The 72,089-nt window shown below is 36.5% G+C and overlaps 2 protein-coding genes across 2 annotated transcripts; both read left to right on the forward strand.

Annotated features, from left to right (window-relative positions):
• Positions 1-1,340: 1,340 nt before the first annotated feature.
• LOC145686549 (endocuticle structural glycoprotein SgAbd-8-like) lies at positions 1,341-36,493 on the forward strand. The gene is made up of 3 exons (XM_081759986.1): positions 1,341-1,498; positions 22,093-22,220; positions 36,111-36,493. Exons 1-3 carry the CDS (start codon positions 1,490-1,492, stop codon positions 36,373-36,375), a joined length of 402 nt encoding a protein of 133 aa, XP_081616112.1. The 5' UTR covers positions 1,341-1,489; the 3' UTR covers positions 36,376-36,493.
• Positions 36,494-47,203: 10,710 nt separating this feature from the next.
• On the forward strand, positions 47,204-49,788 carry LOC145685473 (zinc finger MYM-type protein 1-like). The gene is made up of 3 exons (XM_081757871.1): positions 47,204-47,410; positions 48,129-48,367; positions 48,705-49,788. The coding sequence occupies exons 1-3, from the start codon at positions 47,204-47,206 to the stop codon at positions 49,786-49,788; spliced, it is 1,530 nt and encodes a 509-aa protein (XP_081613997.1).
• Positions 49,789-72,089: the final 22,301 nt, after the last annotated feature.

Raw genomic sequence — 72,089 nt, forward strand, 5'->3', positions numbered from 1 at the left:
ATATATATATATATATATATATATATATATATATATCAGCAGAAACAAGCCTTGAGTCAAATTGAAGTTTGTGAGAAATTAGAACACCAAATTTGAGTACTAACTAGCAAATTTTGAGAATAAACTACCTCAGACTGAATTTTGCATACTATTATGAATATTATTATTTATGCCGTGTAAATTAGTTTGAATTCTGAGTGGTGTTAAAAATAAATTAGAATTTTGAAAAACTTGCAGTATGAATATTCATTGTGCATGTGTCCCGTTAAGCAGAGAATTTGGAATTGAATGGATTTAGAGTTTAACGTCCCTTTCAGCAGCGAGGCTATATGAGACATTACCGACTGATTAACGTGGAATCCGAACCACATGAGCTCCGACCGTGAATCGGACCCAGGTTTCCCACGCCAAAGGCGCGTACGCTAACCGCTTAGCCACGAAGGAGCTCAGTTGAGAATTTATCACTAGAATTTTTGATAAAATATTGACATTAACAATGTCCCGATTTGGAGCTACAGAAATCTGGCAAGTCTGATCCTACTAGAGTTTAGTATTGTTTTCCAATCCAGTAAATGCAAAATTGTATTGCAAAATCTTTCTTCGTTTTTCTTTTAAATTGAATGCTAAAACTCGCTATATTACGTTCACTGTTACTCTAATATACAAAGTAATTTCCAGTTCTTTGCGAGGAAAATAAAAGTAAATTGGATGACACTGAACAGAGAATAAATTGGCTATATATATATATATATATATATATATATATATATATATATATACACGAGCGCGTCTAATTTTGCGAATTTTTCAATACAAACAAAGCAGATAAAAACACGCCTTTGCATTGTTTTATGATAATAACAGGGAAGAAGAGTTTGAAAATAAACAAAAATACCACCAGAATATCTAAAAAGGGACTTTATAAGCACGATTTCACCTTTAACCTTTCACCTTGGAAAGTTCTCCATATATTTTGTTTTTCTTGCATTATTTATTTTTATTTTACTGCAGTGGTGGTGTGTTATTTCTATTGGTATTACGCAGGATATTACATTGTTACAAGTTTGACTCTCCCCTCCTGCCCCCGGGTCCTACTAAAACGTTCTCAAGTGTAAATTTCACAACATTACATATATATCATTGTGTATGATATTTATGTCATAGATGCTTCTTCTTCGTCTTCATCCTTTTTTGGATTGATTATTCCCATTCTTTCACTCTCTTCAATTCTTAAAGTTTAAAAGAAGAAGGTAAGAAAAGCAATCTTGAATAAATAACACATACATACACACACTGGTTTGAAGGTGTGGAAGGATGACCTTTCAGAAGTTTCCTTCTGCTAAAAGAGGACATCGTCACGTGTCTGTTGTTTGACGGCTAGAAAAGTTGATTTGTATATAAATATCCGCTGGACAATGAAAGTAATAGCCAATCTTCGACGAGCATAGATCCTGTTAAGTGCATTTTTCAGTGCATCATCTTCTCCAATATGAAATTGGTAAGTCTTGCCTTTTAACAGCAAGTATCGTTATGCTGTATAGTATTGCACAACAAGCATTTTGCACGTGTTATACCCGTATCCATGAGGATCGTTATACCTCTTTGTAATGTGTAAGAACGAAGTGGTACGTTTTGATGTTTTAATAAATGATGAGCCAATGACATGCAAATTTATCCTTAACAATTTATCAGTTTGATTGTTAATGCAATGTCATTAAATGTCGGGAAGGTCATTGATTACTCAATATTATGACGGTAATTTTCACTACAAGCAATTGTGATTCGAATTCTCCATTTTGCTTCAATTTTTCACAAGAGGCTTCCCCCTGGCTATATCATTGGCTAAAGCGCCCTCAGTGCAGTTGCTGACTACTAGCAAAGACATATTAAGTTTCAGCCCAGGTTTTGCAGAATAATTTCTCATTAGCATTCTTCCTGCTACTCAACACTAACTAGGTTCGAGGAACATTTGATTGAGACGTGTTCCGTCGGCTGAGATTCGACTCTAATATCATGACACAGATCCACACTCATAGTACGCTCATCTAATTACACGGTTTGTGAGTATAATAACAGAGAAGTTGGATACAAACTTGAAAAAACTATATATAATTTGGAAAAATTATGCAACGAAATCAAAATGTGTGAAGTAGGTCTATATTATGAATTTTTCAGAAGTTAAGAAAAAATACTTTTCATTGAAGGGTATCAAATTCAAATCACTGCCTTAAGCTGAGTTACTGGGGAATTATTTACAGACACTGTTTCATAAGCTTACAAAGCACGAAGTTAAGGGTCTTCAACCATGGCCACATTTTTCTTGATAAACGATTTTTGACATATTATTTTACAGAACGACATAACAAAAACACCACCAAAATCAGTAAAAATTGTACATTTGTGAAGATTTGTTACAGTTATGTGAAATGGGCTTAAACACAGACGTACGTTGCCCTATTCTCTTTCCATAACAATTTCTCAGGAAATCACGGAAATCATTCACTATCTTTTCCCTTGTAGAATGAATTTGACTTAATCTTGTATTAATGCAGCTTATTGTATTTGTACTTTTGTCTCAGGTGGCTAAGTACCAATGACCTTTTGAATGGACAGTTCGAATTACAAATACTCTCACCCCCATCATTTGACATGAAACTGGTCCACTTTCCGATACCTCGCATCTGGAGACGAAACCTCTGAAGTCACCAACAGTATTCTTGAATGTGTCGTAGAGTGTCTCCCGATATCTGAAGATTTTTGAGGATCTAACTAGGATCCTTTCGTAAAGGGACATATGTCGGAATAAGATGTTTTCAAGCCTTCGTTTGTAGCACTCGAGACAAAGGATGATATTGCGAGCTGCATTTCCTTGCCATTGTCAGCTCTAGGAGGGTGGAGTTAAAATGGTAAGGTAGTACCCTTAGTTGTTTCATGAATGATCGAGCGACATAGAGGCATAACGTAACCTGTTTCTATTATTTGTATTTTATTTTTCACTGTATTATCAATGATAGAGTACCAAGTAGCGTGCGCAAAGGGGATTTCGGGATTTTAAGCCCTCTCCTTGAACAACATATTATACAAAAATAAGCATTTAACATATTAAGATATATACATAACACATTGAATTGTATGATTTTGGGGGCTTGAACCGCACCCTTGACGAACTTCTGCGTACATTACTGCCAGGATCTTTGATAAATTGAGATCCGAACAACCAACAAGCATGTAATCTCAGATAATTGCTCCTTCAGAAATTGAATTCGGTACCACGCGCATAGATATTACTTGTTTTAGCCACTTGGCCACAAATTAACACTGGATAACTTAAAGAACTAATTCCTAACATACCTTTCTTTTGAGTCAGCAGTCTCTCGATTGGTTTCTCGCGTATTCTTCCTTATTCCGAGACATATTTTATTCCTATGTATCTATTCTTTCCTAAGTCTTACAGTATTGTTTGTATCCATCCCTTATTATTATTATTATTATTATTATTATTATTATTATTATTATTATTATTATTATTATTATTATTATTATTATTATTATTATTATTATTATTACTCGTTTCATAGACAATAGCGTGATTTCTTCATATCTCATAATGTTTTTCAATCATTTATCTTCTTTTTTCATAAGTCTTCAATATGCTATCTCTTGTTCCGAGGATTCACAACACTCTTTAATTCGATATCTTATCCACCCATCTAATTTCGAACACACATTTCAAAAGCTTTCATTCTGTTTCTTGAATTTTCCTCCTACAGCCCATTTCTCACATCCATACAACGCCACATACACAAAATACCCTTTGATCAGCTTTTAGTCTTATATAAATATTTTTGTCAGCAATTAATATTATCTAGCTTTAATATTATTCACCTGAGATGTATAGATGTCAAACATTTTACTATTCTACAATATTGTTGGAGTTTAACAAACAAACAAACCAATCCAGAGATGGAACACTGAGTAGAACAAAATGATCTGCTTCAGTCAGAGTTGCAAACCTCATAGAACAAAATTATCGATTTTCGTCTTTGAAATTATTGTATCTTACAAAACAATCGTATATTCGTTATGCACCTGATAATTGTAGAAACACGTATAATACTACTAATAATAGCAGTAATATGAAATAAACTTATATAATAGTCTTCAGCATCAAAATTGAAATCAGCGCCACTGTCCTCACCATTTGTATTTCCAACCCCTTGTAAATGTAACTAAATATAAAGAACTTATGCAGGGTTGCCATTTGACAATATTCGAATTGTTATTTATTTATTTTTAACAAGCAATACTATTAAAATCCTTGTTGTATGTGTGTTTTACTATTATTTGCACATTCAAAAAGCACAAAACAGTGTGTGTTCCAAAATTATCGTACATTCACACATTATCACAAAGGCATTCCCGTATATAGCATTAAAGCTTAAACTATTGTATATCACGAAAAAATATATGGTTGGCAAGCCTGGGATCAGTGTGAAAACTTATGTGCAGTTTCCGAAAATATCGTGAATTCTTTTGTAATTCTAAAATTGACGCTAAACGAGAACCGTGTTACCTATTCTTGAGACTTTTCAATTTCACATGAACTGGGTAACAGTGCTTACTATCATAGGGTTAATGAGATAAAGCCCTAAATTACAATTAACTCTTAAATTTTAACTTTTATTTAATTAGAATGTTCTCCAAATAAAAACACAACTCAGTCGATAGATTATATCAATCTTAATACAAACTCTGATGCGTAGTTTTTGAAACAGAATGCAAAGAACGAATTTTTATGCGGCGCTGCACAGTATGCCATTTGTTGCCAAAGTAGTTCAGCTGAAACAGAAGGTTTATATGTGTATGTAGTCTACATTTTAAATTGATTGCGCTATTAACTATCGGGTCATATCTTCTAACAGAATCACACACAAATACTCCAGCAGGCCTGCTCCTAATAGTTACCGGTACTCCTATTCTATTTGTGGTATTAGAACAATGGTTCTTAATCTTTTTTTTTTCTACTAAGACACACTTTACTGTACGTCTGCGACATCCCGACACACTTGTTTGATTTATTAAAATTATATAAATTTCATGTCAGTGGAATACGCAGAGTTTTCATCAAGTAGGTGTCAAGTATTCAAACTCATCACATGCATGTTTTATGTATGTAACTTAATACAATAAGTCTCAATACAGTTAATGTTTCTTTTCCCATAATATCTTGCCCAAGGGGGGATAAAATCCCGAAACTCTCCTTGTGGTGTACACCACTGATAATACAGTGAAACCTTTCAGTAACGGACATCAATGGGACATGAATTTTTGTCCGTTAATGAGAGGTGTCCGTTACAGGGAGGTTACAGAAACTTAATTTCTCATAACGGTAATTGTATGCAGTAATATATAGTAAATACATTATGTATGAGCGTAAATACGTAAAATTCAATATGAAAATACTCTATTTAATACATATTTGAATTACTGAAAGGGATGAAGGAGAAATTCATTTCTGTTAAGTAATATTATTGCTGGGGGACGGGTTAATATATTCGTATACTGCAAAAGATAATGCATGTATGGTAATTTTCTTAAGTACGTGTTATCACTCTAAAAATAATCCATTAATTCCCATACCTCCTATACTAAAAGCAAAAATAGCTTAATAAGAACATGCAATATTATTATTAAATACTGAAAATGTGGACAACAAACTCACCAAATATGATTTTCTCGGAAAAAAATCTATGAAATTGTCGAGAGAGATGCAAGGTCCAGAGGAAAAAGGACTAAATTTGTTAGGGAAAAGAAGATCTTTCGCGGAGAATTCTTGGCCATACGACTGACCCTGCATGAGTGTTTTTGTTTATTAAAGTTTTTTTTTTAGGATTTCCACCAGAAAGCAGTTTATTGCGTGCAGGGAAAAAATAATTTCGAGTTCAGCTTGAAGCTGTTCTGTTTAAGGTTCACCAGATCAAGACTCATGATAGATTCGCTTGTGAGGAATAATATATTGCAGAACCGAGAATAATTCCTGTCCGTTATGAAGAGGTTATGAAAACATATGGGGGGAAAAAGAACTGTCCGCGTCCGTATCTGAGAGTGACCGTAAAAGGGAGGGTTTTGTCCCATAAGGGAACATATATTTTTGCCGGGACAAAAAATCTGTCCGTATTATAGAGGTGTCCGTTATTGAGAGGTGTCCGTCAAGGGAGGTTTCACTGTACTATAAAACTTTTAAGTTTGTAGAAAGTAGTGGCTCTAGTTATTCCTGAGTATTGTTACTGCCGTTGGAGGCGCTGACTGTTATAGTTTGTTTCAAAATTGATTCTGAGTAATTGGCTTATAAATCCCAAAATTTCCCGTCAATACTTTATGAGACTGCGCGACATACCAGTATGTCGCAACACAACGGTTGACAACCACTGTATTAGAGTATAATGATTTTGAATAATGTCCAAAGATAAGACATTGATAAATTTCAAACAATAGATAGCACCGAGCTGATCAAAATTACGTGTCAACATGAATAATCTTCGAGAAAATTGTCAAGACGAATTTCAATGGCCACTTGTGACCAACAATAGCATGCCAGCTAAACTAACTAACTAACTCTATGGCCTATGGAACCCGAAGGTTCAGTGCCGCGTTCACAAAAGCTCTCCACTGACTTCTATCCTTAGTTAATTGCATCCAGTTTCTACTTTGTATTCCTATCTCTGCGAGATCCATCTTAATATTGTCCTCCCATCTGCGCCTAGGTCTTCCTAATGGTCGTTTTCCTATGGGTCTACCAGTCAAGACTTTGAAAGCGTTTCTACTTTCTTCCATTCTAGCTACATGACCTGCCCACCTAAGCCTCCTAGACTTGACGACCCTAACAATGTTGGGTAAACCGTATAAACTATGTAGTTCCTCGTTATGAAGTTTCCGCCATTCCCCATTCTCGTTCCTCTTGGGTCCGAATATTCTTCTCAGGATCCTGTTCTCAAATACTTTCAGTCTATGCCAGCTATTAAGGCAAAACTAATATTAATTCTTTTCAGATTTTTTAAAAGGAAAATGTTGACTTTCAGTTACGTATCTACAGCTTCAGTACTATTCATCTTAATATCATGTTCCATACGTTGTTCTCTTAAGAACGAAATAGGCTTTCAAGTGGTATCATGCACCTGTGTTCATAGCAGGTCCTCCTTGTCTATCTTTGCCTATTGTAATTTTTAGGAAGTGGTGGGACGCCATAGATATTTTTTGGAAGTGGGGTAACGACGTCTCCCTGCGTTGCCACTCATTTCTATTCCTGGTTCATAGTATACGAAAAAGAAAAAAAAGTGTATAAATAGGAATATAATACTCAAAAAAAAAAAAAATCGAAAATATGGTGGCGTCTGGAACTGCTCAGATTGCAGATACTTAACTATAATTTACCTTGAAAAGTACTATGGCATATGCGTAATGCGTGTGCCAACTGTGAACCTAAAGTAGCAATAAACAGTAATGATAAGTCTCCCCCCCCCCCTCACTGTTGCTAAATGAAGTAGGATTTTTTTTTCTCCAACAGTAAGTGTGGCATCGTTTCAAGATCAAACTTTAAATAACGCAACTACCTTATATCTTCAAACACAAAACACGGAAAATGCATTTTGTTAGAGCCTTGTACCTCCTAGACGTAAGACCAATTCAAAAATCACTTTGAAGCAAGCGTATAGTTTTCAGGGGATGATAGTTGATTATATGTTGTGCGTGGAGTAACATGTAATTCAAAGAATTGTTAAAAGATTAAACTATAGTCCAATCAACCGTTTGTGTTGATTGTGAGTTTAACGTCCCTTTCTGCAGCAAGGATATATGAGACGGGGCCTACTGATTAACGTGGAATCCGAACCACATGAGCTTCCGCCGGGAATCGAACTGGGTCTCCCACGCCAAAGACGCGTACGCTAACCGCTTAGCTACGAAGGAACTCCCATCAATCGTCTTATTGATACTACCAAGATCACAGTATAGATAAGGGATTCTACATACAATATTGATTTATTTTCCACTCTACTCGACTTTCTAATTATTTATTTAACATATCCTACAGGATGTAGCACGAACTGCGGAATGCTGTAGCAGGGGCGGATCCAGGGGGGAGCGATCGGGGCAATCGCCCCCAGAAGGGGAGACTTTCTTACTTTATATACTGTAGGCTATATAAATAAAATCCATCCCAGAGTTTGGAGCCCTTAAAAGTTGCATTATGACAACCCACCGCCCTCCCAGAAGTCGGTCCTGGATCCGCCCCTGTGCTGTAGTTAAATTCGAATCAATCACATTATTTCATACATGTCTCTATTGTCAACAGTTTTACAATAACCTAATGTTACAATTAATCATTGTAGTTTGCTGGATAAATACTAGATGTTAGAATTCGTAACGTTTTCAAAAATATACACGACTGATAAAATATTGCATTGTATAAAATTTTAGTAACAGAACTTTGTTCATATTTATACTGGAACACACAGAGGGAGCGAATGTAAAGCATTGTTCAGGTTTAGAGTTGAAAATTATTACACTTAGAAAAGATACGCAAGAAGTTCATATAACAGTATGTATAATAATCATCACTGCATTTGTATCTCGGTAATTGTTTGTTTGAACCAGCTTGTGCATAGTTTAATAATTTTATTATCCCTAATTTATTCAGCAGTTACCCAAAATGTGTCTACATCAGTGAAGCCATATCTAGCATCTTGGTACTAGATCTAGCATAATCTACAAGTATTTAGCATCTAGCATCTTGACTTTAGCATCCTGGCCAAATCTAGCATAATTTCATTTTACCCTTTGTTAAAAAGAAAAAGAACGAAAATTTAGATGGTTTAAAGACCGTCGGGAATTATTCTTTTTAGTTGAAGTGATGGTTGGAGCAATAAAACCAGTCAGTATTTCTGCGGTTGTAATTTTTGTTGAATTCAGAGCAAACGCAAATGTTCAAAAATAGCAAACGTGACTGCAAAACATATTTACTTACCCATAGTTTTATTACTGCCAACTGACACCTGAATGTGTGATTTTCTGGGATGTTTCTGTTCCTTTCAATTTACAACTTGAGAGGGGAGGGGGCAACTAGTAATACACTAAAAGAAATGCTTCAAAGCTGTGTCGGAAGTGGCATGTTGTATATATATTTCTTAAAATGTTATCCATTCATAAAATATAAATTCGACCATCCTCCCTTATAACGTGCCATTTATCATTATTCCTAACAGCGTCATATTAAATTTGTACATGAATACAGTTAATACGCTTCATTAAAATAGTGAAGATAAGTCTTTAAAATTAGTTAGGAAACATAATTTGGAAATCTGGCAAAATTTACAAAAATCTAGCATAATTCAGACCCGTGTTTGGCATCATCGCGAGTCTCGAGTGTGGCAACCCTGGTCTACATTTTAAGCAAGGAAATTCGCAACACATATTATTCTAACATGCTATAATGTTAGGTATGCGAGAAATAACATTCCAAAGCAGGCCCATATCCACGGGGGTTTGGCCCCCCTAAATTTTACCGGAACTCCTAAAATTTTCAAAATAGGTTTGAAAATGAACTATAATATGGTTGGATCGGCCCTCCCTAATTTCTACCGGGCCACCCTTACATTTTTGGGCTGGTTACCGGCCCATTCCAAAGCTGTGGGAGTGCATATATTTATTGAAGCGCTTGCATGTGTGTAAAAGGCAAATTGTATATTTGTTCTTCTGACGCCACTTCGTCGCTTTTGTCCATTACGTCTGCGGGTGGCACTTCTTTACTAAAATAATAATATAATAATAGTAAATCAATAAATAAATAAAATAACGGAGGGGGGGATATTTGAATCAATCGAATTTTGCCAGAAGCATTAGATTGAAATGTTGTGTCTAAACAAAGTTAACATGAGGTATGTGCAGAAGCTTTGGGAGAAAGCTGTTTGTAGCAAGTGCTTGTGAAGTGTATATATTTTAACAACTTTTATACTCTCATGGTTTTAAAATGAAAATGAAATGAAATCTTTGAGTTTTACGTCCCACGGTTATGCCGGTTAGGCTAAAGGAGACGGTGATAATGAGTAATGAATGAAATGGTGGAATGAAGAAAGTGGGAGGAAACGGGAGAACCCCGAGAAAACCCACGCACACGGTGTTTGTCCACCACAAAGTTCACTTGGCGGGGGCTGGGATCGAACCCGGGTCCCCAAGCACCAGAGGTGAACGCTCTACCACTGAGCCACCGCGGCCCCCTCTGATGGTTTTAATTGTCATAGTCATATTAATTTAATAGTGAATAAAAACTAATATATATAGAAGAGAAGTACAGTAGGGACTCTAATAACTGCTTCAAACCCCCAAATAGCTTCTTTTTTCTTTTTCTTTCTTTTTTTTTTGAAAATTCATTTTCTGTTATTTTCACTTTCATATATTTTTTCCTATCGGTTTATACTAGGACTTCAGTTCTTTGATATGTTGTAGTATTATACCTTGTTAATATTTGAACGTTATAAGTTATATCGTATATTTCGTTAGTTTTCACAAAGCATTAAAATACAGAAAGCAATATGAATTTCCCAGGGGCGGATCCAGGACGGATTTCTGGGGGGTAGGTGGGTTGTAATACTGCTGCTTAGAGCTACTTTTAAGAGCTCCAAATTCTGGGATGGGTTTTATTCACATATAAAATAAGAAAGTTTCCTCTTCTGGGGGAAGGGTAATCGCCCCAATGGCCCCTTCTGGATTCGCCCCTGGTTGAAATGCTGAACATATTTCATGAAAATCAGATACTTATTTACGGAAGTGTACATGAAATAGAGATGAATCTTTCATTGTTGAATGGTAAGTGTTCTCTCTTTCTAAAGAAACTGGAATTTTGTTTTGATTAAATCACAACTTGTTCTGGTTGACTGGTTCTTACGTTAATTAAACTCTATTGGCCTTATGCAGAGTCGTTTTGACGTATGATGACCGCCATATTGACTATTGCATGATATAATGGTTAGTCAAGTCGTTAGTATGACGCTAATCACGTGTACTAATGACTCTGAATAAGGCCCTATGTGTCACGTACATAGGTGGTGGAGATGATTGATTGTTTTGTGTTTGGCAGTAGTAAGGATATGTAGGATATATCCTACAGTTTTTAAGTTGGAATCTGAATCACTGTAATCTGTTTCATACTTTTTTAAACCCGGAATCTAATCTGGAACTTGTGCACCACCAAGGGCACGGAAACTAGCCGTCAGATCAGAGAAGAAGCTGATCGATGACACAAATTGTCCTTAAAATTCTAAATTTACAATATCTCGACAAAAGTTTCATTTCAGCGGCGTAAGACGGCATCTTTCGTGAAAATCTCTGAACCATTTCTTGAAACTGCTTAATATGGATCTATAAAATCTTCAATAACAACCATTTCCCCTGCAATGTTGGTACCATATATAACTTTTTAAAGTAATTTTGCAAATGCCTTGTAGCATAGAGTTAATGAGCGTCCCGGGTTCGATTCCCTGCGGTTACACTCGATAGAAAATATGTAACAGCTTTTTTTTTATGCCAGCCCTCCAGAGCGAGGTTATTAATGGATTTTTCCTCATAGTGGGAAAATGTTGGAATGGTACCTAACATACAGATTCCAGGTGACTTCATTCCTTCCTCTTTCCTTGGATAGTTTACTCATCGAGAAGCATCATTCCTCACACTGACGGGCTTAAGGCCAAAGAGGCCGATATTGCCCAGAAATGAGTAGAAATGAGGGTTAATATGCTTCACTAAAACACATTTCAATAATTACGATTTCAGTCGATTCGAGTCAACCAGTCTTTACATTCAACAAAACTAATACGGTCTACAGCAAACATGAAGAGGAAAATACAAACTTTATAGTGTGAATTAATTTGAATTGCTCATGAATGTATTTAGCACAAAAAGCAAATTAAGATTTGACATATTTGAATGCGTTGTGTAATATATTTTCTCATTACTGTGAAAATTTTCAGACATTTGACTGCGCCCCTGTAATCTTGCCTAGGCATACAAGACCAATTTGAACAGTTTGGAAAACAGATTATTAGATTCCTATGGCTTCGTTTGATTGTGACTATGTTCAATATACTTGTTTTCATTTTGTGTAATGATTTGTAGTAAAATTTCATTTTATTGTGATATTCTATCCATAAAAGACAAGTCCACTGCATATAAGGCTTTGAGTTATCTTGTACGATGATTAGTCAACACATAACTTTTAACATTTACGTAGGAATTCATTATAAACCAATTTTCAATTCAAATTCTGCACACAAAATGGGGGCCGTGGTGTCTCAGGGGTAGAGCATTCATCTCTGGTGCATGGGGTCATTGGTGCGATCTCAGCTCGCCCCATATGAGCTTTGTGGTGGACAAACAACGTGTGTGTGAGTTTTCTTGGAGTTCTCCCGTTTCCTCTAACTTTTTTCATTCCTTAGCATCACCGTCTCCTTTAGCCTAGCCGGCATAACTATGCGACGTAAAACTTCAAGATTTCATTTCTTTTTTCTGCACACACATTAATAATTGTAGACTTCTGCCTTACTGCTTCCATTGACGGTTACTCTATATTCTTCGTAGATCTTTTTCAAATTGTCAATTTTCCTATTTATTTTACGTGAGCTTTGAGATAAAGTCATCCCCGCCAAAGGTGCATACATTCATTAATCATTGCAGCTGGTTGAATTATTGTTTGAATGTAGTGTTATTTTATGCCTCCACTTTGCATATTATCTCAGTGGTGTCAATTTTCGCGCAAAATCAAAGACCTTAACTGGCCTAATCACTGCGAAATTAAAATACCGCTTATTTTACAGTAATTATGTAATATCTTCAAATAGACAAAAGAGAATCGAAATGTGGAACAAGAGTGTGCTAGACAATTTTGCATGAGGTGCTGTTATTATGAGTCGGCTAGTAGCTTTCCGTTTCCAGCCATTTAGAAAAGCGAAAATAAATGGGGATTTTCTAAATGGCTGGAAATCGAAAGCAGATAAGTGAGTCGTGATAACGGTATCTTATGTAAATTGTCCAGCGCGCTCCTGTTCCACATTTTATCTTTTATCAATTTGAAGGTATCATATAATTACTGTAAAATTAGCGGTATTTTAATTTCGCCTCTTAAAGAAATACATTACAAAATGGAACATAGTAAATGTTCTTGATAGGAACAAACACTTGTTCATACATACTATATATATTTTATGGAAATACTTGCTTTATTTCGAAATTTGGTTCATGTCTTGCACCCTAGAATTAAGAAATAATACCTAGTTTTTCTTCAATGACGATATGTTTGAATCCTGGTGGGAGCTCATGAAGTTTTAGTTTCTGTGTTAAGCAATAGACCCATGTCTTGTATAGCTATCCTTGCTTGCTGAATTGAACGTTGAACTCCAGTGCTGGGCCAATAATGAAAGTTTTTGATTTAGTCAGGAATCGAACTTGAACTGTATAAGAAACCACACGCATAATAAGCATGATGTGTCAATTTGGCTACGTTATTCAACAATTTTAATAGAAATAAATGTAATCTACGTTGTCTGTCAGTAGGTTAAAACTACATCGATACATTAGCACACACCACGAAATTTTACGTGAGCTCATTCGTGGCTAAGCGGTTCGCGTGCGCGCCTCTAGCGTGGAAGACCCGGGTTCGATTTCCGGCGGGAGCTCATGTGGTTCGGATTCCACGTTAATTAGTAGGTCCTGTCTCATAGAGCCTCGCTGCTGAAAGGGACGTTAAACTCAAAATCAACTCAACTCAACGAGGAGCTTCTCACCCAGGAGTGTCATTTCAGATCTTGCTGGGTAAAAGACAAAATTTTGTGTTCAGGGGAAGGCGGGATTTACATCCTACCCCACCAAAATAACACCGCTGGTGTTATCTGGCTAATCACTGTCCTTCACACTCTGTAGCGTGAATGAGTTTACTATCTATTTTAAGACCAGCAGATAGCAATCTTAGTAATCTTTATAAGAAAGAGAAAATAAAAAATAAAACATATAGCCAAGCTACGATTTGAATCTGTAAAGAAAGCATCGCAACATGTAAAGGTTACAGGGTCATACGATGTCAAATATAAACATTAAATATATTTTCTTGTCCGAACTCAGCTGGACAAATATGAAAGTGACCTTTTCCGATGACACCAATCCCAAATGACCTGATGCCATCTCTTTCTCTTGCTTACATTAGAATAAAGAATAAAAAGAATACGATGATGCAATGTCGGTTGTTTATTACCTTTCTTTCCTTTCGAAGAAATAAGAGACGTGTGCATTCCAAGAAAACCTTCACTCACTTATGGCATTTTCAATAAGCACCGTAAGATGTCATTTACGTGTATGTTTCCGTATTAAGTTCGATTTCAATTCTGTATTACGATTCTCTTAACGTTTAGTCACTTATCATTAAACATGGAGTCAAACTATTATACTCAAGTATCAGTAATTAGCTCCTTCGTGGCTAATCGGTTAGCGTACGTACCATTTGCGTGGGAGACCCGGGTTCGATTCCCGGTGGGAGCTGATGTGGTTCGGATTCCACCTTAATCAGTAGGTCCCGTCTCATATAGCCTCGCTGTTGAAAGGGACGTTAAACTCAAAATCAACTCAACTCAAGTGTCGGCATTGTAATTCATAGTAGCTGAAGCGTATGGTTTAGGGTTCGGTTCCTGTTGTTCTTGGAGTGTGGTCATTTAAATCATTTACCAACTATTAGTATAATAAATTTCCTTAGTATTAACTTTATTACTTTATGTATATAATAATATCTACAATGTGATTATTTATTCCAATGATAATACACTGTTAAAAATGGTTTCTTAAATTCGAGGAAAAAATCCTCGTATTTGAGAACATCCGTTTCTTATCTGTGCACCGAGTAATACATTCTTAAAAGTGAGATTTCGATTTTCTCAAATCATTTTGAGAAATAATGAGTAATGCGAGGAATTATGTCTCATTTCTGAGGGTGCAAATGCTTTCTCAAATTTGAGAAAAAATGTATTTTTTCTTAAAATTGAGAAAGTAACATTTGAGGAAATGAGACGTATAACCCCAATTTTGAGAAACACATTTCTCAAAGAATTTTGAGAAATGTGTTCCTCAAAAGGGATAAACGGTGCACAGAAACGGGATTCTCAAATACGAGAAGACAGAAAAAGATATAAACAAAATATAAACATGCAAAAAAATTCAAACTATTAGTAAACCCAGAATTTATATTAAATAAACACCTATAGTTATAGATATTGTTTAAAATATAACACATTTAAATCTTCATTTCAACTCAAGAAAATTCCACGAATACCACTATGACTTGTATTTTAGGTGCGTTACTTATTCCTACTGCATCAGATAGTTGAACATTTTCTTTTTTATCACTGTTCACTTTCTCAAGACTTTTCTTTTTCATCGACGTGGTTTACTCAAGATTCTCCCGTTTCCTCCAACATTATACCAACTTCTTGATAATTCAGATTCAAGAATTATCCGTCTACTTCAGAATAATGGCAACAATTTCTGCTGGAGTGTAACGTCCCACGCTTATGCTACGAAGTTCAGGGAGACGTTATGATGATAATGAGCGAGAATGCTGTAATGAAGTAAGTGAGGGAATCCCGAGAAAACACACATAAGATGTTTACTCATTCTGCCCACTTGACGGAGGTGTAATCAAACTAGAGACTCCATGCATCGGAGGTTAGTTCTACCACTGAGTCAGCGCAGTCCAATATGCCTACTTCTCTACCATAAAAAAGGTGCCTACATGAGAAAACACCATGTTTGTGCGCTTTTCCAGGATTCTCCAGTTTCCTCCTACAAAAAACGTACACAGGAATTTATTTCGGAGGGGCTCCAAGTTCCATACGAGGACAAATTGTATTAAAATATATAAAATTGCCCCTAACATTAAATAAAATTTACAAAAAAGTAGCACTTTTGGGGAAGATCCGGAGTTCCAGGACTCTTCCACCTTCTTCATTACGGTAGGGGCATGAAACAGTTTCTGCCCCCTCATAAATGTGCTGAAACTCCACTGCTAAGGATTCAATTCAGATTGGAAACAAGGTCACAAACCCATGCAAAAACTGCCAAGAAACGGAGTCCACATTTTCATTACACCATTATTATCCATCTCTATCACTGTCTCTCTTAGCCTTGGAGCACAATCGTGGGACGTTGGATTAAAAAAATAAATAAAATCTTTGAGTTTTACTTCCCACAGTTGTGTTGGGTAGGCTAAAGGAGACGATGATGAGAATGAAAAATATAGTGGAATGAAGAAAGTGGGAAGAAATGGAAGAACCCCGAGAAAACCCATGCACACTGTGTTTATCTACCAGAAAGCCCACTTGCCGCGAGCTGAGAATCCTGGGATCAAATCAAGGGCCTCATCGCACCAGAAGTAAACGCTCTACCACTGAGCTACCGCAGCCTCTATGTTAAATTAAGAGCAAATGCGTACAGTGCTATGCCACAAATAACCTGCAAACGTGTGTTATTAAAACGATTACTGGTGGGGAAAAAAAGGAGGCGTCAATCTATGCTCGGTGATCAGTACAAAGTTCCTTTGTATTACAATTCCATAATAATAAATCGCACGTTGTTTTGTAACGCTGTTTCTAACTAGACACAGATGACTTATGTATTCTTTGTTTCCGTACATAAGCTATTTTACACATTATAACGAATGGCGAAGGGTGTAAAACATTGACATGCCTCCCCGTTCTATTGTAATATAGAAAACAACGTGCCCTACGGGGCTTTAACCCGCCATCACTTGTTATTGCTGCAGTCGTTATTATGTGAATTGAGTACTCAGCTTTGATACATAAAGAAGCCAAGCCTATATAACCTGTATGAGAGGGGTCAGCGTTCTACACCCTAACGAATGTACTACAGTAACTTTTAGTCTATGGTAGTATGTTTACAATTCACCCAAACTTACGTTCGAATGTTGATATGTATGCTGCTCCTCGCCGCTATCACATGACATGTATCCATACGCCACCTCAGCTGCATCACCTACTCCGTACTCATATCCTTTCGCAGTCTGCTACAGCTTAAATCCTTTATGTCGTTTCCTGAATAGTAATTAAGCCCTAGCAATATTACTCCCTAGTAAAACATAGTAATATTATTTCGGTAAGATTGTTACCGTTATTTTTTAATCATCTGTGATATTGCAAATCACGCACTATTCCATTCTCATTTTTAAGAAATGAGAAGATCTCATAAATGGGAACCTAAAAATTTGCCTTGAGCTCACAAATGAGAACACATTTGGAAATAATGAGACATTTTTCCTCAAATATGAGTAAATATTACTTATTTTGTTCTGAACATGCAGTTTTCTCATTTCTGAGCAAGGAAATTTTTAAGAGTGTACTAACACTGAATAGAGTTGTTACATAGCATACTTATTTTGAAATAGGCAAAACTCACTAACCTAGTGTAGATATAGGTATAGAATTAAAGACTGATTGATGTTAAAAATATCCGGGAGTTGCTTTCATCTCAACGTGAATAGAAATTTATTCTGGCTATTGAAATATAACAGCGAGGCAAACTATACACTCACATACACAAAATTAGGACCCCCATTTTGTATCAATTTGAGAAAGTGCAGCGCAAACATTGCGTTTCTCACGAGAGGCTAAATACATGCTAAAGAAATGAATTGCATCTGTATATCAACGAATTAAGTTACTACTGAGGTGTAGAAAATTCAAGTGTTATATCACAACTGGTTTTCAGAAATCGATACTGGTTTCTGAAAACTTTTCAAAAAGTTTTTTTTTTTTAATACAACGGTTTGGTTTTCGATTAAAACCGATTTAAAGTTGATTCAGTTTCCTATCAAAAACTGGTTTCTTTATATAAAAAAAATAACCGAACAAGTTTTGGTGAAAACTGAAATGTCGATTTATCGGTTTTCTACAAACGGTTTCAGATTTTTATAAAAAACAAAGCACGGTTCTGAACATCCTTAGTCTAAACTAAACAGTCTCTTAATTGTCTTTTTTTTTTAAAAAAAAAGTTGGAATGAAAACAATGTGTACTTGATCTAAAAATAATACTTGAAAATTATTCTTTTTCTTTCTTTCCTTCTTTTCCTTTTCTTTTATTTTCCTCTTTTCCTTTTATTTTATTATTTGTGAGTAGATGTAGGTCTAGAGATGGAGAGACAATTTTAATAACCAGTACCATAAACCTGACAAATTTTAACAACGGATTCGTGAAAACCACCACTAAGTACTTGTCTCTGACACAAAGTTAAATGATGGCGTGGGAGACCTGGGTTCGATTCCCGGCAGGAGTTCATGTGGTTCAGATTCCACGTTAGTCAGTAGGTCCACGTCTGATATAGCCTCGCTGCTGAACGGGATGTTAAACTCAACTCAACAACAAGAAACTTGAATGAGAACTCTCTGGCCCGAATTCAATTCGCAGTGAGAGCTCACGCAGAATGAATTCCATGTTAAGTTGCTCTACACGTCCATGTCTCATACCGCCTTGGTGATTAGGAGGGAGTCAATCTACAATTAATCAACCAATTGAAGTGTCACTATTATACAGGGTGTATGGAAAATGACTTTACAAATTTGAAAACTCATTTTTTTTGTTTAATTTAGGTTTCGATGTCATTTTGTATCAAAAATACATCAAGTTTCTTATCTTATTCCTAAAGAAGTTCAATCTTGATTTTGTAGGACTGTTCACAAAGCAATGTTTCACTTGCACTACAACGTCTTCAGACGTAGGGGGACGGCCTGAAGATTTGTTGTGTCTTACCGAACATCCAGTTTCAATAAAACACTTATGCAACTGATGAATAGTGGGTCTACTGTGAGGGTCTTTACTATAATTGGTACAAAAATTACGTTGCACAGTTGTCGCAGACTTGAATTCTTCAAATCAAAACAAACAGCTGGCATGCTTGGGACTAAACGGCGTGACAAACATCCTGGCATTTGAAGGTGGCCCTCCAAGTTCCCTTTAAATGCTGCTAGCAAATGAGAGGTCAACGGTATTGCCACGTTTATTTTGTACACATCCACGTCTATCCCCTGTCACCTGATCACGCTGTAGTTTGTCTGCTTAGCCATAGCCACACTGATTACCAGCCATACTCCTTTACCACTTGGCAATGTCGCGCCAGAGCTTGCATTTTATTCGTTTAGCTGAAATGTCAATATGTTTGTCACAGGCTTTAGTAAAGGCAGCCATCTTTGCTGCAACAGCCGCTAGCACTTGCGGTGGCTTCTTCCTGAATTAGTGTATTATGTAAGTCAACACTTGATATATTTTGCTACAAAATGACACCAAAACCATGTCTGTAAAATAAGTGAATAAATCAATATGAGTTTTCGAAGTTGTAAATTCCTTTTTGAAATACCCTGTATATGTTAAATCAACTATCATCGCTGCGCCACGAAGAACCGCTACGTGTTAAAACCACAACTTTTCAGGAGAAGCATAAAACATTCCAAACTCTTTTAAGATTTTGCCAAATACACGGAAACATTTGAAAAATATAATAAAGTTGGTTCTGCATATATTATGAACTGGAAATTGTTGTAGCTTGCTTCAACAATATTATATTACTATTTTAGTGTTTACGTAGCACATTTCGGTTTATCTTTTGCGCCTTTATAAGCACATAGAGGATCAATACGTACGTAATGAAAACTTGAAGTCTTTAATTTCAATCTATTACTTTTTTCGTACTTGTGGCGAAATAATTAAATATTCACTTATCACATTATAAGGGGCGTTGCCTTACGGCATAACTCATTTTCGACAAAAATGTCACATAGCAGTTCTTCGAGGCGCCGCGACGATATAACATTGTAATGAATTTTATTGACAAGCTCTACTTAAATTAACTGTAAGTAGACTGCTGTGTCCGAACTAATATCTAGACTTTTCTTCATTATGAGCTGTGAAATTTTCCCAACTATACTCTAAAAGCATACAAAAAGTCTGTATTATCTCTATCATTTGAGCTCGCAATCAAGTGCGACCATATTTTGTGAAATAACTTTGGCAAATTTAAAATAAAAAGTTTTAAACGCTAGAGCATTATGAATTCTTTCTATATTTTAAATAATTTTCCTACCTAGCGTACAAATATTTAGAGTTTACTGTTAAATGGAAGAAGTATTAGAGTCTTTTTTTTTTTTTTTTTTTTTTTTAGTGTACCCAGACTCGTCATTTGGAGCTCCATTGAGCGCAATTTCCACAATCTGCCTTCGAAACTTATATTCATTTTAATAAATACCATAATCATATAACAATGAGAAACGTGACCCAGTGGTGACTTGTGAGGGAATGTCACACCGATAAAAATTAGAGTTTTCACGCTTGAAATTAAAAGAATAATCTTTTCTTAGTGTTCTGATTGTTGCTTATAACAATTATAATATAAAATTTTCATTCCTTAGTTTCAAGCGATAAAACTTTAATTTTTTCTATTGTGACTTCCCTCACCAAACGCCACTGCGAGAATTTTACAACTGTCAGAGTAACCCCCGTCCGAAAAAGAAAATCTGAAATGACACAGCTGACTACAGTTCAGCAGTTCATATGATAAGTGACCTGCTATAGCTTAATATGAAATCCGAGGCAATTAAACACATAGCGAGAATCGAAGCCTGGAATCAAAAGCTCAAACGCTCTAACAATGTAGCCAGGAGAGACCTCTCTACTGTTACTCGCTAATCTCAATTATACATAGAGTACAGAACAGGAACATTTGACATCATATGTGCCATACAGTAAACAATTGAATCTGAAATAATGAATAAACTAAACTGGGATTACAATTAAGATGGATAGCAGGAAAACAGTTAAACTAGTTTAGTATTTTAATTAAAATGTTTTCATTAGTAACTCTAACAGCATAAGATGTGCTAGACATGTGCCATTTACGTGTCCCAGCTACTTTTTAGATACCCGTCACTTGACAAATATGAAATTCATGTGCTAAGTATATAATTCAGTTACCTACAGTTTTAGGTACTTGTTACACCTAATTGATATATGCAACTATGTAGCACTAATATAGTATTTATATACCTGGCTCAGTTTCGCACTCTAACAATCATTTGTTTTATGTCGTCACTTGGGACTTATATCTGTTATGTTCTAGGTATGTCCTTTAGGTACATATTGTTTTAGATACCCTAACAGCACAAGATGTTCTAGGCATTCGCCATTTAAGTGTTCTAAATTCATCTCCCACATTTGATGCATTTGTTGTTTCTTTTTCTAAACGATTGTGTACTAGAAGCAATAAACACATCAACTTTATTAGATGACAACTGTCACCGATCATTTGAAAGTGAATATGGGAGAACCATGAAATAAAGTAAATAGACACTCGTCAATTTGTTATAAAATTACATGGCGAGCAGATTTTTGTCTGATCCCAAACGGTTATAGTCGAATATATGCGGTTCAGGGAGCACTCTGATTAGACGAATGCAAAAGACCTCAGTTATTTATCCCTCTTCTCTTTATTGCCTCTCTGGCCAAGTCGGAAGAGCATGCGGCCAGTAATCCAAAGGTTGGTGATTCGCGCTCACCCCCGGGTAGCCCTACATCTATTTTGTTTAAAGTGTTGTTTAGACTCACCTTAATGTAAACACATTACGCATATAGAACATTTAACATATTTGTTGGGGGGGGGTAATTTTGACGCTTACATCATGATGAACATACCTAGAACATACTAGGCACGTTCCCCAGGTACGTGTCAGGCATGTGCCTAGGGGCGGTCATAAACTGTGACTATCACTTACCATCCATGTGAGTTCTTTCTTAGAAGTATATAAGGCACATACTGGACATATTCCCATGTACCTGAGGGAACATGATAGGTATATGGCTACTATGTAATTGTGCTGTCAGGGAATAACATATGTTAACTAGTAACAACACACTTTGTTGCAATTCACTTAGCAAAACATTACTATACAATATTTTACGGGAAGTTTGTAATTAGTAACTTTGATTTTGTTTCTTTATTTCCAGATACTGGTTCTGGCTCTAGTTGCAGCTGTGTCTGCTGGCCGTATTCGTATTAGGAGGCAAGCTGACAAAGACGCACCCATCCTTGAACAGACAATAGACGTCAGTCATGACGGAACATACAGTTACAAGTATGAACATATTCTTAATATATTTTAAATACAAAATGCAAACACTAAAATATAATACAAGAATTAGATGCAATGTAAATACAAATACGCAGTGGCCTAGTTGCTAGTGGTGCACCGGATTTAGATTTCCCGTGGGAGACAATTGAATGCATTATGGTGGTTTAGGATTTCACCTTAAACTGTAGGTCGGTGCTGAAAATAAACGCTGAATTTCAACAAATGACAACTAATACAATAATCAGAAATTAGGCAAGTTAGGCATTAGCGATAAAATTTTGATTTTTATCTATGAGACTTCCCTAATGACCAGCTTCTGAAATAGTTTGCAAGTAGTAAAAGGTTTCTAGAAGCAAACTAAAAATAAGTTTTCCCAAGACTAGTCATAGTCATTCTAAATTCTGCGCCTTGTGACGTCATAAACCCTTACTCACTTAATTAGATAAAGAATAAACGAAATAGAGCAATTTGACGTCGAAGCAGTGTTGGCAGGGAAATAAAAATTTCGGTGGTCTTGCACGTACGCCAAACATGATGTTATGCCTAATTGTTCACTGCACTGAGAAAAAAATTGTAGGTGGCGTACTTAAAAAGGTAGGTTACATGCGTAATTCCTGTAGTTTTTGGGCTTAACGTACAACAGACGTATACCTGAAAATGCATGTTTTATAATACTTTCCGTATAAGTGTTCCATCCATACGTACTTTCCGTATGAAACAATATAGGCGGTCAGGATCTCACATACAAATGGACGTATATAACACATAGCTGAGGAATGGAACATAAGTATATGTGTGTGATATACGGAAAACTGTTAGATGTCAGACATCCTGCAACGGCATGATGTAACATCTAAAGGCAGTGCCTATGTAGCATACGGACAACGTATGCTCCGTACTGATTTCTGTAGTAAGCAAGAGGATTCTGTATATTTGTACAATATACCACTGTCCGGATAATGGATTTTTCTCAGTGTGGCAATATTTGGAATGTAGCAATATTAGCCCTCGTTGCTGGTCTAGTGACTAGTGTATGTCTTTGGTGCACGTGCTCCCGGCTTCCAGTCCCATTAGAAGACAAAATTTATCCTCACATTCAAACATCTTCATTGATGATCTGTATCCTTTAATCTAAAGGACATACCCGGGGGACGTTTAAAAAAAAAAAAAAATCTTGGCATATGCTAAACATCTTACGTTTTAATTCTTGGCTCTGTATTCCTTGTCGAATTCTTGCTCCAAATGCTAAGATGGATATGGTATCACGAGTCGAAAATGATTGCTTGGCCCCGCGTAGCGTGCTCGCTAACGCTCTTGCCTACGGTGCGAGGGGCTCCGGGTTCGATTCACGGTTGAGACACTTAGTCGAAAAAGAGTTAAAGCTTTTTCAGGACAACCATCCTGAGTGAGGTTTTCCTGGGTTTTCCTCATTCACCCCAGGCAAATGCCTGGATGGTTCCTAACATACAGGTTGCAGCCGCTTCCTCCCTTCCCCAATTCTTTGTTCCTTCCCGTTCCTCGGATAGTGTGATCGCCGAGGGACGTCATCCATTATACCTAGAGGGCTAACATGGCCGTAGATGCCGAAAGCCAAGAAACCTAAATCCTAAATCCTACATCGAAAATGATCGCTCTTAATCCTTCAACTTGAGGGTTACATGCTGGTAACAGGTGTGCTTCTAGAGTCCAATATTTCTGGCCTATTGAAGGAATTTGATCATGACTTGGTTTTACAACCAGGTAGTGTTACTCACGAGTCGAGAAATAAGCTTTCCTCGTCTCGTCTCGAAAATTTTGTAAAAGTTTCATCCCGTCTCGTCTCGCTTTTTGAAGAATTCTCTCATCTCGAAAGGGCTATAAGCGAACAGACACATTAATTCTTTTTCAAATGTCAAATAGTTTAATGAGCATCGATTATAAGGTGCAAATACTGTTATTTACGAGAATATATCTGTTTACTTCGTAAATTTAAAGTTTGCTGAGGTAAGAGAAATGATATATCTTTATGTACCTTTTGTTATATTTTTCTCTAAAATGACAATCTGCAATTTTATACAATAAAGGCTCATGCACATATGCGGATTTTAACAATTTACAGTATTTATTAAATTGTAAATAAAGATGAAATCATAGAATTAATTCATATTCTCAATTACGATACTCTGCAGGATGATATCAAGTAGCTTTTCTCCTAACATAGCTAATTTCCTGTAGTTTTGAGAATGAGTTGTCATTTGGAACATTCATTATTACAGTTGAATAGATGGATTGGTATGGAACATTTCTGTAGGATTCATATCCACTGGTCTACACAATCATTTCTTGATTTGAGTTGTTACTTTTACAGTGTAACACCCTGTTATAATTTCTTAAAAGGAAAAGACATACTTCCGTAAATGGGAGCTCTTTCTACCTTGCTTTATGAAAATAAAATTTTGTATTTATCCTGTTAACAAGTTTAATTTGCACTATAACTACTTAAATTTCACGTCTATTTAGACAACGTTAATTACATTATTTCTAATCGTTCTTTGAAACTTAAATGAGTTACAAGATTTGCTATACTGACACCTAAAGGGATTCTAATAACACTGATCAACACTGAAAATGCTTCGGAGATAAAACTAACCAATTCTTATTAATTTTAGGGTGCTGATAACGAATAGGAAATTAGTTTTTGAAGATTGGTTCGGGTTTCAAAGAAATACGTTATCACCCGGTGTGCTCTGCTGGGCAAATTAAGGGTTCGTGGCAACAGGAGCTGTCTACTTATTTCAATAAACTTCCATGTTTGACGGTTAGTTTCATTGCTATCCTCAGGGACATACGCAGGGGTGGGTCCTGCGGGTCTTGACACCTCGACTTGTTTGTAAATTTAGTCTAATTTTAGGTGCAATTTTACAAATTTTAATATAATTGAGCTTCAAATTGTATTTGGACCCCCGAAAAGCTTAGGACCCCTCCCGAAATAAATTTCTGCGTAGTCTCTGGCTATCCATATTGCTCGCACTTCATCCCTAACAAAGAAATATCAACCACTTCACGGTTTAGTTTGTATTGAAGAGTTTGCCAGAGAAAACATGTTGTGTAACGTTCTTTTGTAGTTATAATTTGCCATCTCGGACGTAGTCGTGGTGAGATATTGGGTGGGTGGGTGAGTGCTGTTATTATTATTATTATTATTATTATTATTATTATTATTATTATTATTATTATTATTATTATTATTATTATTATTATTATTATTATTATTAATCGTTCTATGACTATACTAAGCAGAAACATGTCACGTAAATGTGTTTGCAGTGCAGAGCAAATTGTTGTTTTTAACGAAGTGAAGCGAAAAGTGGAATTTCACTCTAATCATAAAGAAAGCCTATTACTTGTACTTTGGCTGTAAAGTGGGAGATGTGGACAAGAAGTGAGCACCACATATATGTTGTAATACTTGTTCTACAAATTTGCGGGACTGGCTACACGGAAAAAGGTCATGCGTGCCATTTGCAGTTGCAATGATATGGAAAGAACCGACAGATCATATTTCAAACTGCTATTTTTGCATAGTTCTTCCAGTTAAAGGTCTATCCAAAAACATAAAAAAAGTAGACTGCTACTTATTCAAATTTTCCTTGAAATGTTCGTCACTGTGCCACACTCTGAAGAACTAAAGGTTCCACAACTTCCCGTACCTTACTCCAGTGTTTCACCCGATGAAGAGCAAAAGGCGAACAATGTCGACCCACATTGTCAAATTCTGCTGCAGATTCATTGTCTTCCACCGATCCTAACTTCACAGAAGAAAATATAATTATCTATTCACCATATGATTCTCAACCTGAATTAAGTTACCTAGGGTTGTCAAAAGTGGCGCAGAACTGCTGGCATTTAAACTCAAGAAGTGGGGAGCTTATTCTGAAGATCTAAAAGTATTCGTTTTTTGAGCACGTCAGAATCCCTAAACAGTATTTTCAGTGGAAAGTGACATATTACGTTGTACCAATGTAGACCTAACTGGTCTTATGAGTAAACTTAGCATAGACGACAATCTCGATGAATGGCGGCTATTCATAGACGCATCAAAACTACTGTATTCTTCAAATATATTTTGCATAAACTTCCACAAATTACTGAAACTAAAATTAGTTAAGAACCCTTATTAGCACGCAAATTCGGTAACTCCTCAATGATACTGAATTTGATGCAGTGTTAGAAAATAAGGAGAGGATTGCATGAGATTCTTTCCGAAAAGTGGTGACGAATGTTTTGGGAAACGAGCGGTCTCAGAACTATAAGGAAGTAGAGGTTCACCTCATGCCTTCTACCAAGCAATAGCACCGTATATATCTAAAGTATCACTAAAAATGCATATGTGGCACTCCCACATAGATTTCTTCCCAGAAAATTCCAGAGCAGTCATTGATGAACATGGGAAACATTTCTATCAAGTTATATCTATGATGGAGAAACGATACCAGGGTTACTGGAACAACTCTGCTCTTGCCGATTGTTGTTGGACGGAAAATTCCCAATTTTACCACAATTTCCCCTTTTCTCGTACAACACACATACACACGCACATATTATCATGATACCATTTGAAAGCCTGTTTTATTCTGAAGAGAATGACGTATAAGTCATGATACTCAAATAAATAATACCGTTCGGATTCATTTGATTTTATAGTTATCTCATTTTTTCCTATATGAAATTTGGTATTGTCTAGCAGAACTGAGAAATATTTTTTCCGTCACAACTATTGTAGGTATTACAATGAAACTTAGCACATGTATTACTTATAAACTATAGTAGTTTCAAAGGTATATTATATTTGGGTGCCTTTAGCTGGGGCCGTACCAGGGGGTGCTACATTTGTAAAAGGGGACTTTTGAACGGGAAATTCCCAATTTTACCTTACATTTCTCTCTTTTTATACATCATGTACACATGCGCATAGTATCATTTGAAAGATTCGTTTATTCTGAAGTGAATGACATATGAACCAACATAATCGAATGAACAGAATTGAAGCAATAGCTACTTAAGTGAAAGACCAAATAGAAAATTGAAGAATCTGTCAACACTACATAACACACATTTATATCGATTACACTTAAACTCGAACCAATTCGTCATTTTCATTTTTATTTTCGTATTCAGCATCCTCATTTGCATAAGAAAATGTAGTATTCTTTTCCGAAGCATGAAAAAAGTTAAAATTTGTTGTCCAGTGTAATAATCCTTGAACGTCTCAGGTTGAACGTCACGCTAGCATATGCTGCTACTTGCGGTATCGGTTTTGCATGCCAGACGCTACGAGATGTCGGTATCAGCCTTTGTCGCTTGCCTGTCCTTGAAAAAAAATCCTTGATTGCATAAATATGGTAAGAAATTTGGGGTAGTTGAAGGGTAAGTTTATAGCTTTTAATTATACATGATTTTAAGCTACAGTGTATTGTGGACTGAAGGCTCGAGCGGAGCAAATAGTTTAATTAGGAAAGAATATATAAAAATAGAAAAAAAATATATAAAGAATATTTAAAAAATAGATATTCCTCTATCAGCAAAATTGGTGTAAATAACTTGTGGTTCTTTGGAAAGAAAAATCATATATATTATATGCCAATGTTTACAGAAGTTTTATTTACAATGAATTCTGATAAAAACGTACACATATTCTGGTGGCATGGCTTGAAACATTGTCAATTAAGATCCTCATTTGGCTGGAGTCCACATCATACGATTGTGGCTGTAAATCTGAATAGATATCATAATGGATTTGTTGAAGTATAGCATTCAGTTTCTGTTTTTTATCAACCTTATATACCAACAAACCTCAACGCATAATTGAATTCCGTAATAACTATAAACGCGCACAGGAATCTTTCCCGGCAGAAATGAATAAAGTTCTAGCGCCTCTTGGCACAGATGCCACGGAATGGCAGCACCCGATGTTACTACCTGCGGTAGGCTGGGTGTATGCTTTATATACAAGGTGGTTAAAGTTAAAGTGTCACTATTCATGGCGGTCCAGCGTGGACTGTAATCGACGTATTCATTGAAATTTAACACATATGCTAATGAGACCATGGGGAAGCGAGTTACGCTGGAATAAATATTAGTTCCACTTTCCGCCACCAGGGAAAATGTGGCACTGTGCAGGTAATACGCACCAGGATCCTGAATGTATGGACAAGACTATTAGCTAGGTCGAAGAGGTCGAACATGTGATATAAATGTAATGCAATCAAGGTGAAGGGCAGGTGATTGTAACACATGATGCAAAGGGAACAACTTTAGGAACAATGTGAGGGTAAAAAAAGGTGAAAACTTATTTCCATTTAATGGCAACAAAAAGTGCAATGGAAAAAACTTTATTATCTTTGCCGTTACAGTGACCAATTTACATAACATACTTCATATGGCCACCAGACACATAGATGACATGTTGCATTCGTAAGATGCATGCGCAACAGTTGCTCGCAGCAGTTCCGACGGAATTGTTGCGACATGTCGCCTTATGCTGTCCTTGAGATCCGCCAGCAACTGGACATTTGCCTGGTAGACCCGAGCTTTCAGATATCCCCACGGACAGAAGTCACACGGATTTAGATCGTGGGATCTTCCTCCCCAGGCATCTGCAAAGCCTTTGGAGGTGATACAATCAGCAGTGCAGATTTCACGAAAGAGATTTCTCATGTGGCTACTGATGTGCAGTGTTGTCTTGCATGAAAACAGTCGCTTCCGAACAGTTTCGTGCCTCTAACTTAGGAATGACATGTCACTAAAAGGTGTAAATCCTGTAAATCCTTCGGTGTCATCTCCTCAAAGAAAAAATGGCCAATAATGAGCATTCCTGTGAGTTCACAACACACATTCACGTACGCAGAGTGTAATGGCGATTCCTGTACAACATGCAGATTATCTTAGTCCCATACCCAATTGTTTTGCGTGTTCACCGCCCCTTGTAGTGTAAAATGCGAATCATCAGTCCACAGGATACCCCAGGGCCACATGTTATCCACATCCACTTCCATCTGTTTCAAACACCGAAGAGCAAACTCAATGCATTGCGGCGGATATTGGGGTTTCAGTTGCTGTACTGTGTGAATTATGTAAGGATACCAGTGTAAGATGGCCCTAAGAACTTTCCACACTCTTGACCATAGGATGGCCAATTCCTGTGACACTGCCCGAGCAGAATATGGAGCACGTGCTGTGTAGTCATCAACCGCGTCAACAAGCTCGGTTGGAATGGGTCGTCTTCCTTTGGCTGGAGCCACACGTAGCTCACCCACTGTCTGGAATTTCAGTACCATCTTCTTTAGGCCATTTCTTGATAGAGTTCTCTTCTCATTTCTTTCAGACGTCAATTTTCCCTCAATACTGTGCTGTAATTGCTCCCTTTCTGATAGACCAATTTTAATAACAGTTCACGGTCTGTCTTATCAATAGCCATGCTGGTCCTGACGTTACCATGTGTATGAAGTGTAAGCTCGTGTGTGTTACGGCCTGTACATCGCCACATTTTCCCCTAGTGGAACTAATATTTTTTCAGCATAACTCGCTTCTGTCTGGTCTCATTAGCATATTTACTAAATTTCAATGCAATACGTTGATTATATAACGACCTATCAATAAGATAGTCGTAAACCTGGTTCGTTTGCTGAGATAAAAATCCGAAGTGGTAGTAATTCTTTGGCATAAAAATATTAACTTCGATATTTTATGCCATTAATCTCACCTTTTTAATAAAAATGACAATGTCCATAAACAGTGTTAAACTGGTTTATTATTTGATATAACTTAAATATCCTTTTCTTAAAACTGTTAAGTACACCAATTCACTGACTAGGTAACCATAAAACATGTCCATATCAACAACTATCCCATAATAATCTCATACATATATTAAAAACATTCTTCTTTTGTTAATATGAAATTAACGTTCTACTAAGTATAGTGCATATGTATGAGTACTTTTTGCCCAAGGTACAGGTAAATATTACACAAGCCAAAGTATTTTGTTATATAAAAATGTCGCTCGACAAAGGGACTGAATATAAAAGTCATGAGTAGGCTTGGCTTTTATCTTCAAGAACCACTGGTCCGTTTACATTAATGTTCTTACATAACATATGTCCATCATATTTTGATCGCACCTTGTATATCTATTCATTACATTTCACATATACATATATATATAAATACATTCATAACAATTCTTTCATTTCATCAATATTTATCTTTAATTACATTAATTATATTTATTTCATTATTATCCACTATATTATTATTACATTTTCTTATTAAAATATCGTCGCTTATTTAATTAGTCGTCGAAGGTTGCGATTTCAAAAAATGTAAAGGACAAACGTGGGTTACAAATAATATTAATCTTTGCGGGCGCATTAAATAACAAATAAATCAGATGTTACTTTTAAAGGTATACATCGTAGCACTAAGATGTTATAATAAAGAAGAATTTCCTTCAAGGTAGTCGTTGGATAATTGATTTTATAGAATGGATCTTCTTTTTAACATAATCTTTGACAATTAAATTTTCAACACAAAATCAATCTAATATAAATAATCTTTGCTTTTAATTAATTATAAATCGAATTATGATTCTTCACATTAACAAGAAAGAATAAAAATCATTTGAAAATTATCATTGATTAATGAGAATTAAAGAGAATTAAATTGAATAAAAATCATTTGAAAATCAATTTTCCAGTCTACTTAAAACTCTATTTAAGCATTTCAAGTATTTATAAGAATCGTTTTCATTATTGATATTAACACATAAACTTTAAAATGAAATTTATAAGAATCTACAACTAACATGAATTTAACCTAATTTCAGTAACGGTAATCAGGTTACATTCGAACTTGCATACGGCTCTAATAACGTACACTGTACTGCGCTATCATGATTAGGTTCTACATTATATTGTACATGTCTTTCATCGTGATTCTGGTTTTGGTATGAAGTCCCATCTCTTGATCTCCAATTACGTCTATCCACGTATTTCGCTGCGTTTCTGGAATTTCGCTCAGTACTTAGATTATTTTTAAATCTATTTTGACTATATGGTCTAACATATGAATTGCTACGATTAATTAGGTTAGGCGCATTCTCTACATAACCTTGTCTATTTTGCGCATTTTGATTGCTAGAATATACTCGGCTTAGGTTAGGTTCTGTATTATTCACACTCCGAATATTTAAATTCCGAACAGGCACCAAATGATCTGAATTATTCTTATTTTTACCTATTCCTGATTGTGAATTCATGGCATGATATTGAGTTTCGTAGCATTGGACAAGCATCAATAAATGGCTGAAACTCATACACTGTGTGGAAAATAAGATCTGTTGCAATTTAAATGGAAGCAAATTTCGAATCGATGCTATTATTCTCGATTCCGATTGCAAAGGATTAACGACCTTTAATTCGTTGTAGACATTTACAACAAATTCTACAACAGATTTGTGCAATCGAGGATTGAAGTGTTGATTTCTAAGGGTGGCATCTCTATTTGCCAGCAAAAAGTCATTTTCATAATTTGCGATTAAGGCCGCTTTGAATTCCTCATATGTACTAATGTGATCACGTATTGCCTTAAACCATAAGGAACAAGGTGGGAGTAATACATGGGGTATTAATTTCATATATTGTGTTCGATCGATAGACATTATATTGCATTCGTCTTGGAATTTCTCTAAGAAAGAAGTAGCATTCTCATTACACTTACCACTGAATTTGCTCATAGCTCGAATTTCACTCATTTTAACACTTAATTTGACCCTTTTTTTCTCATTCCTTGTTCTTGTTGAGTGATAGTTCCTATCCGTGGCATGCTGTGTCGTCACACCATCTATGTTTCGCTCATCGGTACTCTTCGGACAACTTTCTTCTAGTATAATATCTTCATCAGACCCCGGCGAAGGTGAGTTCATCTCTGGTGAGTGGGGAAATTCGAAGCGATCACTACCCAAGTTATTACGGTAAATGTTGTCTTTCGCCTGTAACGTTCTAATCTCTTCTTGAATAGTAGCTAACAACTGTGTATTTACACGTATGTTATTAGAGTTGTTGCTGACCTGGATCTTTTGCTGTTTAATGGAAGATTCTATTACTTCTAAATCTTTTTTTACAGCACAGATTTCTTGATTTTGGTGATTGTGCTTTTCTTGACAATCATCGGATATCCTTTTTAACTTTTCCTCGAACTGTGAGGATATGTCGTTCACCACCTGGACAATTGTCTGTTTTGTTTCATCTGATTTCTGTCCTAACCGTCTACTTAATTCTTCATATTGCTTGTTAGCTTGGTCGAACTTCTGTTCCATTTCGTCAAAGTTCAGTTCTATCTTCTGTTCCATGGTCTTGTTAGATTCGTTGAATTTCTGTTCCATGGTCTGCTTTAATTCTTCATTTTGCTTCTTTATCTCGGTAGACATCTGCATTAATTGTCGCTGTACAGCTAACAAGAGTCGATCCTCTGATGACAAACCGGACGTTACACTAGTTCCACCTTGGTCATTAGTATTTGATTCCTGCTGCATTGTTTCGTTGTCCATTTTTCTTATGATTACTTTACCACTTCGCAATATGGTTAAGTTCGTATTCATTAACTGTAATATAAAAGTAAATTCAACCTTACTCTTCTTCTTCGGGAACTGAATTTACAAAGTCCCGGGCGAGGTAAACCAAATTTTTATAACGATCTATCAATAAGATAGTCGTAAACCTGGTTCGTTTGCTGAGATAAAAATCCGAAGTGGTAGTAATTCTTCGGCATAAAAATATTAACTTCGATATTTTATGCCATTAATCTCACCTTTTTAATAAAAATGACAATGTCCATAAACAGTGTTAAACTGGTTTATTATTTGATATAACTTAAATATCCTTTTCTTAAAACTGTTAAGTACACCAATTCACTGACTAGGTAACCATAAAACATGTCCATATCAACAACTATCCCATAATAATCTCATACATATATTAAAAACATTCTTCTTTTGTTAATATGAAATTAACGTTCTACTAAGTATAGTGCATATGTATGAGTACTTTTTGCCCAAGGTACAGGTAAATATTACACAAGCCAAAGTATTTTGTTATAATTACAGCCTACACTGGACCGCCGTGAATAGTGGCACCTTAATTGTAACCTCTTTGTATTGTGATGACAGTCTGTCATTTGAACCCCGCCACTTGCTTTCCATACACTTTCCCGTGACGCGTGGAAAGGTGTTAATTGCGGATCTTACGGACGCACTTCACTCGGAGCCACTAACGAATTGCTGTGTTCATAGCTGAAAGTGCCAATTTTTAACGTTGGGCCATTGCATATTAGGTCGGTATACGTATTTTTCTGGCACGCCAATCAACGGATTCACGGCAGCAATGCATATATTACTTTCCTTGGTACCGTCTTCCGGAGATTTTCGTGGGTAAATTTCACCACGGGGTTCCTGCTTTGTATAATGGACCATAATATCTTTCACAGTAGTCATACCAAATATAAATACATTCTTCTGATACTGAATATGTGTACGAGGGAAAATGCATGGCGGAAAAGGACTACTACATAATATTCCAAGTAACGGTTTAGTTTAGGCACCAATTGACAACACTAATCTTCCGACGCAGTAATAGTCACGATAGCAGACCTGTCGTTCTAGATTAATTCCCCAGATGGAAATGTCGTTCCTAATTCGATCCGATATAGATCGAATAACCTGCTGAATTGTCGTTTTATAGTTGAAACAACCATGAGAACAACTAGGTCCCCTCAATTGTCTGAGTGATAAAAATAATTTAAGTTTTTATATTTATATATTTATAAAAGTTTATAATAAACTCACAATATGCCTATCATAGTCTGGGTTCTGGCTGGTCCCTCATATTTTTACTTTCTAGATCCGCCACTGCATGAGAAGGTGGATATCACAATGAGTCATGAAGAAAGAATTAAACTGTTAAACAAAATGTCTAAGTTGTTTTATGTCTACCGGTTTGTGCCTATTTTTATGTCTAACGGTTATGTCTTTTAAGCTAAAGAATGAATGGTTAATGAAGGTGAATTAAATTTCTGTAGATTGATAATTTACCCATGTATACTTTTAAAGGTTGATATCCTCGAAAAATGAAACGAAATTGTTAGTTTGACGTGCCACGATTACGCCCTTCCGGCTAAAGGAGACGGGAGATTAAGGGAAGAGAGAGAATAATTGTGAAATTAAATTGTTGTGTTTTATCACCGGGAATCCGTTCCAGAGACTCCATACCAATAACACATGCGCTATTACCACTAGGCTATGGTGATAGCTCGAAGCATGTTGCTTGTTGTTTACTACACTTATTTTCGTTCCTAAGTAAGACCATTGTCAATCTCCGAGTAACTTACAGTGTAACAACAATTCGTATTCTATCCACTATTTCTTTACTTCCTTTTTTCGCGTACTGATATTTCTGTAATAAGTCTTAGAGGTTAATTACAAAATAAACGACAAGATTATATGTTAACTGGTCAAGTTTGGATAGCATCAACTTCGAAACACTCATATTGCCATCTGGCGAAACAGGAATTGTACTCACACATTGAATAAAAAATACGTCGACAGATGTCAGCTTGAGATGTAATTGATTCATGCGATTCACCTGGGAAATTCACCGGGAAACTAGCAACGTATCGCGCATTTGAAGATTGGACAGCGTTTATTCGAATTCTAATCGCACTGTTGCCTTACTGGTACCTTCCGAAAGGAATATAAAAAAATCGAGCTCTGTTACAACAGGTTACACTAAATCAGTGGCGTACATAGAATTTCGATAAGGGAATTGTGTTCAAGCTCTTTAATTCATATTGTTTCCAAATTAGGTATACCTTAACGTGGTCAATTCTGGTATGTATTTCCAGAGGCGACTAAGGAAGAAGGTAACACTCGGGAAAAATTAAAGTTTTATCGCTTGAAACTAAGCCAACAAAAGTCAGCTACTGTATTAATTGTCGCGTACAACAATTAGTGCATTAAGAAAAATTTCCTCTTTTAGTTTCAAGAAAAAAAAATTTTACCGATGTTACTTCTCTCACGAACCGCCTCTGATTCCTTCAGAATATCTTGTAAAAGAGGGCTTAAAACCCACAAACCCTTCCTCTTGCGTACACCACTGCAAGAAATTACATTCTGTCTCAAACAAAACATTATTCAAATTTCATGTATTATTTCCCGTTTATTATCGAAATAACGCTTTGCACTTTAATAAAATATGTAGGAAATATCGCAAATGTAGATGACTTAAATAATATATATTATATATTTTTTGTAAAGTCTAATATAAACTTTCAAATATTCTTTCTGAACACTAAATTTAATGTTTCTTTAAATGTATGTCATAGAATAGTTTATTAAGTGACTTCCTTGACTTTCGTGAATATAGCACCATCTCATTTTCTCCCATAGTCTATTTTTCTGTGTATTTTATTTATGTCAGGTCTATTGTGCAATGTGTGACAAACAACGTGAATTGTGATGCATAGTTCTAATCTTTATACGGCTTGATGATCCTGAATACCTTGCATCAATATCGTAGTCCTCTAGGAGGTTCTTTTCAAAGCTCGTTGTCGGAACACTAAGACAGGGGGGGGGGGAGGGAACAAGCTCATTTCGGAGGATTTACTTGTTTCACCTTACATTCATACATACACACTAATAAACAACTGTAAGTTTTAGTGGCGTTGAAGTTAGTCACATATGGTGGCTCGGCTCCTTGTCCACCGCCTAGCTACGGGTCTGATGCTGAATCATTAGTTGAGTTCTTCATACTACCTAGGTATTACTTGTCCCCTTACTAATTCATGCAATTTGTCTTCTTTCAGATACGAAACAGGTAATGGAATCAGGGCAGAAGAATCTGGATCTCCCGACAACCCTGGTGCTGAAGACTCTGGCACTCAGTCACAGGGATCTTATTCTTACCCCAGCCCCGACGGAGGGGAAATCCGAGTCACTTGGGTGTCTGGCCGAGATGGATTCCAACCTCAGGGAGATCACATCCCTCAACCACCTGCTGCCATCTTGAGAGCTTTGGAATATCTTCGCTCACTGCCACCTGAACCAGAAAACCAAAGAGGCAGGCGCTAAGAAGACAACCACGTTTCCGAAATCGATTTTTTTTTTACTGGTGCCGTTTGTAAGTCATCCGCACAATCGTTGAAGCAAGCTCAATCATACTGATAAAATAAAATAATTGCACGATCAACTGTCCACTGTTCTTTTTTCGCACAATATGTTATTTCCTTGATCATTCATATTTAGCGTCCCTTTTCAGTAACGAGAAGGAGACGTGGACTTAAAATTTAAGGTTAAATCCGAAGTAGCGTAATGCGTTCGATGCCCTCCCACTGGGATTGAACCCAGAACCATAAGCACTATATGCGTGCGCTCTAACAACTACAACAGTAGGAGGGCTGTTGAATAATGTATTAAATTGTAGGTTCACACCATATTCAGCCTTGAAGATGAAAAGACACGTAAAACTTCAGAACGTTTAATTAAATACTGTTTACATACAGTACTCTTCAAAGAGATGATCAGAGAATTTCTATTCTCTAAGACCTCTTCATGACAGTATATTGAAATTAGCAATTACGAATAGCAATTAAAAATACACTGACAATGCTAAATAATGGACATCGGATGGACGTAATTATTTCCGTAAATGAGAAGTGTTTGTCACGCAGACGTTACACAAATTTAGATTACTCATAGTTCATATGATAATTGTACGCAGTAAATACATTAGCTATATAAACGAACAAATACAGTTATATATCGAAATACTGTGCCGGTGCTGTGTCATCAGTTATAGCTCAGAATATGAAATAAATAAATGCAATCAAATGGGGATGGAACTGATGCACAACACGGTACTTAACTGTAAAATTGTGGTTGAATTTAAATAAAATTCAAATGTTTCTAATTTAAAAAATGACTAGTAAGGGGAAAAGGTGAGAGAAAGAGAAAGGTTGTAATTAAAGAATAGGAATGAGCACTAGCCTGACATATCCAACGAAGCTGGTGTCGTCCTGGTCATCTGGAATGAATATCTGGAGAAGTCTGGATTAGCTGGTGACAGTCAACATCTGGATCTTAATCCTGTTGAACTGCAAGGGGCGTCGATGATGCGTCTTTGCGATGTTGTCCTCCTACACCTTCATTCTACTACTCTGGTGACAAACTTAAAGGTGTCTGCGGCGATGAACCGTCAGAATGGTACTCTTTGACTTGTGGAGTCGGTGGTCCTCCAATGGTGGGATCCGCTTCTCTACGATGATCCTGCACCTCTCTAGATCGCGTATCGAATACCCCTTGTTGTTCTGTTCCTCGTGGTTTTGATCAATTCAAGAATGATTAATCTAATCGGGAAGTATCAGGCTGTGCGGGAAGTATCAGGCTCGAAGGTATGCGGAAAGGAAAGAAGGAAGCTAGTCGAGTTTATTTAACAAATATGCATTTACAACAAGTGTCTGAGAATGTACACTTCTAGTCAAAGTTTTCTTTCATAAGTTTTCAAAAGTTCATGCTTCTTTATATCAAATACACAGTCACTTCATTTCCAATAGACAGATACTTCACAATACTGTATTCGAATTACTGAGGAAATGAAGGGGAAAATATCCCTCTGTAAAGAAACAAAAGTATCATTGAGATGTGTTAATTCAGATATGTACTTCATAATATAACATTCACGAGTTATACATATATAAAATTGCCTTAACTTTTAACTACTCTGTTAGGCCCGGCATACATGTCCTGGTATGCCTGGTATGCCGGTGTGGTTTACCTGTACGGGTCACCTGTACAGGTAAACCGAAGCGTGTGTGATAGCCGCTGCAGGCCAAACAGCACAGGCGTAAAGACCTGTGCAGGCGACCGGAGAAGAATCGAAGTTCAATTCATACTACTTGCGTAGGCGTGTAGACCTGAGCGTGTGTGTGAGTCAGTCCGTCACACTGTACAGAGTTTAGGTGAGTTGTGGCTAATTCCTTGAATACGAAACGTCGGTCGTCGTCTTCTTGTTTGCTCGCCATCTCTCGACTTAGTTAAAATCTTCAGGTTTATCGTTGCGTGTGTGTGCTCTAGCCTGTACAGGTACAGCTTTCCGGTATACCGGTGAGGTTCACCTGTACAGGTAAACCAGAGTGTGTGTGTCAGCCGCTGCAAGCCAAACAGCACAGGCGTAGTGACCTGTGGAGGTGACCGGAGAAGAATAAAATTCAACTCTTTCTACCTGAGCAGGCGTGTAGACCTGAGTGTGTTTGTGAGTCACTCCGGCACACCTGTGCGGTGTTTAGGTGAGTTGTAGCTAGTTCCTTGAATAGGGAGCATCGGTCGTCGTTTCACGTACGTGTACAATAAGTAGTGACTATGCATGCGATAGTGCTAGTGACTTTTGTGATCATCATGGGAAGTCGAAAACGGAACCACGTGGTGGAAGAGTTTATGGAAATACAGGGCGTTTCAAAACAACACCAACAACGTTGGGGAGGTGGTTCCTGACACCAAAATAAGACGAAAAGTATAGACCAACCTGGATGCACAAATGCTTCCTTCCGGAGTTACAGGCTACTGAAAACATGGAAAAATGAATTTTAAAGGTCCATAGCTCCAAAACTATGGGACCTACCGTAGTCGGGTCAAGACTTTACTTTGGAACAAATATGTGCTCTATTTAAAATTACATGTTTCAGAATCATAAGGTACTCACGCAACAATTTTTGTACAGGCCTAAGTACGGGCATATAATCTAAAGTACTCACTAACCTACCTCTTTAAAAATTGTTGCGGAAGTACCGCAGGATTTTGAAGCATGTATTTTTGGATAGAGCTTTAGTTCCTTAGTAAAGTCTTGACCCGACTACGGTAGGTCTCATAGTTTTAGAGCTATGGATCTTTAAATTCATTTTTTCATGTTTTCGGCAGCCTATAACTTTGAAAGGAAGCATTTGTGCACTCAGGTTGGTCTATACTTTTCGTCTCATTTTGGTGTCAGGAATTATCTCACAAACGTTGTCGGTGTTGTTTTGAAACACCCTGTATATAGGTCGGAACCTTATCTGTGGTGGGTGAAAAATAAAGAATAACACGACCGTGAAAAGAGAGATGCAGACAATGAAAGACTTGTGATTAATTAAAGGGGTTAGAACTGGATGATACAAAGAAATCTATAGTAAAAAAATAAAAATAATAAATAATTTAAGAAGTAGTGTACGTAAAGAGAAGAAGAAACGTGATATGTCAATGAAATCCGGAGCTACAACAGACAACGTCTACTCAGTTAAAATCTTTAAGTTTACCGTTGCGTGTGTGCTCTAGCCTGCACAGGTATACCTTTCCGGCATATCGGTGAGGTTTATCTGACAGGTATATCGTAAAGTGTGTGCCAACCCTTAGGCCCGTTACACAGTCAAGCGGAGCTCCGCGCTCCGTCTTCCGCCCTCCGCACTACGCGTGTGTGCTTACACAGTCATCCGTAGCTACGCGCTACGCGTCACGTGATTATATACAGGATTCTTCTCAGTCAGTGTTGCGAGTCAACATGAAAAGTTCGAAACGACAATAGTGGCATCTTAATATTTCTGTAAGAAGAGAAAACGAAAAACACAGAAAAATAAATGTCTCAAGATTCATTCCTTAGTTTCTCAAATAAGTCTGAAGAGAGCTTTTGTGTCTGTGTATATAGATTTGCGAGAAGACAAGAAGTACTTCAATAATTTCCGTACGTCAATTCAGTCGTTCGATGACCTAATTGAACAAATTCCATCGAAGTTATAAAAATGCAGTTTAAATAGGATCCATATGCACGCTCTTAAAATACAGCACTTTTCTTTAAAGAAAAGAAATTTGTTTTTTCAAAATAAATAAATAAATAAATAAATAAATAAATAAATAAAACAGTGTTAAAAACTTAACAGATACTGTTTTTTAACAAATGAAAATAATGCATATTTGTACATTTGCTTAGAACTTCACATCCAATCACTTTTCATCCAATCAACTATTTAATCTATATATATAAAAGAGAACGTACAAATCCTTTGTCCGCTCATCACGCTAATACGGCTGAACCAATTTCTTTTATTTTTGGGGGGTTATTAGGATTTGGACCCTAGATGGTTTTTATCATATCACTTTAATTTTCAATTACCAGTGTCTTGAGATAATTGACCATTCAGGTGTCCATTACGTACAAATCCTTTGTTAGTTCATCATAGGTATAAAAATAAACGTATGTATATGCAACCCGCATGACCGTGTCACTCGGCGGGTTAACATAAATGACAGGCGTTATAATGGTTTTTATCATATCACTTGAAAGCGAAAAAGTAAAAATTATCTAAGTAACAAAGTTTATTGCGTTCGGGGGTGACCGCAGCGAAGCGGGGCGGGTTAACATAAATGACAGGCGATATAATGTTAACATTTACTGCAATCTTCTATGGTTTTTATCATATCACTTGAAAGCGAAAAAGTAAAAATTATCTAAGTAACAAAGTTTATTGCGTTCCGGGGTGACCGCAGCGAAGCGGGGTGAACGCTGCTAGTAATAGAGATAAATTATTTGCCTCAATTTATCTTTTTTCATTGTCCATACCTTCATTTTTACAAAAAAAAAAAAAATCTTTTACATATCTCGTTCCATGCCTGTTCACGAATATCACGCTTTTTGTGTTAATCACAAGAGGAATCCCATTAACATGGTGTTAATTTAACCTCCGTGATAATTGAAACTGAAACTGAAATTTGTTGAAAGAAAGTCGAAAAATTACAATAGTCACGTACTGTTAACAATGGTACATTAGAGGCACCACATGTACAGTTCCAATTAAGCAAAGGCATTAATATTGGAAGTTCCAATTAAACGAAGACATTATAGCTAAACTAAAAATAACACTATAAAAATATGAAAATAGTATTATAGAACAGTATAAAATATTATTTAGCAACTCACTATCAAAAATAAGAAAAGAAATCTGGATCAATTTTCATTTTGCTTTTGCTACCATGCACGTTTCTTTTTAAATTTTAAAGAGAAGTGGCTGCTCCGCGCGCGGAGTTCCGCTTGACTGTGTAAGCACCCATTTGCTCAATGGCCTTATCTGCCTCGCGGAGCGCGGAGCGCGGATAGGGCCACGCGGAGGCTGCTCCGCGCGCGGAGGCCTCCGCGTGACTATGTATGCACCCATAAGAATCAATAGAACAATCTTGCCAGGCGGGACTCCGCGCGCGGAGCTCCGCGTGACTGTGTAACGGGTCTTAGAGACTCACAGACCCCAGCCGTCACATATAAGCATTAGGAACAAAAGAAGGTATTGTGGATTTTCGCAATATGACTCGCTTGGTGTCTGAGATATCTCACCAGTATTTTTTATTGAATTGTAAACTCATATAGATTTTTAAAAATGTGATTTATAGATAGAACTCTCCAAACGATACAACAGATGGCACTGACCCTAGAAAAGGCGTTATGTTTTGCTGCTGTCCCATTTTCAAATGGGAATAAAATGGCATCTTCTTTATAAAATACATGACACTATACCAATATATGTTGGAGTGTATACTTGAGATTACGATTTACTTGAAACCAAATATCAAGGATAATGCTTGAAGTCTTGAAGACAGTTGGAAGAGGAAGATCAATTGCAAGAGTGGTCACTCAAATCACTTGTGACGAATCTTGTCTTTAGAAAATACGTACTTGATGGTGACAATATAGAAGCAGGAGATTCAGTGCAGTTTTTTAAATTGCATCTCTGGAAATGAAAACAAATAATTAAAAAATAAAGAAAATATATTCATCGAGAAAGAATATTATTCACTCTCATATTTCTCAACGTAACACTACTAACTTCTCAGTAATTTGTATTTAAACGTTCAACGAGATCATATTTATTGGTAACTTTTTAATATGAGAAAAACAATATAAGAACACTAAATGGAATAAAAAATCATACTACAAAGTAAATTAGCGAGAAAGAAACAATTGGAGTATGATAGACCCCACCGGAATATAACTTTTATGCTACCAGAATAATTAACGATTAATTTGTTTACTGAGTACTAAAAACTAATCACCCAAGAACATGCATTTAAAAATGTAGACAGAATTTACTAATAATGACTGCTTATGAATTTGTTGGGGAAAATGTTTACAAGCGTTGTGTATCGTGGAATTTTGTAGGTACTAGTTTCTGAACAAAGTTTGCTTGTAACTGCTGGATCTTGGCACGGAAAATATATGAATACCTGTCCCCTTAAGATACGTATTTCAGTGGAAATGTAATGATAAAAATACCCAAGATACACTACCTTTGGCATAAATTTTAAAACATACGATCCTTGCAGAATATCCCGTTTAATCAAATTGATATGATTGTTTGTAAAACAACTTGAACTGTTTACTATGTTCCAAACGTTATTTCAAACGAGTCACTAACAGTCTCGCATTTGCAGCGAGCGATCTCGCATTCAGTTCCTGGTGAGAACACTAGGTAGAAAAGGTGTAATAGCTTTTCCAAGCCAGTTATCGAGAGAGAGATTTTTCCTGGTTTTCTCAAATCATACCAAGCAAATGCTGGGATGGTACCTAACATACTTCTCAGACTTCCTTCCTCACCTTATCCTTTCTTTCTTCCCCATTTCCTGAATAGTATGCTTGCCTAGAGACATCATTCTTCTTACGTAAGGAGCTTAATGCCATAAATGCGGGTAATGCCCACACAAATGTATAAATAAATAAATAAAAACGCATTAAGCGGGTCAGCTGTTTTCCCGGCCCCAAAAACTATTAATTTGGCCCTAATTTCAATCACTTTTGACTAGATCTTTTCGTCAATCCTTTCCTTTCTCTCTAACAATGGAGCTAAACTTGAACACAAACGGCATTACGAACCTCATAACTCATCTCAGCGGCCCCGAAAACTATGAATTGCACACTAATATCAGTCGTGTTTGATTATTTTACACTTTTCCTAACTCCAACTCCTTGGAGTGTCTTACTTTTATTGTATTTTTTTTCCGGATTGAAAGTCATATGTCTACCAAGTTTTGTTGAAATTGCTCCTACGTTCCTCCGATATATATATATATATATATATATATATATATATATATATATATATATTCATCCTCACGGCATTGTCAAGGCTCTATATTTGTATTTTACATTTAAAGTTGCAACCGGGTGTCTCTGACTGCCGTATTCGGTAGCCCGATCATCACCCCCGTTCTTCGCGCGCAGAGTCATTCGAAGAACTGAAAACGTACTCTGTACACAAACAGATTATGGTTGTGAACTCGGAAAGCCTGGTACTTCTGCTTGTCAAGGTCAAAAAGTGGGAGAAAAATTGATGTGTAGAATGTAAAGAGGGTTCAACAGTGATTGATACTTGTAAGAAGCATATTCATTTGTAGTTCGTGCACATTCCGCCTGTAGCGCTACTGTGGCACAACGTATATGGTAACTGTATAACTCTTGTACACCGCTTGTAGGTCTATTGGCGTACGTGACGACCGAAACTATGTTGTCAGCTCTGACTGCGATAAGGCCCTGCTGTGCTGCTTTTGCTTTTCTTTTTTGTCCTTTGTCATTTGTGAGACGCCAAGCATGTTGTTTTTGCTTGTTGCACGCGCTGAATGAGTTCCTGCGGAGCGAAGTATTTAAGAAGTTAACTACATATTCTTGTTTTGCGATAAAAATCTGATAAGTACTTTGAATTATAATACGGTTTTAAATTCGTTAACTGTTGAAAAAAATACGAAAATAAAGCTGTACTTGTAAATATATATTAGTCGAGGACGTAGCTACTGACAGTGTTGCAGGCACGTAGCCAGGGTTTCGTGAAGGGGGGGGTTCCGTGACATGAAATACTGTGGTCATCATAAGAGGGGCTCGATCACTCTAAACTATTTTACTGGAACATATATTGGTTCATTTAGCCAACATTTCGTAACGGTGAGGGGGAGTGACATGAAATTCTGAAGACCCAGTACCTCGATCAATCTAACTATTTTACTATGAACATATATTGGTTTGTTAGGACAATAAAATGAGGATATGTTGGCAAGTATTTTAATAACAAACTATGAAGATATTTCGAGCAAAATAATAGAAAAAGTATTGGAAAAGATTTTGCAATATTTACGTTCTTCTCCTGTTTATTCAAATATAACAATTTTCCTTTCGTTATGACCTCAATTATTATAAAAAAGTACATACTGAATACTGTCTTGTAAACTATCTTCTAATATAAATAAAATAAAGAGTTTGTTTGTGTGTTTGTCTCTGTCTGTCTGTGTGCGGCCTGGGGACCAGACGAGTGGACCGAGAGTTACCAAATTTTGGTCAGAGCCCAGGCCCCAGATCAAGACGCAGCGATTTTTTCAAATTTCGAAGCAGTGGGGTCTCAGGGGTCTTTTACCGGAACCGACTTGGGAACCAGACAAATTGACCGAGCGTTACCAAATTTTAGTCACGAATACCTTGGTCAAGGCTCCAGACCAGAGTAAACGTTTTTTTTCGAAATTCGAACCAGGGGGTTTCAGGGGAGCGTTTACCGAGACATGTAAAAGTAGTAGAAAATGACCGATATTTTACTATTTATTTATTTAACAATCACCAGATACAGCTCAGAGGCCATTTTGCATTGAATATCCAACAACATTAACAATGGAAAGGATTTGGGAAGGTATCGCCCAGGGCCAGTTAAGTAGGTGCCATCCCTGCATTTGCCTGGTAGGACTGAGGGAAACCCTGGAAAACTTCAGTCAGGATGGTAGGCAGCGGGATTCGAAGCCACGACCTCGCGAATGCGAAGCCAACGCTCTACCACTTGAGCTATTAATGTCGAATTCTTATTTTCGCGGTCGCTGAAATCAATGGTGAAACTCCAGTCGCATTAACTTCCAAATTCACGCTATTCGGCTCCGGGCCGGGGATCACCGGAGGGGGGTGAGATACCAAGACATATAAAAGTAATCCAAAATGACCGATATTAGTGTCAAATCCATAGTTTTCGCGGTCGCTGAAATCAATGGTGACACTTCCATTAGCGATGACTTGCAAGTATGCGGGCCGGGAGTCAGCGGAGGGTGGATACCGAGGGATGTAAAACATATCCCAAAATGACCGATATTAGTATTAAATCCATAGTTTTCGCGGTCGCTGAGATCAATGGTGATACTCCCACAGGCGTTGACTTCCAAATACAGCCCCTGTGCGAAGCATGTGTATATTCAACTAGTTTTACAATATATGCGTTTCTTCTCTGTTGAATCAAATGCTAACAGAACTTTCTTTCAACAGAACTTTTTGTTTTTATTATTCCTCGACTACTGTCGGTTCCAAATGACAGGTTAAAGGAGCAACAGAAAATTGTCCTTGAAATGACATATTTGATACTGCAAGGATGCGATGACGAAAATTTATGATTAAAAATGTCCACGCTGTTACACAACGGCACTTACGTTTTCGAAAGCTTGAAATCTCCCTGACTAGTAGCAGGAATTCTGAGAATTCCGTAACTTTTCTTGATTTTTCAAATTCTCTGACTCTTCCAGAATACCTCGCTTACCTCGCCACCATATTGCAAGTAATACAAATCTCCTCATAAGAAAGAGTAAGCAAAAGCTTCCTTTAGTTTCCTTTTTAATTTTTAACGCTGATCCTTCTTTTTGTCATTTCATTTTGTTTTTTCCTTCCTAATTTTTTTTTTCATTTCTGGTCTCGAAGGGGAGTCCGGACCCTCCTGGCTACGTGCCTGAGTATTGATTACAGATTTTCTCGTGGAAGAATTTAATTACACTATAGGTGAAAAGCAGTACTGCAAAAATACATGTAATTCATATTGAGCACGATAGGAGACAATGTTCATTTCAGATTTTCCAGTGCGGGGGGATTGAATAAACGATGGGTGAATACAGTACTGTAAAAATTCTGGTAACTCAGATTGAGCACGCTCGGGAAATGCCCTAGAGGGAATTTCGAAGCTCTAGGACCAAGAGCCACCTCTATAATCATCGTTGACTGACATTTCAATAATGTGTTTTATGGTCTTATGTCCGTGTTCACATCCTTTCCCTCCCCCTCCAACTAGATACTTGATACTTTTTCTATTCCAAAGTTTTGTGCTAGATTTCTGCCGAAACCTTGAGTTTTGAACTCTCATCGGTTTCGAGTTAGTTAATTATTTCAGTTAAGAATTCCATTTCTGCATCGAGATTATATGATACGTAGACTCAAAGATTATGATGAAACTCAAACACAGTAATCGTCCAAATTTTGTAAGAGACTCCCACTGGGAATCGAACGTGCAACTACGCAGTACCGGCGGAAGGGCCGGGCGAGCTGGGCGACCGCCCGGGGCGCAAAATTTTAGGGGAGTTTGGGGGGCGCCAAAATCCTTGCTAAATTTATATTATTGTAAACGGTGAACTAAAAATTAACTTTTTCATAAATTGTGTAGCAACATTGGTTACTACCTCATGCCATAGGCCTCACTCTTTATAACAACCCCGGTTTCTTCTTGAATCTCCTATAAAGGAAATCCCTTCACCTTATTTGTCTATATAAAAAAAATCTCCGCTGACAAAGCTAAAGGCTATTGTTGAGAGTTGGGAGTTTTGAGCAACAATAACACGCTCTGACACTTACAACCGCCGCGGTGCCGACCATTGCACTCCTTGCAACAAAGCTATGTCGGCCGCTCTAACAATACACACAAACAATATTGAGTTATCGGCAACCAAAAAGAAATTAGTCCTCTTTGTATTGGCAAATGTCTCGTGAAAGAAAATTATAAATCAGAAGTCATGTACATCTAGTGCAGGCTTCATGGTGTGTGTGTTCTTTTGTCTCCTGAATTTCGACTCTTAGTAGAAGAATCGTTGCCTTAATGTGTTCTTTATCAACATGTCGGAAAAAAAGAAGCCTTCTGGAAATGTATACAGAAAAAGAAGAGCACAATTAGCGGCTGAAAATGAGAAACAGGCAGTAGCATTAAAGAAATTCTTTCGTACTCCTGAAACAGACAATAATGGAAATGAAAACGTAGAACCAGAGAATGAGAAAACCAGCAAGAAATCAACAAATATTCCAGAAGATAACAACACAGTACAGGTAAGTAGGCCCACATTACGCAACGTATTTTCGTTTTATTATGTTTAATAGAGAAGAGATGTTTACACACGTAGCGTCTTAGCAGGCTGGGGTGGGTAGAGTGGCGGCCTCTCAGATAGGCGGCGAACTTCAGGCTCAAAGAAAGTTCTTTCCCCATTGATATAAGTAGCAATAATTACATTCTATACCAACACTGATGCTTGATACATGTACCAAAGCGATAAGACTTTTACTCGTTAGATGTGTATCAACCAACTTTAGCTGTATTTCAAGCATTCATCTATTAATTAAGTAGAGGGCCTCCATAGTCTAGAGGTTAAAGCGTTGGACTCATGTCTACGTGCTCCTGGGTTCAATCCCCGAACTTTCCGCTTTTCAACGGCAGGAAAACTGGGGAGTCACATAAATAAAGATATGACGGTCACTTGGCCTGCAAAGCACCTTTTGTTTCTGTTGCCGTCTTTTCGGTGGTACTACAATGTCACTCTTTTCTCGTGAAGGTTTTTCGGATTGGAAGCATATGTCCGGACTGTTATCAGACCATGATAGATCTTTGACTCACATGAAGGCTTTCCAATCGTGGTTTGAACTTGCAAACCGATTACAGTCAGGTAAAACAGTTGACGCTGAAAACCAAGCAATTATTCGCAATGAAATTGAGCGTTGGAAAGAGGTTCTCAAACGACTGCTGTGTATAATTCAGTTTCTTGCTTCCCAGAACTTGGCATTTCGTGGTCAAAATGACACTATTTACTCAAGAAACAACGGCAATTTTCTCAAACTAGTTGAGTGTATTGCACAGTTTGATGTTACTATGGCTGAGGATTTGCGACGAATAACATGTAAAGAGACACATGTGCATTATTTGAGCAAGGACATTCAAAATGAAATAATTGAACTCCTTGGGTCAAAAATAAAGGATAAAATTTTGACTGATCTAATAAAAGGTAGAACTGGGTAAGGAACCATCCATTGAAGAACATTTTTTGGGATTTTTGTGCATAAATGATTCTTCAGGAGAAGGACTAACTACCACTATTTTGGAAGAATTAGAAAAACTGAAAGTTCCTCTCTCAAACATGCGTGGCCAAGGGTATGATAACGGTGCCAATATGAAAGGAAAGCACTCAGGCATTCAAAAAAGAATATTAGATCTAAATAATCGAGCATTTTTTGTCCATTGTAGCTCCCATTCATTGAATTTGGTTGTGAATGATTCTGCAATGTGCTGTAGTGGGGCTGTAATTTTTTTTTTTTTTGCTTTATTGCAAGAAGTATACAATTATTTTTCTAGTTCCACATATTGTTGGTCTGTTCTGCAAAAATATATATCCAATTTCACTTTGAAACCTCTTAGTGATACTAGATGGGAGAGTTGTATTGATGCTGTCAAATCGTTTCGCTACCAGTTAGGAGAAATTTACGATGCTCTTTTCGAAGCATCAAAGGACTCAAAGATAGACGTTATGGGCAAAAATAATGCTTGTTCCCTGGCTAGGAAGCTCCTGAATTTTAAGTTCGTTTGTGTTGTGGTGTTTGGGTATGAAGTTCTTTCTTGTGTTAATGTGGCTAGCCACGTTTTCCAACAAGAATCAGTGGACATCCAGCAAGCAGTTGATCTGCTTAAGAAAACTAAGTGTCGCGTTGAGAACATGCGAAGTGATGAAGGTTTCCAGAATATTTTGGTTGATGCCAAAGTAATTGCTGAAGAGCTCGACATTCAACCACAATTTGAGAATGAACCAAAACTCCGACCTAGAAAAGTCAAACGACAATTTTTGTATGAATCTGAAGACGAACCGCTTAATGATCCATACAGTGCGTTTAAATGTAACTTCTATTTTTGCACATTAGACACAATTATCTGTTCCCTGAATGAAAGATTTCAACAACTGAAGCAGCACAGCGAAATATTTGGGTTTTTGTATGACATCCATCCAATAACGGACAAAGAGTATTTACTAAAGTGTTGCAAGGACTTACAACTATCTTTAACAGACAAAGATCACTGTGATATTGACGGATTTCAGTTATATCAAGAGCTCTTACTTTTACCTTCATTTCTCGGTTCTGAAAGTGGGAGCAAACCGTTGCAAGAACTTACATATATTTGCAAAAACTCCCTTATTAGGTTATTTCCAAATGCAACTATTGCTCTAAGAATCTTACTAACTATTCCTGTAAGTGTAGCTTCAGCAGAAAGAAGTTTCTCCAAGTTGAAACTTACGAAGAACTACCTACGATCAACGATGACGCAAGAGCGTCTTGTAGGCCTTTCTATGGTGTCTATTGAATGTGATGTTCTGTGTGAGCTTGACACTGATACTTTAATTAAAGACTTTGCAGAGAAAAAGGCACGAAAAGTTAACTTTACTTAGCACTGTAAACAAGTCAAAGGACAATTTGCATTAAAACTGTATAAAGATATAAAATTATATTACTGGTTGTATTATTTGTATTACGAAATCTTTGTACAATGCTGTTACAAAATATATTTGTATGTTCTTTTGTTCATATATGTGTTCTCTTTCGCAGTTAACAAGGTTGTTTATGTATATATGTGTAAATAAATGCTGTATCGCATCATCAATCTTAATTTTATATAAATCGTTGTTTCTTGAATCGTTCTGCAAATTTCTAATCAGTGACGTAGAATATTTTGCATGCTTATGTGTAAATAATTGTTTCGTATATCGTTAACCAAAACTTACTCTGTGTATTTAACTGACAAAAGTTAAGATCTTACTCAGTTTGATAATTGATTCTTATAGTTATAGAGTTCAAGGAGTTATCCTTTAAAAGCAGCTATCTGTAAGGTAGCATAGCAAATGTAAACTCAGTAATACCAATGGGTTGTAGGGGGCGCCATATGGATTCTTTGCCTGGGTGATATTTTCCCCTTCCGCCGGCCCTGCAACTACGTGCACGAAAGGCGCGCGTGCTAGCTACTAGAACACCGGAAATGGCGTCACCATTTTTTAGTCTCTTCAAAATTAAGTTGTATTGACATCTTACAAGTTGTATGTACTTGCATTATAAGAAACAAACATAAATTAAAATTATAAGAAAATCTTTATAAACGTTTAAGAATATGTCGGAAAGGCCAGAAATTTCTCAATCTCTTTCCCTCCCATGTCGTGGTGCTATTTAAAAGTATACTTTAATAATAATAATAATAATAAAAAACTCTACAGTCGCACCTACACTATTGGATGGCAAATAGTCTAGTTTTTCTTAATGCATAAGTTTACATTAATTAAATTCAAAAGTTGCATTCTAACTTCTTTTTAAACTGTATGAAAAGTACCACTATTCGTCTTAGCACTAATGAGAACTATGGATTCGCCTTTAATATCCGTCATTTTCGATTACTTTTAAAATGTCACTCTTCCCGGTTCTTCATAGATGAACTTGAACGGCATGGAAACAGTCATTATCCATATCAGCGACTCACCCGAAAACTATGGATTCAACACAAATATCGATCATTACAATTATTTTAAAATGTCAGCTCTCCCTCCCCATGCCTTGGGATGCTAGGGGTTCTTTACCCTCCCGCGTATTTCTTTCCAGATTGTAAGACATATCAAGTTTAGTTGGAATTAAATCAAGTGTTATATAAATATGTAAGAAAAAATGTTTTAAAATTAATGGAGGTGACTCTTGAACTGGAAGTGGCAGAGATCAACGATTTCTGGTTTAAGATTGATCACTGTAGAGCAAAAGACGTTAGTAGAAAACTAGAAGCTGTTTCTGAAAATCGATTAAGCGTCCTAAGAATGCATATTATCTCTGTTCTTAACCTACAAGTAAAACAGGAAGTGGTAGCGATTAACTATTTCCTGTTTTTAAAGTTGATTGCTATGGAAAAAAACTGTAATAGATAACAAAACGCTGTTTTCCATAATCGATTAACCATCCGTTCTCATCTCCATCCTTAACCCTATACTAAAACCGGAGGTGGTAGACATCAACCCTTTCCGGTTTTAACGTTGATCACTGCAGAGCAGAAACCGTAACCCGGTTTTCTACAATCGACTAAGAATACACTTCATCTTCATCTTTTACCCTCTACTAAAACTGGATCTGGTAGATATCAACCTCTATACGGAAGTAGGTAGCAAGACGCAGTTTTCTGCAATCAATTAAGCACCCCAAGAATATAATTGTGTCACCAATCCAATCCCTCTACTAACACTGGGAGTAGTATAAATCTACTATCACTTCCTATTTCATTATTAATTAAGAAAATATTGTGTGAACCTCCTTAGTGTCTTCATCAGAGTTTATTCAATTTGAGCCTTCGTCTTGTTGAAGGCTTTGTCCTCAGACTCACAAATTTGTTCGGTCTAACGCTTTGCATCTCAAACCTGTAATCATCAGTGTTTGCTAGGCTTACGGCCTCGCACCTCACATACCTGCAAGTATACTGAATTTCAGTTGAAATACCTGGGTGCTTTGCTCCCAGGCCACCGTGTGTGTTCGGCCTATAGTCTTGCACCAGGGACGGCGCCAGGAACGCTTGATGGGGTGGGCGGAAAGAGGCGGACCTAGTTGCTGGGTGGGCGGACAACGAAAATGAGAACTGGGCAATGTAGACATTTTTTGACAATAATTAAATTTCAATTTTTATACTCTTTAGTTAGCTAAGGCTCAGACCGAAATAGGGGAGAAACAAGGATGTGGAACATCTGTGTTGGCCTTATAGAAGGTGCCATTCCAGCATTCACCTGGTAAGACTGAAGAAATGCAGGACTTAGGATGGGCTGCGGGAGTTCGTGGCAATATGCTCGACCTACCGAATTCCGCGTGGCACACACACTACCTCTACTTTCAGCTTTTTAAATAATAATAACGGTGTGTTCTGTGTAGTCGAAGAAGTTCAAGACTGCTTTAACTCCTCTCCCTCCAAGAATGCACATGAATGCATAGAAATAAAAGAAGGTTCAAACAACGCAGACTAACAGATAATACTCTACTTTTCGTTAATAACATAAAATACACAATAAGTAGGTAAAGTAAAACAAGGATAAAATAGGCTGCTGCAAACATTTTTATCTTTGAAGTATTTATTACAAGAAAGCATGAGTAACTTCAGAAGCAATGCTGTCGTCTTCGCTCTCTCCAACATCTAGTTCATTTTCACTTTCCTCGAAATCGAACACTTCAAATTGCGAATCCTGGTTGTCACATGTATTTGTATTTTTTGTCTTTTTCCCCATTGAAGAAGAAGGATTATCACTAACATCAACGGATTGAAAATCGCGCTTCTTTGAACACGAGAAAGACACCGAGCCTGAGAAGAAATCGCTAAATTTTTTCGACATATTAGCTGAACAAGCACCGACCGCCAAGACTTCTGAACGCAACAGAGATCAACTCAACAATGCTATAATAAGGGTTTTTACAAATCTGTTTAATGCCACACGGGTAAGACATGTGGTACATTGCTGTAAACAATTGCAAGTTGGAACCCTCTTATAAGAAGCTATCGCGCCAACACGAAGCAAGGGCGCCGATTTCTCTGTAAATTTGGGGGGGGGGGCGGATTAAGATGCAGAAGGCATGCATGAGGATTTTCAGACAAATTTAATTCAAATTATGCCAAATATTGTATATTCATAAATAAAATGCGGGGGCGCACATGGGCTTTGGGGGAGCCCGGGCCCCCTTGGGCCCCCAGGATCGGCGCCCTTGACACAAAGCACTACTGTCCTCCCTCTCTTTCTCAAAATGAGACAATAGATAATACTGGCCAGCTCTGCCCATTATTTAGTTGGCTTTTTAGAAAGCACTTTTTTTTTTTCAGTGCAGCACATACAAACACTGGCGTTTCAATAGCACGATTGTGCGTGTGTGTTAAACTTCAATTCATTAATCACGACTTTTGGCATCCATTATATTACTACAAGTATCTGTCTTAAAATCATTGTCCATTGCAGAGTTAAACAGAGTCATAGAACCTATTACATTACAATCGAAAGTAATACCTATTGCTTGTGAAGTACAGGATGTCACCTTCAGTGCCGGATTTGCGTATAAGCTAAACAAGCTATAGCTCTCTTGGGGGCCCCAAAAATTTTAAAGAAAAAGTGGCTGTAATGTCATTTCCAAATAATAAGAAAAAGCAAATAAGATAAAACGCACATACAACAACGGTGTTCTGTACTGTTATGTATTAAGCTCTCATGAAGCAAGTAATAGGGCCCTGTTTTCCAACGCGCCTGCAATGGGATTTCTGTTGCCCAGTCCCGCTTATAATGGAACCCTCGTTTCCCAGCTCCGCTTGTAATGGGGATTTTGTTTCAGAGCCCCATTTGTAATCGGGACCCTGTTTTCCAGCCATTACACTTAGCTACTTTAATAAGACTTCACAGCATAAGTGATACAGTATCTTGTATGCGGATAGAACTCTAGTGCTACCCTTTCTTGTACTATTTGGAATTCGACAAGAAATTGAGTCTGGTAACAGTGGATGCTTAAGAAGAAGGCATAAAACGACAAGCTCGCGAAATAATAGTAAAATATAAAGGAATTACAGCCCTAAGCGGCAATAATCTTTACATCGCGAAATTATAGCTATTTTATTTCGCTGTACGTAAGTATGAAAAGTAGTTTGCAGAAGTATTTTCATAACTTTCAGAACTTTGCACTGATTTTCATAGTGATCTATAGAGTTGAGTTGATTTTGAGTTTAACGTCCCTTTCAGCAGCGAGGCTACATGAGACGGGACCTACTGATTAACGTGGAATCCAAACCACATGAGCTCCCACCGGGAATCGAACCCGGGTCTCCCACGCCAAAGGTGCGTACGCTAACCGCTTAGCCACGGAGGAGCTCATATAGTGATCTATAGAGTGCGATAATGGATCACTAAAGGCAGGGGCGGATCCAGGTGCGGAGAGGTCTACGATCCCAGTTTTTTGAGTGACAAAAATAATTGAAGCCATTACTTACATATTTTTGAAAGTTTAGAGTAAACTCACGATATATCTATCATAATCTGGGTTTTAGTTGCCCCTTCTCCAGTTTAAACCTTCTAAGTTCGCCTCTGGTTCCAGCGAATTTGTGTCGTATTACACCTTGTGTAATCTTCGAGGGTTGCATTCCATTTTGAGTTACTCCAGTAACCTGACCTGGAAAAAGCTCACACGATTAGTTGAGCTTCAGGCAGTAATTACCAACCCTGGATGATATTTAGACTGTATTTACTTACACGGATCCCTGGAAACGTTTCAAACTTTACCAAACTGAATAGAAACAACTTGAAATGAGAAATGATGCGGTCTCCACATATTGTAGAAGCATGGCGTGGAGCGTGGATCATAGTTGGTGCAAAAAGATCGGCAAGGGACTTTATTGGTACCAAATTAAACTACCGCTAATTTTACAAATTTTACAGTTTTTCTGTAATGTATTCAAAACAGTAAGTTAAGTTAACGAAATATACACGAAAACGTATTTACTTAATAGATATGTATTAGGTCCATAAATTACCATATAGCATATATTCAAACAGAAAAGGCGAAATTTTGTCGCTGAAAAAGAATGCTAGAAATAAATTGGCCACATTATCTTCAATAGCTTAGGGCCCCATCAAACCGAAATCCGGCACTGGTCACCTTTATTCTTCTTCTTCTGTTGCAGGGGTGTCATTTCAGACTTCGCTTGAGGGGGCAAGAACACCAACAACATAAGACTTTCACAGTTTGCACTAGTATATTAGTAGACAATCGATAAAGTATATGTATTCCTCAAAATCTTGCGGGGGGCAATTGCCCCCTCCTGTCCCCCTTTAATGACACCACTGTTCTGTTGGGGTGGGCGGATTGGTGGGCGAGGCCATCCATCGGGTGGGCGGTTGCCCACCCCCGCCCACCCTTAGCGCCGTCCCTGCCTTGCTCTTTATATATCAGGAAGCATACCAATTTCAGTTCAAATACCACGTTTCATGTCTTCAACTTTACGGGATCCCGAGGTATAAACATCTTAGTATAATAATAATTGTAATATCCACCTTTATTCTCTTCCAAACCCTTTTCTTTCTTTTTAGGTCACAATCAAAAACGCTGAATTATGTATCTAATTATTGGGATTACAGAGTAATATTTATAATAATATTGTACAGTTAGTACTTTGGTCCATCCCGTCCGTTACTCCGCACGAAACTCTTGAACGAAACTGAATTTGACTTCTGTTTTTTGCAATTGATAGCTAAAGTAATTATCTCGAAAGAGTTCGTTAGTAGAGGATCATAAACCAGGAGGTTATGGATCAGAAAACAGGAGTGGTAGAAATCAACCATTTTTGCTTTTAACGTTGATCCTGTAAACCAAAAAGGGTAATAGATAGCAAGAAATGGTTTCCGGCAGTCGATTTAGCATCCCAAGAATACCTTTCAACTCCATCCTTAATACTGTATTGAAATAGAAAGTGGCAGAAATAAACAAGTTCCCGCTTTAACGTTGAATGGGGAAAAACTGTAATATATAGAGAGAAGCAGTTTTGGGAAATCGACTAAAAGATTCCAAGAACACCTTTCATTTCTATCCTTAACACTTTGATAAAACTAGAAGCGGTAGAAATCAACAATTTTCGATTTACTTTTCATTACTGTGGAGCAAAAGCTGTAATAGATAGCGAGAAGCTGTTTTCGACAATCGACGGAGCATCCCAAGAATACATTTTGTCTTTTCATAACACTCTAATAAAATCAGAAATGACAGGGTGTCTACTAAAATTCCAAAATGAAATTTCATGACCTTTTCTTTAACAAACCATTAAATTTAGTAACATTCTCAAAAGCGAATTTTAGTGCGACTTGGGCCAATTTTCACGCACGTGATAGAAGCGTGCTTTACTTGTGATTTGGTAGCGTCTAAAACTATATGCGTTTTTGGTGGTGAATTTTGACACTTTATAGAACAACATTTACAAGTAGGCTATGTACTTATATTTGTACAGATAAAATAAATCGTGAACCAAAAGCAAAATTTCTTGACTTTCATGACCATTTTCTGATTTCGTGACTTTCTTTAATCCTTTTCGTGACCGATAGACACCCTGGTAATCCAGTATGACTTCCAGGTTCAATGTAATATACATAGAACATGACCTATAAGAGACAGCGAGAAGAGTTTTTTTTTTAATGAGTTAGCGTTCTTAAAATAGGTAGCGTTCTTAAAATACCATCTCTTCTTTTACCCTGTAATCAAACATAATTATTAGAAATCAACCGCTTCCGGTTTTAACGTTCATCGTTGTACAGTCTTGTTCAAGAAATCTTGACCACTCACCCTGCTATGAAAGATGATATTCTTGCAACCGCAAAAGGAAATTACAATGCTGTGGCTCTAAATAAACTTCTTAATCGACCAAACAAAATTCACATTTATTTGATTTAATTCTAACTATAGGTAAGACCACAGGAATTTTCAAAGAGAGATGAATGGCAAAGTTTTCTTGAACAAGACTATATGACAAACGGCAATAGATAGGCACGGTTTTTGTATTCGATTAAGCGCCCGTAGAATATATTCCGTCTCCACTATAATCACTAGTAAATAACACTAAGTGGTAGATATCTACTACAACTTCTGGTTTCAATTTTAATTGAAAAATATTGGGTGGTCCTGTTTATTATCTTTAAGTGATTTTGTTTTAAATGAGAAGTCCTAAAGCCAAATTTCATGTTTGTAACTTTCAGAGATACCGATATGCTATTATATGAGTAATAATTCCTATTCTCACCTTTTCCTTCTCCTTTATTACTAAGATATAAAAGAAATGGTGAAACATGTGTTAAATTATTTTAAATTGGAAATCCAAATACCAAATTTTAAGTTCACAGTCCTATACGTTTCGGAGATGAGGGTATCTTATTAAAATAACTCTCACCACAATTCCTCCTCTTTTCGTGAATTTTCAAAAATTTTTCTTACTGGCACCCCACGTCACAAATCCTATGTAGGTGTAAATTCAAAGTTTCTAGGTAGTCCTTAGAGCAGTGTCTCTTAATCTATGGGTGCGAGTCTCTGACAGAACTGAATTTAAAATTACAAATATTACAAATGTTGTAAAAAACATTAAATGAAATATTTAAACACGAAATAACTATTCTGTAAGAACTGTGGTTTCATTGACAAAACTGGTAAAATATAATATTCCATTGCACTACAATGCTATGCAGGAATCTTGCTGGAAATAAATATAAATTTGTGAGAATATGGCTATTATTATTTACTATTATTATATGCAAACCCGTTCTTCGTACTGGTAGAATAGGTTTATGGGAAATATTTGAAAGTTATATTTGATCACTCTTTCCCCATTACGTAACTTGTTTGAACAAAAGTGAAATAAAACCCCTAGCTCGACCATGTTCAAATATGTGTTTTATACGATGCAGTATTTATTCTTTGCAAGAAATCTAAATTCTCTTCTGCTTTTACGATTCTTTTATTTCGAAGTGAGTTGATAAAATAGAAATGTCCTACATGCTAAATATGTTTAAAAATTCATTTCAGACGTTTCAAACACTTTGACACACTGTAACCTCTTTTGGAAGCAGAATTTTCGAAAACGCTGGGGCATGTCCACATGATGACCTCGTTAAGTAAAAAGTTATATACCTAGTTTCATCTCCTTGGCTTGGAAGATATTTAATTTTCGCCGTATATATTAACTCCTCAACCCTCTTAGGATACGAATTTTAATGAAACTGACATGGTTAAGAAATGGCTTCAGCCAAGTGCTAACTATGTTCTAAAATTCTCAATCATTTTTCATGAGATGAGACGGAAGTGGAATTTCCTAGAACGCTGGGTTGCGTGTCTACTTGGTTTTTATATTAAATTTCATCTTCATACATGAGAGATTTGAAAAATACTGTATTTTTAGCAAATATTTTAGACCTTGACCCCTCCCCTTCGGATACGCATTTCAGTGAAAACGATATGATGAAACCATACCCTAGAGTAGTTCTAAATATGTTCAGTAATTCTCCTCGAACATTCTATGATGATGAGACAGCAAACGCCGATTTGAATGTCGAGAAATAAGTAAATTAATTCCTCCCTCCTTCTGCTTAAAAGGAGCATTTTGAAAACTCTGAAATACGTATTCCATTCTTTTTAGTTCAGAGTTGGTTTACGAAATTTCACATTACGAATTTAAACGAATTTCACATTTCATGATATTTTCTGAATAAATAGTGGTAAATGTTATTATTATAGAAATCGTCTCTTTTCTCCATCTTTAAGAGGGGAATTTCCGGAAACATACGTTCAATTATTTATAGTTAAGAAATCAAAGCCAAATTTCACACCTCAAACGTAAGCAAATGCAGAAATTTTAATAGGTAGACACTATCCTCCATTCTCATCTTAGGACAGAATTTTCGGAAAACCTAAATATGTATTGGTTCGTTTCTGATTGAGTTTAATTTTGAAATTTCACGTCTCCAATATAAAGAATTCTTACATTTATCAAGAGGGTATTATGATGTCAGTAGAAAATAAGAATGGGAAGGTAGTCAGTTAGAGAAATGAGGTCATAGGAAGGTGGAAAGAATAAGTTGAAGGCTTATATGAGAGTAGGAATAGACCGTGTAGCCTAAATGCTGAAGTAGAAAATGAAGTAGGCGAGGATGATAAAGGATTTAGTATTCTTAGGGATGAGTTTGAAAAGGCTATATCCGAGATTAGAAATGGAAAGGCAACTGGAATAGATAACATACCAATCGAATTCATTAAAAATATAGAAGACAAGGGAAAGAAAGAATTGTTCGGATTATGCAATGAAATATATGAAACAGGAGAATGGCCAAAAGACTTTCTGAAAACGATCATGATACCGATGGCTAAGAAATCGAACCCAAAGAGATGTGAGGATTATAGAACTATTAGTCTCATATCTCATGCAGCTAAAATTCTGCTCCGAATACTGAACAGAAGGTTATATGAAAGAACGAATAAAGAAGTTGAGGAGGAGCAGTTCGGGTTCAGAAGAGGCAGGGCACAAGAGATGCAATTGGATTATTAAGGGCGATCGGTGAATGATTTATAGAAAAAGGGAAAGAGGTGTATGTTATATTTATTGATCTAGAAAAGGCTTTTGACCGCGTGAATTGGGAATTGTTGTTGGGAGTTCTAACGAAGATAGAGTTGGAATGGAAAGATAGAAGACTCATAAGAAACTTATACATGAACCAACAAGTAAGTGTTAGGATAGGGTAAGAACTGACGGAAGAGAGTGCAATTGGAAGGGGAGTTTGACAAAGATGCTGGTTCTCGCCAACAGTATTTAATGTCTATCTAGAAGAGATAGTGAAAAAGAGTTTACATGATGATGATGGCATTTCGGTAGGAGGTAGAATGATTAAATGCATAAGATTTGCAGACGATATGGCGCTTGTTGTAGAATCTCAAAAGAAAATCAATAAAATGTTAGAAAAAATGAGAAAGGGATTTGAAGAATATGGACGAAAATAAATGCTAGAAAGACAAAAGCCATGGTGATTGGAACGAAGGGGTCTGTGTCAAATATAAAAGTAGGAGGGGAGAAAATAGAGCAAGTGAATAGTTTTCTATACCTGGGTAGTATTCTTAGTAATGACATGAAGTGCGAACGTGAAATAAAAGCAAGGATAGGAATGGCCAAAGAAGCCTTTAGGAGGAAGAAAAGTCTGTTTTGTGGGAACTTGAATAAAGAGTTGAGAAAAAGACTCATAAAATGCTTCGTGTTGAGTGTTCTACTGTTTGGGGCGGAAACGTGGACATTACGTAAACGTGACGAAAATCGACTGGAAGCCGTCGAAATGTGTTTGTGGAGAAGAATGGAAAGAATTAGTTGGGTAGAGTGGAAAACGAATGAGAGAGTGTTAGAAATGGTGGGTGAGAAAAGAACACTACGAAGAGGAAGAGAAACTGGTTGGGACATTGCCTAAGAAGAGATTGTATCATGAGGGACGTCCTAGAGAGTAACTAGGCGGGAAAGAGAGGGAGGGGGCGAAGGAGACTACAATTAATGGATTATATAAAAACAGAAGGATCATACGCGAAGACGAAGAGGTTAGCGGAGGATAGTGGAGCATGGAAGCTTCTCAGCTGCGGCAAGTGACCTGGCAATAAAGGCAGAATACCTATGATGATGACATTTATCATTTTCTAAAAAATAAATGAAATAAAATACAGTTGAAAAATTAATGTTATACGAATTACTCCTTTCTTGCTTAGGTGCGGAATTTTCAGAAACTGTAAGAAACATGTTCAGTTATTTTTAATGGTTAGTTTATATGCCTAGTTTCATCTTCCTTACCTCAGGGATTAGCAAGATACACTATCCTATTTACGCCTCTAAGGATACATATTTCCAAAAATCCTTCTTTATCCCTTGCTTTCGTCAAAAAGAGTATTCTTGCTAATTATAGCATTATGGCTTGGTCGATAATGAGTAACTCACTTATGCTGTCTTATATACAGTATAGGTTATTATTATTGTTATTATTTTTGTTGCTATTACTGATGATTTGAGAATACAATGCTGCAAATAAAATTGCAGAAACGGTCAAAGACATCGCGAATGATGTAGGCGTGAAGTGTGTAGGGTTTAAGAATGTGGGCGCTTGTTAAAAATGTTGGAACAATTGCCCTAGAAGATCCCAAAACTTTAATTTAGAAAACACAGCGTCTTGTATCATTTCCTACTTTATAACACTACAACGAATACTCTATAAGAACATTGTACTTCTGTTAAATTACCTCGCTGAACAGTACTAAATGATCACCGAAGGCTAACATGAAATGGAGGATTCACACAACTAGATCCGCTTTTTCTTGAGTTAACTAAACATTAAGTATAATACCGAAGTAGCATTATAGATAAAGTGAGACTGTAGAAAAAATGAACCTTTCCTCTAACAGTTAAAAGAATAACAGAACAAAGACGCGATAATAATAATAATAATAATAATAATAATAATAATAATAATAATAATAATAATAATAATAATAATAATAATAATAATAATAATAATAATAATTCAATTTCTTAAAAATAGTATTCAAAAATAGATAGAGGAAACTGCAGTCTGGTAATAATTATAAGGAACCAGATTAAAACGTATTAGCTTTTCTCAACCCACTGAGGAAGAGAAAAGTTGAAAGTAAGAGATGAAAGGTAAGAAAGGAATAGTAAGAAGAAGAATGCAGTTGGTCGATGATTTGAAAAATGGTATCAAATATTGGGAATAAAAAGAGGAAGCTGAAGACCGAGAAAGGTGAAAGAAGAATTTCCAGACCAGAACCTAAGAAAACACACAGTCACACTTACATCTCCCATTAGTCCCAGTACCTGCCAGCAGGTAGAATACTTAATAATAATAATAATAATAATAATAATAATAATAATAATAATAATAATAATAATAATAATAATAATAATAATAATAATATTATTATTATTATTATTATTATTATTATTATAACAGACCACGATAGCTGCTGCGACTAAGTTACTGCGCACGATAGCTATGGGTAGAGTAATTATTTCGGAGGAGCTAGTTAATTGAAGTGATCCATAAACCGAAAGTGATAGAAATCAACCTTTTCCAAGTTTTAACGTTGACCACTATAAAACAGAAACGGTTTTCGGCAATCGATTAAGCGTTTCAAGAATATTTTTCATCTCCTTTCGTTACCAACCGAAAGTGGTAGAAATAGAGCATTTCCGGTTTTACGTTGAACACTATAAAGCAAAATCGATAAATAGTTACGAGCGGCTTTCTGTAATGGCAAATCCTTCAGATTGGATCTGACAAGAGTTTACCGAGAAATAAATTACCACACGCAAATCAAGCCCAAAACTTGGCCAAACTCGACCAGCAAATGTAGAGATCTTAATTAGGTTGAGGTTTTGTTCCGATTCGGCCAATAGTTATCAAGAAAATGCTGCTGGCTAATTAAGTAGTTATCGAGAAATAAGGTATGAAATGCAACCCGCGTCCACCGTTCTTGGCCGTGTTTGACCACAGAATATGCCAGTACTTATTCCTTAGGGAATGGGCTAGTAGCTCACAAAATTTAGTGAACATCCGGCTAGTATTAAATTTAAAAATAAACTCTAGTAAAAACCGTAAAGAGGATTTTATGTAATATGTTCTCAATTAATATGGATACCGGAATTTGTATCGTATTTCTTTCAGTTCTGGTATTAATACAGAGATTACTGTCGAGATGGAATACACTCTTGCGGTACTTAATGAATTACATAAAATCCCTTCTAGCTCTCCAATCTATAACCGGAAGTGATTGATATATGCCACTTCTGCTTTTAGTATAAAGGTTAGAGTCGAGATAGAACATATTCTTGGGACACTAAATGATTATAGAAAACCGCTTCTCCTTATCTGTTATCTTTTCTAATCTATTGCGATCAAAACTAAAACCGGAAGTAGTTGGATTTTGCTACTTCCGGTTTGGAGTTGAAGAGAGATAATAACTTACCTGTTCCACAACGTTAAATTGATTCCATAAAACTGCTTCTCCCTATATCTTATAGTTTATGCTCTATGTAAATTAAATTGAAACCGGAAGTTATAGGTGATTTCTACACTTCCTTTTTACTAGGGTGTTAAGTACAAAGTTGAAAGTTACTCCTGGAACGCTTTATAGATTGCCGAAAACTGCTTGTTACTATATATTATCGTTTTCGCTCTATAGTGATCAACGTTGAAACAGGAAATGGCTCAATTCTGTTACTTTCAGAATTTACTAGCTTGTTAAATGTGAAGAAGGTTATCCTTGAAAAGTTTAATTGATTGCCAGAAACATCTTCTCGTTCTCTATTATCGTTTTTGCTCTATAGTAATGAGTGTTAAAACCGGAAATAGCTCATTTCTACCATTTCCAGTTCTACTAGAATGTTAAGAATAAGAATAGATATTCCCTTGAAACGTATAATCGATTGCCCAGAACCGCTTTTCGCTATCCATTATCGTTTTTGTTTTTTATTGATCAACGTTAAAACCTGAAAAAAATCATTTCTACCATTTTGTTTGTCGAATCACCTCTATTAATGAACTCTCTCGAGAAAATCACACTATCTACTTATTGAAATTAATAATAATAATAATAATAATAATAATAATAATAGAAAATTCGCATCCTTTCAAATGTTATCTTTCGAAGTAACGGACGTATGTACTGTATGTACGTACGTACTAACATTACGATATTACAAGTTCCACTACGTGATCCTAATAATAATAAAATCTTAAAGAGGATCATGTTATATTTTGTGTAGTGGTTTGGGAACCAGAAGCTCTAGTATATTTAGTTCACTTCCGATTTGAGTAAAGGGATCACTGCCGGGATGGAATATACTCTTGGAGCACTTAATGAATTACCCCAAAAAAAAGCCTTCTCGCTATCCATTCTATAACGCTCAATGTTATAACCGGAAGCGATTGATTTCTACCACTTCAAGTTTTAGTACAAAGATTAGAGTCGAGATAGAACATATTCTTAGGACACTTAATTGATTACAGAAAACAGCTTATCGCTAGTTAGTTTCTAATCTATAGCAAATCTAGTTGGGTTTTGCTACTTCCGGTTCGATTAGAAGTTTAATAGAGATTATACCTGTTCCTACAACACTAAAGTAGTTCCCAAAAACAGTTTCTATAACTTATAATTTTCGGACTATATAGATTAAATTGAAACCGGAAGTTATAGGTAATTTCTGCCACATCTTTTTCACTAAGGTGTTAATTATGAAGAAGAAGGTTATTCTTGAAACTATTTATCGATTGCCGAAAACTGCCTCTTACTATCTATTACCTTTTTCTCTCTATAGTGATCAACGTTAAAACCGGAAATGGTTCATTTGTACCAGTTCATGTTTTACTAGAGTGCTAAGGGTGAAGTAGATTAATCTTGAAACGCTTTTTCGATTGTCCATTCTCGATGGCTCATTCGTACCTCTTCCGGTTTTATTAGACTATTAAGAATGAAGATGAGAGTTGGCTATGAAACGTGTGATCGATTGCCAAGAACCGCTTTTCCCTATCTATTACCGTTTTTGTTATATAATGATCAACATTAAAACCGGAAATGACATATTTCTACCACTTCCGGTTGGTGAATCTTCTCTATTAAAGAACTCCCTCAAGATAATCATTGTATCTTTCTATTGCAAAAACAATTTTAAAATTCGCATCCGTCCAAACGTCATCGTACGGAGTAACGGACGGACGTATGTACAAACATTATGATGTTACAAGTTTCACTACGTAATCCTAATAGTAAAAACAGTAAAGATATACGTAATATTTTCTCAATTGATTTGGAAATCAGAAGTGGTAGTATATTTTTTTTCACTTCCTAGTTGAGTAGAGTGATTACTGTCAAGATGGAATACACTCTTGGGCACTTAATAAATTTTCCATTCTATTCCCTTTTCGCTATATATTCTATAACAATCAATGCTTAAACTGGAAGTGATTGGTTTCTGTCACTTCCGGTTTGAGTAGAAAAATTAAAGTCGAATTAGAAAATTCTTGGAACACTTAATATATTGATTACTGAAAACCGCTTCTCGCTATTTATTACGGTTTCTAATCTATTGTGATCAACACTAAAACCGGAAGTAGTTGGGTTTTGCCACTCCCGGTTTATTTAGAAGTTTAAGAGAGGAAACGATACTTATTCCCACAACGCTAAACTGATTTCCCGAAACAGCTTCTCCCTATCTCCCTATGTAGATTAATTTGAAGTCGGAAATTATAGTTAATTTCTACTGCTTCCGCTTTTACTAGGATGTTAATGATGAAGATGAAAGTTATCCTTGACACGCTTTATCGATTGCCGAAAATTGCTTCTTGCTATCTTTTACCGTTTTTGCTCTATAGTGATCAACAATAAAACCGGAAATGACTCATTTATACCACTTCCGGTTTTGCTATAGTGTTGAGAATGAATATGGGAGTTGTCCTTGAAACGTTTAATCCATTGCCGAAAACCGTTTGTCGCTATCTATTACAGTATGTGCTCTACAGTGATCAACGTTGAAACCGGAAATGGCTCATTTGCACCACTTTCTGTTGACTAAATAATCTTCGTTAACAAACTTCCTCGAGATAATTACTCTATTTATCTATTTCAAAAACAGAATTAAAAAATTCGCATTCGTTCAAAAGTAATCGTGCGGAATGTTACGGTAAGTTCCACTAAGTGATCGTAATAAATAATTCATACCCCCGACCCCGCCACACACACACACTAACTTATGTACACACGAAAGTATATCTGGTAGTTCCCATATGCCTATGCCGGTAGCTGGAAACAGAAAGAGAGAGAGAATCTTATTGCACCTTTACACAGAACGCGCAATTACTCAGAACATCAATTAAAAAAAGAAAAAAAGAATAGTTGTTAATGAAACTTTCAAAGATTGGTACCACTGCTGCAACCTACACTTGCAATTCTTCCATAATGATTGATTCGTAAGATGATGTATATGGGTTTCTTAATGACAGTGTAATAAAATGCCTTCAAATTGACCACAAAATAAAAAGTTAAATTTCTCTCTCAAATTTTATAAAATCGAAGTCGATGGTCATTATGGGAACAGTCTACAATAACAATATATGCAAACAAATATTAATATACTCCAAGCTTTCCACTGGATGCCAGAAAGCTTCGTATCATATTTGATGTCACAAGCATAAGCAGATGTAAATATATATATATATATATATATATATATATATATATATATATATATATATATATATATATATATATGAGCGACGCCTTTGGCCTTGGCACTGTACATTCCCAGCCAAGCTGGCATGCACATTCTTGCCTAAACTTAGACTTAAATTTCATCGGAATTGTCACCTAGCAGCTAAGAAACTCTAAAAAAAATTACAATGGATTCGATACTAATATTGATCTTTTCGATCATCTTTATATGTCACCCCCTCCCAATGCGCAATATGTGTGCTAGGGGTCTTAACTTCACTCGGGGTTGAAGGTGGAAGTGAAAGACATCAGAACTGTCAGCAACCGACTTGGAGAAACCGAAAACTATGGACTCGACAGGATTCCGTGCATTTTCGCACGGTGCAATTTCACATGGTGCTCATTATCGAGCATTTCGCACGGTCCTGTTTATCAGATTAATCATTCTGCAGGTGTCGTGCATTTTCACACGGTCCAGCTGTCAATTACCTAATTCATCCCGAATCACTATAGCGGTAAGGAAGACAGAACAATATGAGCTAAGTAAGAACAAAAAAGAGCAAACACAAGTTATAATAAAGAAGAGAAAAATAGTTACAAAAATAAAACTAATAACGAAAACAACAACAAATTAAAGTAGATAAAAATAAAAATAAAAATTAAAGAATAAGATAACCTTGCAAAAATACACAAAAATGTGTTGCTGGCTTTCACTGCAGTGTTTTCGAAAATTGATACCTTTTCTACAAGTCAGTTTTCAAGGCATTCTGGGGCTAAGTTGGTCAAAATCTGTATTTTCGGAAATTAACGTATGTCAGCAATAAAGAAAAAAAAAATAAGCACTTTGTTACTCAAATCGGAGCCCATTGTTGTAAAAATAGGAAGATGAATTAAATAAACTTTTAATTTATGATTGTACTTTTCCTGTTCTTAGTTACTTAACTCTGCACTCTGAGGTTTTTTGAAGGAACGTTTAAGAGCTACTGCGAGTATTTTTCCCAATTGAACACCATACCGTACATACAGAAATAGGAAACACACATGATAAGTCGTTGGTTGTACCAGTCTTGTATGCACTGCTGCCAGATAAAACAGAGCAAACATACAAGCAACTGTTTACATTTCTTAAAATGTGGTCTGGCCAGAACAAAAGTGCTGAAAGAGAATTTTGAGCTTGCTGAAATCAATGCGTTGCGTACCGTGTTTCCTAATTCACAGTTTTCCGGTTGCCATTGCAATTTCAACAAGAGCATGTGGTGGAAGGTTCAGAGTATAGGCCTCGTAGACGAATACCTCCACAAGGAAGATATACGCCATCTTGTTTACGTCAATTAGTTAGTCACGTAGCTATTTAACTCGCTTATATGTTGGTTTAGCGATACTAATGATCAAGTTTGTTATCCAGAGAAATGCATATATTTAGGAAAATTCTTTTAAATCATGTGAATTTATATTATTTTAATATTGTCTTACTCTAAATATTAGATTTCATTAAATATTTTCACATTATTCACTCACAAACTTCGATGATTATTAAAAATAGGCGAATTATATTCATAGTCTTGTATTATATGTTTACATTTCCTGGTGTTTTAGTGTAACGTTGCGGTGAAAACGGGCGTGTGAACGACTGATTACTTGAATGTCTAGGGTTGAGACAAGGTACTCGATGATGTTTTTAAACTAAGTCAGTCGTACTTTATTTCTGTTCCTGAATATATTTAGTAAGTTTGCTGTTTTTAGCAGAAATAAGGTATGTTACACATGTAAAGTTTAATTAGTAAGGTCAAAAGAAAACATTGAACCGAAATTACTGGAGAAAATTCAATAGAAACCAATTGGGAATGCTCCAAGAGCATTTCCAGAACGAACTTAAAAAGAATTAATTTTTCTTATTAACTTCTGCAGGCTTTAAACGAATTGTTCTATGTACTTTATTGTTATACTCACTAAACAATTCTTGTAATGGCTATATCTATTTTATTATTTCCTTGAGTACAAAATTTTTTCCACGTGTTTTGTTTAAGAATTCAGTTAAAATATTTTACGATATATTGTTTTACGAAGACAACATGCATTACTAATGGATTTAGCAAAGTATAATAATAATTACAAATATATATTATATTTTGGCGGCAATAACAAAAAGTGCGCAAATTCCTTTTTCTGCGTGATTACCAGCTCAGTGGCGTTTTTAGGGGGCTTCCGGGCTTAAGCCCCCCCTGAAATCTTACTTAGTATAGTAAAGTATATGAAATACCTTCCAGAATTTTCACATTTTCAGGCAAAGACCCCCCCCCCCGAAAGTTAGCAAAGCTCCTCCCGAAATAAAATCGTAAATACGCCACGCTATATTGTTATTTTTTCACGATGTGTATATTATGTCCCGTTAAAAACAAAGAAAGGTCGTGAAATTGTTAAAGTGATAAGAATTTTTAAAAAGTTGCCCGTTTTTAACATACAAATAAATTAGGTGGTGGACTTTATAAAAATATGTGAAAACGGCTTTTTAAAGAACATGAAATTAATAATTATAGTGCTCAAAATTGAAAAATTCGCGAAATATCATCTCTCTATGACTTACGGTTCCCAAGATATAACTCTTTAAATCTCCCAAAATTCTAACTTTTTTAGCCAATACCTGAGGAACTATGGCCAGTTAAACAGGGGCCACTGGTTACTGTTTGGTACCAAAATGTTTCCATCCTCTTAGGTTTCGATTTCGATCAACATCAATATCATCCCTTTATGATTTACGATTCCGAGATATGGCTCTTTAAATCTCCCGGAAATCGGAACATTTTTGGCCAATGCTTCGGGAATGATAAGAGTGACGCGAAGAAAACCCATCACTTTCTCAAATAATTTTTTATGCTCTATCGAATAAAGGGCTCAAAATTGAAAAATTTGCAAATAGCAGACACACACACACATATATACAGGGAGAGAGAGAGAGAGAGACATAGAGAATTCAGTAATGAACTTTTTAAGTTCGTTGAAAACAATTGGAGAAATATCTCAAGTGCAAAAGTACCGCTAAATTCTAATGTTCAGAGATCGAACCATTGACCTTTTTTACTAGAGGTTAACACTTAGGGGAAAATAATGACTTTCGAAAGGCAATCAATCATTTTCAACGATTTTTTCTTCAAGGTACGTCAACTGTTTGTTATTGAATGGGATACTGTCCCTATAATATTTAAATTGCTTTAATAAATCGAGAAACATTAATTGTAGGTACTGCATCAAGTAAAGATCTCTAGTCGAATAATGCGGGCTAGCATATCGGCCTTGAATATGCTTTACTAGAGTGCAATACGGTGCACGTTAGTTCAAGTCTAATAATCTTTTAATTGGTTCACGAAATCGAGTCAATATTGAAAATCTTGTGTCCTACTGGAAATGGAAATCAAAATTACATGCATGGAAATACTCTATCTAATCATTAGCACAACTCAAATATTACAAAATCTTTTTCCTAGAACCAACGCTGATATTTTAATGGAGTCGACTGCTGTATAAATTCCATATCTTAAGAACCCGAAGATTATCGTGTTCTTCCAAAATGATACAAACTGAGAAATTCTTACTAAAATGTGAGAGAAATTTGATATTCTCATTTTGTATTCAGAAACTTTTCATCTGGTACTATTTCGATTATTATTATATTATTTTAAAGAAAATTTTAAAATCCTGCTTAACAGAGTTACGCGAAATTTTGTGATCACAAATGATTTGATTTATTTATTTCTATTAGAAGTTTGAAATATTTACACCTAACATACCAGTTTCGTGATTCCTGCTTCGCAAAGGTTTCATTCAAGAAATCAGTCACTATTTCATCGCAAACTGGGGTAAAAATCATATTTATCTGTCAATTCCGATATGATCGCTAAACGGACGAGAAATGTGTTGATCGCTAACTAAACTGATCGCAAAGTGGAATATACCCTACAAAAGTAAATGTTAACTGCTCGACTGGTCAGAATAATGACTTATACAAGTAGTTGTGGCTACTGTAGCGTTGGACACAAATATTGCACCGCTGCGACTTTTCAAGTAAACATATAGTTTCTATAGTATTTCTTCTTTATCTCTTGTTTAATCTCAATACATAAATCAATAAATACATTCATACAACAGCTTCATAATCGACGAATCGCACCAGAGTTCAATTAACATGCGTTCAGACTACACACTATTTGATCATTTGCAAGACGAGTAACACGAGTGACAAACGCATATATTTTATGCACGCTCTATCCTAGTCAATTGTTTTGAAGCTGGCCACAAGGAAGCTGGTGAGGTTAGATTTACATCGAAATTGCACCATCCGAGAGTGACGTAATGTTACGTGGTATTATCATGGGGGTAAAGGTGGAATAAAACGAGCCCTGCGGGGCTTCTAACTCCCTTCGCTCGCTGACACTCGTTCAGCTATGTTTCGTAACGTAAGTAAATCATCTTTTTTATCACAGGAGAAAGCAGGCAAGCGTATGCCTATCTTTCCCCCTCCTAGTGACTTCGGCACTTTCCTCTCTCTAATTCCCCACTACCCTCTACAACCCCCAGCATCTCAAGGGTACCACTTTTTTTCTTTCCTGTTGGTCTATAACTTTATTATTTATAAGGGATATCAGAAATCTCTAGGTAAATGGTGAAAAAAAAATTTTATGGATTTTATATTACCTACAAGGGCAAATGAGCATTTTGTCGTCTTATTTTAATGATGTGTGTTAGGAAAATTAAAAAATAAAAAATCTCATTTTGTTCCACCTTGACCTCCATGATATAAATTTTGTGACCAACCTAAAACAACTGGCTAGGGTAACGCGCGAAAAAACGTACTTCCGGGAGTATTACTCTCCCGAGCGGGTCGTTGACAAACATTCAAGTAAATATATCTTCCAAAGATATCTGGGATGCTTCAAGGAGATAACATTAGTCAAGGAGATAACTAGCTGGTCTCACATTAGTTAAAGTTAGTGCTACCCAGACAGCAATTTAAGCTTGCTGCAAGTTGTTACAAACTTGCTGTTGCAAGGTCAATTAGCTTGCCGCAAGCTATACTATGCAAGCCAATTAGTTTGCTGCAAGCTTGTTAGTTACATCTGAGCAAGGCTTGCGGCAAGCTTGTCTTCACAAGTTAAACACAAGTCAAATTATCTCAAACGCAAGCCAAGTATAAGCGTATTCTCATAAATGGCAAGCCTTATTAAGCTTATTGCAAGCGAAAACACGCCAAACAAGTTATATGGAAGCTTGCAGTAAGCGAATTTAGATAAAAACAGTATGAAATCAGTATAATTTAACCGTCTGACTAAATCTATGCTACAATAAATTTTCCCCTCGCTTTCCCAATTATTGAAGCAAATGCCCAACCATGAAAACAACCAAGTCTCCGATCCGCTTCTGCAAAACATTAAAATAAACATAATTGTTACGGTTTAGTTGTGACAATTAACGTTTTTTTGTCCAGCTAGCACACGCTAGCTACTACCCGAAGAGCGTTACGCCCTCTGTAGGGGAAGAGATGCAAGAAAATGTAGTACGATGTGCAGAAATCAGTGGTGGGGATATGGGTAGATCAAAACTTTATTGCACATACTGTAACGGTCTTTATGGAATTTAACCATAAACATGAGGTAAGGTAGGTACATACTTCAGTGAAGGAAGTAATAACTGGTAATGGTATTATGTGAAATGATGAAATGAAGTGCGAAACATCACAACACATAGGTTCTGTTAGTGGAACAAATGCAGGTTATCTTCTCGCCTAGGGGCGACGCTAGGCATTAATGAAGACACAGGAGCCCTGTTAGTACAGAAGGGGTTACTGTGCGTATGATGGCCATATGTGAGGTAGATGAGCGGCTGTAGTGTATGGCCCGTAGTAGACGGCGTCAGGGTGGTCTGGAGGCAGAGTGTAACGGTA

This window comes from Thermobia domestica, chromosome 5, assembly GCF_964235325.1.
Source record: "Thermobia domestica chromosome 5, izTheDome1.hap1.1, whole genome shotgun sequence".
Taxonomy (NCBI): Eukaryota; Metazoa; Arthropoda; class Insecta; order Zygentoma; family Lepismatidae; genus Thermobia; species Thermobia domestica.

Coding starts and splice junctions, on each gene's coding strand:
- LOC145686549 (XM_081759986.1), top strand. Junction 22,221..36,110: donor GACGGAACATACAGTTACAA/GTATGAACATAT, acceptor GTCTTCTTTCAG/ATACGAAACAGGTAATGGAA.
- LOC145685473 (XM_081757871.1), top strand. CDS start 47,204: ATGTCGGAAAAAAAGAAGCCTTCTGGAAATGTATACAGAAAAAGAAGA. Junction 47,411..48,128: donor AAGATAACAACACAGTACAG/GTAAGTAGGCCC, acceptor CTTGCTTCCCAG/AACTTGGCATTTCGTGGTCA. Junction 48,368..48,704: donor CTAATAAAAGGTAGAACTGG/GTAAGGAACCAT, acceptor TTATTTTTCTAG/TTCCACATATTGTTGGTCTG.